At 38.4% G+C, this 72,089-nt stretch overlaps 4 protein-coding genes, 2 long non-coding RNA genes and 1 other non-coding gene across 9 annotated transcripts in view; 3 read left to right on the top strand and 4 right to left on the bottom strand.

The window, feature by feature from the left end:
• LOC112189114 overlaps window positions 1-8,514 on the bottom strand; it is a 9,364-nt gene extending 850 nt beyond the window's left edge. For 2 of the 3 annotated variants that reach the window (XR_005799491.1, XR_002931737.2), the window contains exons 1-6: window positions 7,820-8,514; window positions 2,098-2,204; window positions 1,962-2,004; window positions 446-611; window positions 230-345; window positions 1-53 (exon numbers count right to left, since the gene is read on the bottom strand). The exon at window positions 1-53 is cut by the window's left edge and continues 148 nt beyond it. This is a non-coding gene — a long non-coding RNA (uncharacterized LOC112189114). Of the gene's footprint in view, window positions 54-229; window positions 346-445; window positions 612-1,961; window positions 2,005-2,097; window positions 2,205-2,293; window positions 2,429-7,819 lie in introns of all 3 variants that reach the window. The other variant, XR_005799493.1, reaches the window with a different exon arrangement.
• A 4,279-nt stretch (window positions 8,515-12,793) lies between these two features.
• Window positions 12,794-12,875, top strand: TRNAS-GCU. Its single transcript has one exon. It is a non-coding gene; the product is annotated as a tRNA-Ser (tRNA).
• A 4,383-nt stretch (window positions 12,876-17,258) lies between these two features.
• LOC112180709 lies at window positions 17,259-20,479 on the top strand. The gene is made up of 4 exons (XR_002928435.2): window positions 17,259-17,396; window positions 18,401-18,474; window positions 19,568-19,674; window positions 20,416-20,479. It is a non-coding gene; the product is annotated as an uncharacterized LOC112180709 (long non-coding RNA).
• A 14,700-nt stretch (window positions 20,480-35,179) lies between these two features.
• On the bottom strand, window positions 35,180-37,701 carry LOC112177025 (transcription factor MYB46). Its single transcript, XM_024315196.2, has 2 exons — window positions 37,213-37,701; window positions 35,180-36,194 (listed from the first exon to the last, which is right to left on the bottom strand). Exons 1-2 carry the CDS (start codon window positions 37,518-37,520, stop codon window positions 35,504-35,506), a joined length of 999 nt encoding a protein of 332 aa, XP_024170964.1. The 5' UTR covers window positions 37,521-37,701; the 3' UTR covers window positions 35,180-35,503.
• Window positions 37,702-41,602: 3,901 nt separating this feature from the next.
• On the top strand, window positions 41,603-55,844 carry LOC112198460. Its single transcript, XM_024339590.1, has 2 exons — window positions 41,603-41,863; window positions 55,662-55,844. The coding sequence occupies exons 1-2, from the start codon at window positions 41,603-41,605 to the stop codon at window positions 55,842-55,844; spliced, it is 444 nt and encodes a 147-aa protein (XP_024195358.1).
• A 1,187-nt stretch (window positions 55,845-57,031) lies between these two features.
• LOC112180493 (ATP synthase subunit O, mitochondrial) lies at window positions 57,032-61,011 on the bottom strand. The gene is made up of 6 exons (XM_024319056.2): window positions 60,802-61,011; window positions 60,539-60,589; window positions 59,969-60,212; window positions 58,623-58,735; window positions 57,538-57,624; window positions 57,032-57,448 (listed from the first exon to the last, which is right to left on the bottom strand). The coding sequence occupies exons 1-6, from the start codon at window positions 60,931-60,933 to the stop codon at window positions 57,320-57,322; spliced, it is 756 nt and encodes a 251-aa protein (XP_024174824.1). The 5' UTR covers window positions 60,934-61,011; the 3' UTR covers window positions 57,032-57,319.
• Window positions 61,012-62,419: 1,408 nt separating this feature from the next.
• Window positions 62,420-69,816, bottom strand: LOC112181460 (telomerase reverse transcriptase). The gene is made up of 12 exons (XM_024319800.2): window positions 69,477-69,816; window positions 69,306-69,383; window positions 69,149-69,214; window positions 68,891-69,059; window positions 67,987-68,411; window positions 67,748-67,859; window positions 67,058-67,199; window positions 66,139-66,277; window positions 64,715-65,929; window positions 63,734-64,293; window positions 63,203-63,475; window positions 62,420-63,005 (listed from the first exon to the last, which is right to left on the bottom strand). The coding sequence occupies exons 1-12, from the start codon at window positions 69,780-69,782 to the stop codon at window positions 62,732-62,734; spliced, it is 3,759 nt and encodes a 1,252-aa protein (XP_024175568.1). The 5' UTR covers window positions 69,783-69,816; the 3' UTR covers window positions 62,420-62,731.
• Between the last annotated feature and the right edge of the window lie 2,273 nt (window positions 69,817-72,089).

Here is a 72,089-nt window from a genome sequence, read left to right as displayed (position 1 = left end):
AATGCCTCCTTTATGCCAGCTATTTCCTCAACTGACAAATGCTCGGCTATGACCTGCATATAAGATACTCAAAAAGTTCAAACATCAAGTGACAGAAATTTTGAAGCATATATATAAGAAGAAAGGCCAACTTCCACACAATATACAAGTGACACAACATAAATTCCTTCCATAATTATGGGGGACATCAATTATATTGAAAAGGATAAATTAAAAAAATAATACTTACCCCAATAGCTCTTTTTCTCAGTTTGTTCATTACAGAAAATTGTTTCAGCCTTGCTCTCACAATCTCACCAAGTGGAACATTTGGGGCCACCTTGGTATTTTGTATACAAGGATGATCTGCATAAAAAGAATTGAGTGGAAGTTGTAATGTAAAGTAATAAACCTTTGCAACAATATATCTTTGCCATTATATAACAGATCAGATTACTCTAATTACCAAGTACTTCTTGAGCTGTGAGCCACTTCTTGGGATCAGGATCAAGCATTTTCTTTACCAGGTCCTTTGCATTATCAGAGACTCTAGGCCAAGGGTCCCTCTTGAAATTAATGGTAGAGCAGATAATTGCTTGAGCTACTCCTTGTTCAATTTCTACAGGCTTGTACTATCATAGCAAGCTCTAGTTTTAGACAACAGTTTTCAAGGCTTCAAGAAAGGGAAGATTAGTACACCTCTTGCCTTATTTCATTTAAAACTTTCAGCCCAAACATAGGGCTGCAGAGGATTATGTCCTAATCTACTTCGCATTTCTTCAACCATGTACACCTCTCCGCCTTATAGCAAAAGAAATCATTTTGAACATCAAAAGAGAATACTTTTCCAGACCAAAGGCTCCGGTTACTTTTCCATTTTCTTCTATAACTAATGTGAGATTTCAACTCTTTGAACCCGTCCCAAACAATAAAGTTTTGTCAGCCCAAGCTACACAAAAGTTTAATCTTTACTTTATTTTCTAGACCTCTATGAACTACTTACCAGTACTATACTGCTAAAAAGTTTTAGTACAATTAGGTACGTACCTAGTTATAGGAACTTCATTGAAGCTCCATAGTAGTTCATGCTTTATTATATCTTATTATAGCCATAGTTATATGATCAAACATTCAATCATGAAAAGATATAACAACCTCAGAAATCACTGAAAAGACAATGCAAGTAGCACGTGAAACTTAATCAAGTGAAAAAATTGCAGAGCAACAATATTGACATAGAATTCTGAGAAGTAAAAAAAAAAAAATGAATGAAATTACACTGTATGGAGGATATACAACCAGTAAAACAAAACTATCTCTGATCTATTTGATTGCTCAAGCTACTCATTAGGAGAAACAGAAGCAAAAAGGGTAAGAAAGAACAAATGACCATATCTAACAATTTCTTTTGTGGCAATGCAATCACATAATAACTGATAAATTCATCACTCACTAGAATATGTAATGCGATCTTGTTGGCATGGAAAATAAACTCATAACCTCACCCTCCACTCATATTTATGGAGAGAATTGGTAATTGGCCACTACATTTATAGCAGCTGAGAAAGGAGTGAAAGACTAAAACTCTAAATAAAAGATTCAAACCCAAAGACATTTCTTTTCCATAATATCTGACAGTAAGAATCAAACATTGATACATTTAAGATCCCTAATTCCTGTGACCTAGCTTTTACACACATACAATACAACTTAAGAAGGCAAACTGTTGCACACTTTCATTTCCCACATCAAAAAGAAAAAAAAATAGTAAACAGAACAGGGTTAGAAAACTTGGTAAAAGAAAAATCCCAATAGATATCGCATGAAATAAAAATGTGAAACTGAATGTCTAATATATATATATATATATATATATATATATATATATATATATATATATATATATATATATATATATATATCATGACAGCTTCATCTAAAACTAAAAAAACCCAGAGATGGGTTCTTAATTGTGCATGTACCTCATGATTTGTTGCCCTTCCTTCTCGTTTGAAAAAGCCTCCACTGTAATAATGACAGATACAAGCAATTGAAATAATTCAAAAAACAAGTAAACATTAAAGCAATCAAAATAAGGGGAAAAGTTCCAAGACATACCTAGTCCAACCTACTGCCAAAAAACGCTCCTAATAATGAACGGAAAGTGGGAAAAAGTCTGATGGTTTACTTGAAGCATTAGCCAAACAAACAGATGTGTAAACAATCTACAAAAAGAAACATAAATGTGATAAATCTTCACCAGGAGAAACCTAGAGTTCAACCATAAGATATAAGTCTATAACGGTGATCATACATTTCCTTTCTGTTGTGTAGTCGTGGTGATTAACTTGGTGATTGGAAAATTAATAGTAGATTGAAGAGGGAAAAAAATATATATTCACTCCCAATTTGAGTGTACAACAATAAAGGAGGTATACCAAAAAAAATCCTGAAGCAATGATAGAAAGGAAAACTAGTGTAAGTGAAGATAAAAGAGTACAAGGGTAGGAGGAGGATGAGGTAGTGTACATACCTCCAACAATATGGAGTATTTACTACATCACCAAGAATAAGTAACACCCTCTTTGAGACACCCACAAGCCATGGTGAGGCCCAACCGAGACATGCATCTTGTAGCCCTATGTTCAAGCTACGCTACGGTATCCGGAAGTCGCAAATCCGTCGTCGGGAAGCCACCTTCCCGGCCTTGCCAACATGCCCTCACAAATAGGCTTTCTAGACTATAAATGGTGGTTGCTTGTCCCACATCGAAAACAATGTAAAGGATAAGCATTCCTTCACCTATAAAAGGAATGCCTCCTCCCACTTAAACACAATTCAAGCCCATTACATCTCTTGTAATCTTGTTAGGCCGCAAGGCTCGACACACTAGTATAAGCTTTCAAGTAGACGTAGTCTCCCGCTAAGGCGGGAGGTGAACCACTATATATCGTGTGTCTCCTCTCTCTCTCTCTCTCTCATTCTTTATGCTAACTAGAGATCGCCACGGATCACTAACGTTAACATTGGCGCCGTCTATGGGAAGCCGACACAAAGGCTTCGTCACTTACCATTGAGTTAAGTCATCTTAACCGAGCTCAAAATAATCTCTCTTTTTGAGTTATATAATCGAAATTCTTAGCGGTAACTTGTGCCATCGGGGCCGGTCAATGCCCAACATGGCTGGTCAACGCCCACAGGCTCAGTCAACGCCCATGGACCAGTCAATGCTTGGTCAACGCCAGCTCAAGTAGTCAACGCTACACCAAAAAAAAAAAAAAATTTGCTGCTCACTGCTCTGGACACCCAGAAAACTTCTCTGGGCACCCATGTTCATTCTTCGAATCATGCATCAGCGGTACATTTCCCGCCAGCTACTCCCAGCAGAAGCAACATCCGCTAGCTTCCTACTCTCCAAAAGGAGCTCCGCCAGTCAAGGCTTCACCGCCAGCAAGCTCGACTGCTACCTCCAGTAGGCCATCCTCCGCTGGAAACGGATTGCTAGCCAACCTCCGACGGAAAATCCTCCACCACACTGTACACTGTACACCGCTAACAAGCGGCAAGTATCCGCCACACTTCTTCAGCGGCCAAAGCTCCGCTAGGAAGCAAGCTTCAATCAACAACGCCTCCGCTGAACTCCAAAACTCCGCTCCGCCGAGCTTCTTCCGCTAGGCACCGTCGCTGGTCACCACCGCCAGCAGACCAATGCACTCCGCTAGCAAGCTCCAAACGTGCCAGCAAACCTCGCTGGCCATCCTCCTGCTAGCTCCGCCGCTAGCCATCCATCAGCGGCACTGCAAGCGCCAACCACCGGCGACAAAGGCTCTGCCGGCCAGGAACTCCGCCACCCAAGAGCTCCGCTCCACTGGACAGGGACTCCGTCGGCCAAAAGTTCCGCCATCCAAGTCTCCACCGGACTAGAGACCGCTAGCAGAGTATCGCCAGCAACAGCCGCTCCGCCTGACAACCCGCTAGCCAACTCCGCCGAGCTCCAGGTCTGCCATCTCCGCTGAGCAAGTACCCGCCAACCTCCAGGTACGACTCCGCCACTACCAGGCTGTTGCACCAACGTCAGTGGGTAGCTCCAGCAGCGCTGCCACTAGCGGCAGACGCAATCAACGGACACCCAGTCCAAGAATTGATTTGGACACCCATGACAGCTTCCATCTGCTTCTTCGATCAGCGTCAAGAAGAGCGAAGCTCAGTCATTACCCATGAAGCTTTGATCAAGCATCAACTGAACAACCCATCAATCAACCTCCAGCTAGGTACCACCGCTAACGAAATCTTAACGGAGCATCAAGGTCACCGCTGATGTCCCAGGCTCCGCCGGACAAGTACCGCTGATCCGCTGACCCCACCCAAAGGCTCCGCCCCGCTGACACAACTCCGCCAAGCCTGGTACCTCTTCTAAACAAAGCTCCACCAGGTGTGCCCGCCAATCGACTTCGCCACGAGGCTCGAACTTGACGGGTTCGCCAACTTGTCGGGATTGCCACCGCGAACTGAAACTGACAGGTTCACCACGGTCAACTGAACTCGACTGCGTCTTCACCGTCATCCCCTCATCAATATCTACTCATCATCTCCGCCCACTTAAACTTGTATAACTCGCCTTCTGGAGCTCACTCTGATACCTGAGAAATTGATTTTGCCATCAAGCTATGTTCTCCTTCAATTAGTCAATTAGCGGGCATCTGGGCACCTCCCTTCAATCATGGCTTCACGCTTCGGCGATCTGTGGTGGTCAGAACAGTCAAAAAGCTGAGTCTTCCTTCACTCTATACCTTATCCTATCTTTATTGATATGCACAGCTGCACACCACATGCCTCTGCTCTCTATCATAGGTTGTGAGCACACACACTTGCCGTCTGTCCACACCTACACCTCATGCATATATATGTTTATATTTGGCCGCGTGCGACGTCTCCATCAACTATGGACACATACACCTTTACTGTTGAGCCAATTATCAAATGGGTAAACATATGTCAGACACCCATGAGTTATGTCAGAACTTCTTTGACTTAATCTTGCATGCATATGGCAGAGGTGCATGAGTTATGCACGTATATATATATATAATTATGCTCCACCTTGATTAAACAACGCATGGCCACAAACAAACGGGTCAAAATTTCAAACTACTGTGCATGCAGGGCATACCAATGTTTAATTAAATTATAGACTTTGTCAAATTTTTTCCTAAAGCCCACATATTTGCACTGTGATCAGCTCACCTCAATCTTGCATATATGGCTCTACATCCCGAATGGCACTCTCACATTTCAAAATAGCATGAACTTTGTTGCCAACTACAATTTTGCATATATACACTTTGCTCAAAATCTCATCAAAGTACATATGCAAAGTACTAGTGTTGATTTTACATACTCATGCACTAATCACCTATTTTGTTCGAAGGAAATTCAACTATTTCTATCAAGCATTCGACCGCAACTACGAGTTGACGGGCATTATCAGAGTACTTTATCCGCCACAAGCAATGGACCGTCATGCTCGGCCAACTCCGCTAACCTCCAAATCGGCATAAGATAAGTCACTATATCTTACATTTTACGCTCTTTCAATTTGAGCTACCGCCATGCCAATACCATGCTTTTACTACTTCTAAGCATGCTTATAGAATATCACACTTGATATATCTTTACATGCTTCCATAACTTTTAAGCATGCCAACAACATTTCGTAGATTTGGCAACACTTTCTAGATCTCACGTACTAGATATGCCATGCTTCACATACCGATCTCAATGATCCATTAGCATATCTACAAAAATGCAAAAATGATATTAGCATCCACATTACAAGTACATGCTATACACATATGCCATGCTTCTATTTTAATTGCAAAATTAAATAAACATGGGACACTAGAACAAAATATTATTACTTGCCCTATGTGTTTATCATTTTTCAACCAAACCGCCAAGCGGTAAGGCAACGCCTCATAATGACAATGACCGCTACGCGGCATTGCAGTCAAGTTTCTCTTTCGAGAAAACAGCTAGGGACTAGTTAACACAGCCCACGGCAGCCATTGATCCAGCAGTTAACCCCGACGCTTGGGTATCTAAGATTGGGCTCGCTACCCAACACCCTCTGCTCCGCGCAGCTCCCCTCATCAAACAATTTTCCGACCATCCGGAGGTCTATAGCCAGGAGTGGGGGACTCCTCGCAGGGCCTAGCAGGGGCCCACCCGAAAAGGGCAAAAGCGTTCGCTCCAACAATTCTAGATGGACGACGCACTCGCACTAATTATGCTTGATATACGGCACAAAGCTACGCTTTGGTATCAACCCGCAAGGACACCCTCCTTGATTGGGGACTTCGGGGACTTGTACATACAGCCCAACATAATTAGCAACGGTCACGCTCATGCCTCAGGGCATCACCTTCGAGCTACCCGTTAATGCCTTCCCGGCACCCTGAGCTACCGCTCATGCCTTCCCGGCAGCCCCGAGCTTACCGCTCATGCCTTCCCGGCACCCCCGAGCTTACCGCTCATGCCTTTCCGGCACCCCCGAGCTTACCGCTCATGCCTTTCCGGCACCCCCGAGCTTACAGCTCATGCCTTCCCGGCAACCCCACGCTTCCGCTCATGCCTTCCCGGCACCCCCGAGCTTACCGCTCATGCCTTCTCGGCACCCCCGAGCTTCCGCTCATGCCTTCCCGGCACCCCCGAGCTTTCCGCTCATGCCATCCCGGCACCCCCGAGCTTACCGCTCATGCCTTCCCGGCAATCCTCGAGCTTTACACTCATGTCTACTAGACACACTACACGTTAATGGAACATTGAATTTTTTCTACCATTTGTCGTTTACCGATTGCGACAAATCAAATTCCTTTCGCGTTCCATTAATTCGAGGGACAACCAAACAAACACAACCGTACTCGCGATCATCGTTCATGAGTTACAAATGCATACCTCTGCGGCGCTCATGCAACTTGCATCTCGCAAGCTTAACCCCGTCAAACTCGACCTCGTTCGTCTCCTTGCGCGCGTCACGCATTTATCATATGCAATTCATTTTCTCACACGACCATATGCGCACTATTACGCTCATATATGCCAACGCATATCAATGCAACTCACATTTGTTGCCCAATACAACGAGCATTCTACATATGCCTGTTTTTTGTCTTTGGTGTGCAGGTTTACGAGTCCCTTCTTGCTTACGGAGTTCGGGGACTTGTAGGGGCTCCATACCGCCCGCTTACTTATGCTTGATGACTTCATGATTTGAACTCCCCAACCAAGAAGCTCCTCTTACTTGGGGACTTCAGGGACTTGTACATACCTCCAACAATATGGAGTATTTACTACATCACCAAGCATAAGTAACACCCTCTTTGAGACACCCACAAGCCATGGTGAGGCCCAACCAAGACATGCATCTTGTAGCCCTATGTTCAAGCTACGCTACGGTATCCGGAAGTCGCAAATCCGTCGTCGGGAAGCCACCTTCCCGGCCTTGCCAACATGCCCTCACAAATAGGCTTTCTAGACTATAAATGGTGGTTGCTTGTCCCACATCGAAAACAATGTAAAGGATAAGCATTCCTTCACTTATAAAAGGAATGCCTCCTCCCACTTAAACACAATTCAAGCCCATTACATCTCTTGTAATCTTGTTAGGCCGCAAGGCTCGACACACTAGTATAAGCTTTCAAGTGGACGCAGTCTCCCGCTAAGGCGGGAGGTGAACCACTATATATCGTGTGTCTCCTCTCTCTCTCTCTCTCTCTCATTCTTTATGCTAACTAGAGATCCCACGGATCACTAACGTTAACAGGTAGTGAGTATAACTTACAGTTTCTCCATCTATGACGGTAACAGAACCACTGGCTTGTCTCCCAATGGCCTGTCTCAATCAAAATTTGTAAAGATGCCAAATAAATCAACCATGATTCCATAAATACACAACTCGATACAACTGCACTGGTAAACTTGTATATTAATTCATGAAACAATAGTGCCTATCTACAATTCAAGATACATTTGTGGAAACAAAAAATCTAGAAATGAACAGAAGTAGAATTGGGACAAAAGAACTCACGTGTCTATCACCAACGGGGATTTAGCAGTTAGATTCAGCCAAGTCTAGATGCAACCACAAGGCTTATCAAGAGGTCTTCCAACCACCAATATATAATTCAAACTAGTCTGTATTACAACAATGTCTCTAATATGTACAATTGCAACAAAAGAATGAAAAAAAAAATCAATTACAGAGACATTTGAATTCAAATAGAAAAAATCCAGTCACAAATCCTTCAAGGATACAAGACCCAGTTCACAAACTGTACAAAGATATAACAGAATATTAAACAGAAAGATAAATCCCTAGAAATCCTGTTCTGATCAAGTCTCGATTCAAAAAAATTCCTCAACTTACAACAAAGTGTACCCACACTTATTACTCCTTATTACGATACCAAAACAAAAGAAAAGAGTATCCATATTTCTGTCAAACAGACAAACAAACACATGAATCAAAATAAATAAATAAATAAAGCTTCAGACTCATGTGTTGGTGCATACCTCAACTTCGCATAACAAATGATTTCTCAGCTTCCTCTATATGGTCCTACAACAAAAATCAATGAAGCACCAAAAAAATCTCAAAAAAATCCCAACTCTCATATACAACCACAAAATCAAATCTCCAAGCTTGCTTACCAAAAACAAACATATAATCCAGGATATCGAAACCGAATCGTAATTTGCTCGGCTCGAAGCCCATAAAATAGAGGCTAACTCTAGGATCTCTATCCAGCAAATTGAGGTCGAGTGACACGATCACGGGCTCGTATGGGCTGTCCAAGGTGGTCCGAATTCAGGGCTCGACCTACCATGACTCGCGAACAGAACAGAGGAGTGAGGGAGAAGCCGAGAAGGACGATGAAGACAAGAGGGTCTGAGAAGTGTGAACTAGGGATTTTAATTTTCTTGGGTCTTTACTTAAAAATGGAGCTTAGCATGCCGCGCTTGGAAACACTTTGACTTTTTAATTTTGAAAAGCGTGTTTAAGAACCCGCCTACTTGAGAAAAGATCCCTCCAACTGAAAAGTTTTGGTCACTAAACTCAATAGGAAGTTCAAAAATATCAGTCACCCAACATGAGTGGTCACTAGTATTAAAAATTTTGGTCATTAAAGTTTGAATAATGGGCGGGTAAATGAATTTAGTTGGTCCTAAAAGTGTTAGTGACCAACTGGTAGTATTGGTCATTAATTCAATAGTATTTGTGACTAATATTGAAGTGGTCACTAACATTTGGTCACTAATACCCGATTTTGTTGTAGTGATTCTTGTGCCATGCATGCATCACGTCCTCCTCTTTCCTTAATTGATTAAAGCCATGATCTTGTTGATCTTTTCCTAGCCAAATACAACCACGATGCCATCTTTAATGCAAAGATCTTTCCATATGACCCGTCTTCACAATCAAGTAAACCACTATTAATTATCAAATATCTTGATTATTAATAGCAAACCGATAAGATTACGATTTGCCTTAAGATTACTTGGTCTTCAAGTAGGCTGTATTTAGCCTCTAAACAATGTATTTCGAACTTGTCGAAAATATACAGCTTGGGCCACCGATATTGGCCCGGTTTCTCACGAGTCCCCCTTATCAGGAAAAAATGTTATTTTGGGTTCAAACAGGCTGTAACTTAACTTAAAAGTCAACAAATTTGTATTTCTGATGTCTTTGCACTGTGAAAGCTTTTATGTAGCCACTCATTTGTGTTATTTAGAAACGGATCCAGGCACAAGAACAAGTTCTTAAGGAACTGAAAAAAGGCAGGAACCGAACCATTTAGAGTCAGTTCGGTTTCAAAATGGTTCCAAGAAATTTGTTAACACAACCGAACCGATTGTAAGAGTTATATTTATTTCTTGGTTTCACAACTTTTTCACAGGAACCGACCCGATCCCAAGCCTAGGCTATAGGCTAGGAGAATTTTTTAGAGAAAAAAAAAATTCAAGATCTTATTAAACTTACGAGAATATTACAAATCAGTCAATGAAGCACCAAATCAATATTTGCTAGAGGAAAATGGTATCTGAGTAAGTATTTAGCGTTTTTCGTCAAAAAAGTTTTATCCCAACCAATTGGAAATATTCCACCATTGTAAACTGTGCATATTAATGCAACCCATTTGATTAAATTGAATTGAAAATGATAGTAGTCAAATGGTTAATATTTTATCTAAAAAAAGTTGGTAATTTCAAACTTGGCTAATCGTTTTGAAGGATTCCTATGCGCATATGGAATAGAGAATGAACAGCGATTCTCAAAACTAATATCATGCAAAAATTATTAGGAGGAACTTGCATTTCAACTTTGAAGGAGTCCTCTTTAGAACATAGTTAATTACTTACAATCCTATAAGGGCAATCGATCCTAAGCGAATCTACTCGTTCACCCCCTTTGTGAGTATCGTATTGTTAAATTCAAATTTCATAACCATCCGGTTCATGTGTTAAAACACTAGTTTGGGTGTGCCAAACTCACGGCAAAGCTGCTTTTAAATTAATCACCTCGGGGCCAAACTCGCCCCAAGTTAAAAGACAAAATTCAATTAAATTTTCTACTTGCCCTTTACACTAGGGCTAAGAGGTTTGTAAGATAAGCAAAACAGAGTTCCTGCGCATTAATCACCTTCTTCAACTTTGGTAGGTTCTTATTCTTGGAACCCAACGGTCTTCCTCTCTTCTTTTTTGGGGCAGCTCGTTCAGATGGCAAGTTTTCTTTAGGCACCAAGATCCTGCCAGGCGCTTCTATCATCCCAAGCAACCGAGCAGAAAACTTTGATGTGAACTCTGGCATCTTCAGCTTCTTTGCAGGTGCCACAGCATGCTCAGGTTTTTGGAATGGCTCAAGAAGAAGAATTTTTAGCTTTTTGGGAGAGGAATAAAGGGAAGTAGGTTTGCCTCTCTTGTTATCATCATCCAGATACACAAGTTCAGTGTTAGAGCCGGTGGCCTTATTAACCTGCATTTCTGACCTTGCCTACTCCATGAGGACAATGGCTAGCAAGTCATCTGAGCTGTCATTGCTATCTTTCCGGCATAACACCAATGGTTTGCATCCACTGCCATGTTCCTTGCCAAACAGACTTCTTCCCACCAAAGGCAGAATAGGGGTTTGGAGGCCCTAGAACTTAAAAATTCCATTAACAAACTGGTTCGCAATGAAGCTGATAGATGGACTGGTAATCTCCATTTGCTTCTCCCCTGATTTGTGCATCAGGTTTGGTTCGGTTACACTCCCAAACAGAGCACATCTGCCTTCCTCATGTTAAATCAGTTGGCAAAGGTTTTCCCCACGAGGTTTTCAAAGAAGTAGGAGATTTTTGCTTCCACCCTAGGTGCCAACTTTAGGGTTTTCTGAAGGGAAAAGGGTTTCAATATTTCATGTGAAACCCTTACTCACACCTAGCCTCGATTTGTAAACAGCTTTTCATCATACTCAATATAGTCTCCAGCAACAGAAGCAATATCAGGGAACTTTTTGGGTACATCAAACAGTGGAGGGATGTTGGAGATGTGGACCCAGAAGAAGAGTGCATTCTGGACAAGAGATAGCAATGGAGCCACACCATCATATTCTTAAAGCACAATGGGGGTTTGGTTGAAACGCCAAGGTCCTCCACATAAGACCTTGTTTCAGTCTAGCAACAGATCAAAAGTAAGGATAAAACCATTGTGTTCTCATTCCTGAATCTTAAAGCCACGATCCTAGACCCAACGAAGATCGTTGTTTGGTTTTACTGTTTTACCGTTTTGGTGCGACGACATGGGGTTTTTTATGCCAAATTAACATACAGGTTAACCATCTTAACTCTTGTTAGATTAATATATACAAGTTTGCCCAATTATATTTCTATCCACAAGAATGAATGTAAGGAACCTATTAAAATCGTGTGGCACTTAGACCATGAACCCTAGATATCCAAAGGTGTGTAGCACGAATTATGCTTAGAATGACTCAAAGTTTCGTTTTGATTTTCTTTTTGGACTTATTTTCTTTATTTCATTAAATCTAAATGATCAATTACTTTTCTAGAACTAAAAAAAACTCACCATTTATCTGTTGCCTATTACAATTGAATTTAATTTATAAACCCTTGGGGTTAGCCTGAGTGGTGAGAGAGGTTGGCAATTGGATTAGAATTAAGTTAGATTAGAGCAAATTCACCCATGGGTCATCAGGTCACCTACTATTCACTGCTTTTTATGTGTATTTTCACCCTCTGGATCACGAGCACAGTGTATTTCGTGTCCTAGGTCACACTGTGTCACTTTCTGAGTCATCATGGTGACCTGCACAGCTTATTTCGTGCCTTGAGTCACTGGTACAGTGTATTTCGTGACCCAGAGAGTGGAAATAAACACACAAAAGTAATAAATAGCAAGTGACCCGGTGACCCAACTGGTGAACTTGCTCTTAGGAATTGGAGGATCCAGTGTACCAAAAAGAAAAATTTGTACATAAAAATCAATTAGTCAGTCATAAACTCATAATGTGTATTGGACCACATGTCCACACCATCATAACACCTCATTTATATAATGCAAGGAAAAATAGTTGTTAGGCATCATAGGTCTCGCTTATAGGGCTGTACTCTTCTTTTCAATATGACACTTGGCTCCCGTCTCGATCAACAACAAAACAAAGAACTTGGTAAAAGCTGGCAAGCCAAGAGGTGTGTTATGCTTTAAATCCTAATTGCAAAGCACAATATATGGAATAGTCAGATTATTGCACAATAACGACGCTTTGGCCGAGTGGTTAAGGCGTGTGCCTGCTAAGTACATGGGGTTTCCCCGCGAGAGTTCGAATCTCTCAGGCGTCGTTTCAATTTTTTGTTTATGTAATCTTTGAATATTTAAAGGTCAAATCTGACGGTTTAAATGCTGCAAAAAAAAAAATAAAAAACAATGGTCTATAAATTCATGCATAATTTACCAGCCTCTTAGCGTGTGTCAATTCAACTTTTTTTTTAAACTTTATTTGTGTCTATAATATTTTATTTATAAAAAAAGAGTTTGTTTTAGTAATTTTTCTAAAAAAAAGTTTATTTTTTATGAAATTATGAATAACTTTTTCTTTCTTCAAAAAAAAAAAAAGTTAACTTTTTGTTTAATAAGTAATTTTTTTATTTAAACTGCCAACTCCAAAAAAAAAAAAACTGCTATTGCAGTTAACAAAACAACAAAACGTCGAAGATCTTTTTTTTTTGTAATTTCTTCAATTCAATTTGCTATTATATTTACTATTTTATCCTTCATGTGTTAAATTATAAATTTTTAAACTATTATCAAAGAAGGGTAAATTGTGGGTTTTTGAAAATTTAACCATAAGTCTTATTTGCTTAATTAATACTGATTACAATATTTCATGTTCGAACGCGTAAAACGAGTGTCCGACTAAAAGGAAAACATCTTTTTAATTTTTTGATTAAGGAGAACACTAAAGAGTAGAAACAAACTAAATTATTGATGCATGAATTACTGAAGCATGTTTTCCATAGTTATAATGAAATTGATGCATAATTTTTGTGTTCTTGGTCTGTTTAATACTGAGTTCATTGTTATCATATGAAAATGGTGTATTTAAGATTTTTTTCGTTGCACTTCTTCATGCAAATTGATATTTATATATTTGTTGTTTGCTTTTATTTCGGTATTGTTTGACATAAACCTTGAAATATTTGTGGAAACTAAAAATGCACAGCATTATGCTGATTTCTCTTCCACCATCATTTTTTTAGTTGCACCAGCAATATTAATGGCACAGTTGCTTCAAATTTACTATATACTAATTCTCAGTTAACTGTTCATCGGCTTAGTAACAGTGCCGGCTGGAGCCGAGCCGTTCTATGAAAAGTCTATTTTGCCCCTGCATGCTGTTTCTTACCTCGACACCTGGCGTGCTGCTCGGTGCATGCTGTTTCTTGCTACGACACCTAGGTGATACTCAGTGATGTCGTGTCTATGGTACTTCACTCCGGAGAGGTAGATAGTGAAGGAAGTGGTGCTGGTTGTTAGTATGTACGAGTCTGATTCCATCTTCCCTGTTACGCTGTTTGCTGAGAATTCTGATTTGGAGTCTGATTCCATCTTCCCTGTTACGAGTCTGATTTCATCTTCACTCAACAGAGAGGTAAAGAGAGAGAGAGCAGAGGGAATTGATATCTGTGATGCCCCAGAAATTCGTATTTATTTTCCGAGGATTTTCCGGAATTTAAATTATGGGTATCGGACGGTTTCGTGGCTCGTGGACGGAGCGGAAGTGTTTCGGACGAATTATTTATTCGTAAAGTGTGGAATTAGGGGGGTTTCAAGGTTGACTTTTGATACGTTGAGATTCTCCGAAAACTTCCTTCACGAAAGTTGTAGAGCGCGTCGATACGAGTTTGTGGACATGCGGAACCCGTAAATCGGAGTTCGTATGAGGAAGTTATGGCTATGGAAAGAAGTTTCCATTTTAGTATATATAGGAAAAATCAGAAAAATATTTCATTTTCCACTTTCCTTTTCCGGAAACCACACTCTCTCTCTCTTCTCTCTCGTCCGCGTCTTCAGAGTCGAAGTTTTTCGACTGACCCGACCCGGACCCGGTCGATCCGACCCGACGTTTCCGGCGAGCTCCGGCCATCTCCGGCGACGAAATTTTCCAGACAGGATCGTCTCCGCCGTCTGGTGGTCCCTGTGGTGTTCTCTAGCGCCGATTCTCGGTGGTAGCGGCGGTAGAAGGCGGTGCAGGTTGGTGTTTTCGGACCCGGCCGGAAAACACAACTCCGGCGACTTCATGGCTTCAACGATTCCTTGGTTGAGCTCAGAGCGGCCTCGTTGATCGATCCTTGGTGGTTGTTTGGATCGATTCACGTGAAACTTCGATCAACTCGGATTGGATCACTGTTCACGGCTTGTGAGGTAGTTTTCGATCCCTTAGGCTTGTTTTCTGACTTCGATCCAGTTATGAGAATTCACAAGCATGCTTAGATGAAGCTTTTTGATGTTGGGAGTTTTGTGAAATAATGTGTTTTTGGCCGGCGGCGGTGCGCCACCGCCTGTGGTGGCGTTCCGGCGGTGTTCCGGCCATGTATGGGACTGTTTCTGGTATTATATGTCTTCTACTCGTCGATACGAGCGTTTCGATATATAATATGCAAATTTTGGAGTTCGAATGGATTTGTTATGATTTTTGCCGTTTCATTTCGGTGAATTTATTCGATCCGTGAGGATTCGAGCGTTCGATCGACTTGTGGTTTGGTCACATCGATCGTGGGCGTATTCCAGAGACTTTGGGAGGTCTCGGATGTGGTTTCGCCTCGATTGGCACCACTTTGGAGGATTTTAGTTCAAAACAGGGGTTTCGAACTTAAATCAAATATAAATCGTTACTAAGTTGGAACCGTATGTGATTAGGTACTTGACGAAGTATTTGAACGAGTTGTTGGTGATAGTTTGGTTCGGTTCTGTATTGAAGACGCAGCAGGAGTTCGAGGTGAGTAATCTCACGAAGTTCATATCACGAACGGGTTCACCATACTGTTTTGAAGTTATTTAGTTAACTGCAAACTATAGATGGTATTAGTGACATTTATGAGTAGGTGACTATGTGTGTACATATATATATTATGGGATGTATATATATACATACGTATTCATGTATTAGTTGTGGATTTGTGAAACAATATGCATGAACGATGCTTTTTATTGTTTTGGGTTGTGGCTTTTGGAAAACAATTGGTGGGAAATGGTATTTCAATTGTTTTGAAAAGTGTTTGAGGATTTGAGAGTCACAGGTTGTGATTTCTCCTTTTGAATTGATTTAATGTTTTGATCTGACGACCGGTGGTCTGAGGATTTGAGAGTCACAGGTTGTGATTTCTCCTTTTGGGTTGATTTAACGTTTTGATCTAAGGGTCAGGTTGGCCTAAGGATCCGGGGTTGCAGGTTGCATCCTCATGGCAATATTATATCGTAAGATTGAACCTTGGCCGGGTGACAGGTTACGATATATTCAGTTAGAGCTCTAGTCTGTCTGCCATCGTACTTTAGGGATCTAAGTAGGTTACTTAAGACTCCTGGGTACATGTTTTGTCCAGGTTGGACCGATTTGATGTTTTGTCCAGGTTGGACCGATTTGTTGTTTTGTCCAGGTTGGACCGATTTGTTGTTTTATCCAGGTTGGATCGATTTATCATATTCTACTTGTTAGGTTAACAATGGGTATGATTTATTTGTGTTGATGCTTTGTCCAGGTTGGACCTATTTGCTGTTTTGTCCAGGTTGGACCTAATTGCTGTTTTGTCCAGGTTGGACCCAATTATTGTTTTATCCAGGTTGGATCGATTTATCATATTTGAATTGTTAGGTTAACGATTTATATGATTTTGTCACGGTGTGACTTTCGTTGTTTCTTTTGGGAAAAGAGTATTGTTTTTTTTGAAGCATGGTATGTTTTCCTTATTCGCGAGTTGAAAGGTTTTCCTCGTTTTTGGCGTGAGTTGTGCATGTGTGATTTGAGTTACTCATACGGGCTTGCAAAAGCTTACCGGGTTTGTTGTGTGGCAACCCGGTGCACCATTCCAACGGTGTAGGGGTTAATCCTGCAGGTTAGGATAATCGCGCTGAAGCTGAGGTAGCGCCTTTGCAGCTTTACGGTAGGAAGCCAATTTTGTGACTTTACCGTTATAAGGACTTCCGTTGTATAGTTACTCTGAGTAGCCTTTACGTTTTATTTTGTTGTTGACAATTTAATTCGTAAGCTTGTGTAATATATAACTCTTTGGAGCGAGTGTATATTAACTTTGGGGGTTCAGGGCATCAATATGTGTGTAAGTTAAGGGAAAAAGATTTCAGGTATTTCGTATTGATGACTGGACGTTCACGCATATATAATTATGGGGTTATATATATCGATTTTCATGTGTGTAAAATCAGGGGCGTGACAATATCCGTCTGTAATCGAAGAAAATGGGTGTTGGGGGGTTTGATTTGATAAGCGGCAAAAGGATTCATTTCTGTGGCAAAGGGATTGATTTCCGTCTCAAATCAATATTCCGTCTCTAACCTGCATTTGATCACTTTTATCATCTACTTTATTAATTTGTGGTTTCCCTTTTGAATAGGTCCCAAATTCAGATTCTGTTCATAATCTGAAAAAAAAAAAAAAAAAAAAAAAAAAAAGTCCACGCTAAAAGCAAGTAGAACAGGTTTGATCTCTGAAAAAAAAAAAACTATTGTTCTTATTTCTTTTTAATTCTGTTGCTATTCTTTAATTTTAGTGGAATTTACAGCAGACTGATCATTGGGTGAAGTAGAAGACAAGTGCTTTAGCTTAGAATATCTTTGAGCTTGCTCAGGTATTTAAATTGTGCTTTTGTTTAATTTATGCTTTTCCTTCTAAGTTAAAATGAATTTCTTTTTTGATATTCAGTGATTTTGAAATACATCTTTTTCTTTTGTTTGTTTTCTATTTATAATTTTGTGCAATCTATCTTCAGTTTCTTATTACATTCTTCATGTTTTGTGATTCTAGATTTGTTTGTTAATCACTAATAGACTTTAGAAAAAAATTGAGGGTAATTGATAATACTTCAATCTAATCAGCAAAAACAAAATGCTCAGCTTCTTATACTACTGATAGATTAACATGTCAGTTTGAATATTGTTACAGCTTTTTACACTACTACAGTACTACTGTAGTTTTAATCATCAGTTATCTACAGTAATGTTTCATTATATAATAAACTCATAAACAACTATTGTTTGTTTATAGAAATTATACTCAAATTGGGGGAGAAGCATTGAGAAGTTGAAACTGATGTTTTTATGTCTTATACCAAAGAAGGTGGCACTAAAGATTAGGGATTATAGCGTTTGATGTTTCTCTTAGATAGTTGCAGAAGTGTTGCCTTCATCGTGCATTTTTAATGGCTAGATATATTTCAAAGATTCTTAGAAACGTTTAGTGGTCAATAAGTAGTGGAAGAGGTCAGAGGTGAGTAGGAAAACTATAGAAGGTTCTCATAAACAATAAAGCAAACCAAGACAAAAAGTTCAATTACTTCTTTAACCTATTTCTGGCGTAAATCTATAGTGTGGTTGACATTTCAATTTCAGCTTTGGATTTCTTCAATCAAGTCAATTTGTTATTTGGTACCCTCACAGAGTTAATCACATTATTTGCTAAAACAAACAATAGCAAACAAATTTACTGATGCCCATGCTTTTTCAAGTGCATTTGTAATTTTGCTGATGCCCTTCTCATGCCTTCTATCTCTAATAATCTCTAGCAGAAAGAACACGGCTTTTATGTTCCTTTTCATAAATCTTTGTATTTAAACACAGTATCAACCTTTTGCAGAGACATGAATAAAAATTTTACTTGAAGAGGCACATGACTGGAAGCTTTCCACTCCATGCAAGCCAATACCACAGGTAAAACTCATCTACACAAATCTTATCCTTCTCTATCAACTGTCTAGAGAAATTGCTAAACCTGCATGATAGTTGAATGTCACTATTCATATTAGTAATGTACTGTTATTGACTAGGCACTCCTTTCCTGATTATAACTGTCATCAACACCAAGAAAGGGCTGAGGGTAGAAAATGTTGCAATTGAAACTCTGGAAGTCTTATCTTGCAGACTAAGACACACACATTGCTAAATTGATTAGATCTATTTATATATGCATTACATTTCAATTCTGCAAGCAAATAAGGTTCTAAGTTGTGATGTGATGTCTAAATTTTATAGCTTTGATTTACTCAGTTTTGCATTGTGATTATATATGTGTTCATGTGATAGTTAGGTGTAAAGTCCATGTTCTATTCAATACATTTGAGATAATCTTGCCTGAAAGTGCAGCAATGTAAACCTAAACGACAGTGTTATGCAGATTATGCCATTCAAAGTGCACATATAAAATAGAAGCAATACTGAATTTAACTTATGCAGATATGAAAGCAATAAGTGATGTATTTGAACTTTGAACATCAAAGTTGAAGTTATTTTGACTGAGACAAGAACCTGATCAACACAGTTGACGAAAAAATAAAATAGCAATTAGACAATCTAGAGGTGTAGAAACTTATAATTCCCTCAATGATATAAGGTGAAAATGCAGTTGACACTAATAATTCCCTCAAGTTGTACCTTAGATGGTAAATGGTGGGAAGTTTTCAGACATTTGCCGTCAATAAGAAATTCACCTCCATAAATAGGACCATAAGCATTTTCCTAATGTGGACAGGCATGAAATTATTAATTATTTTTTTGGCATGCACTCTAGAATTGGAGGAAATATTCCATGAAACTCATGAAGGGAAATTAATACTCCCAGCCACTGCATTGTATTGATTCACTTAGAATACAGTTTGCACTAAAATCGTAAGTCCGGAAAATGTACTCCCATAGTCCCATATATAAATGAATCATGATCTAAACTTGGTTATTCCATTTTCCTTATTGTCTACACATCTTTTTCCGGTTGTATTTCTATGTCTTACCATTTCTTTGGTCAATCCAGAGTTCTTTTTGGCCGGCCAACACATAATGGACCTCAGAGACTAAGCCGATCAGAGATGCTCAGTATCCCGAATCTATCAAATCAAAGTTGTTAGCTGCTTCAGCCAGGTACAAACGTTTCTGTCAGGCTCCTCATTGATCTGTTATATAAATTTGCACACATTCATAATCAATATTCAAATTGCATCACTCATGAGCAGTGACTTTCCTCAATGCTCATATATAGTAACTAGCTCCATATGATAAGAAAGATTGGTATATATATGTAGCACTCAACATATCTATCTATTTTGGTGGAGGAAAAAAAAAAGAACACCTAGGAAGTAAAATTGCAAAAAAATGGAGCAAAGAAATAATATTAAGATTAACTATTTCCTATTTCTGATATGAATTTCTGAAGAGTTTGGGTATGGTTGTTAAGTATACGAGTCCAAACTGTAGCTTAAATACAATTGTGCATAGACTTTTTGATCTGGGTTTTGCCCCATTATGAAGCTCACAATGAGTGATGCTTGAGTCACCCTGTATTCTGAGATATTGCCTATTGAAACAAACAAGAGAGTTGGCCAGGGTATTCTATACTATGAGCATTTAGTATTTGTGTTTCAGGAAAAGGCATATATTTAGGTAAATCAAGTATAAGCGTCAGAGGTCATGATTTTGGCATCAAAGGAGGTTTAATGCTATGAGAGGCTTCATTATGAAAATTATCTTAAATGGATGAGAATGATATGAAGTTTGGTTTTGGTGTGATTGTGAAGTATCAGGAATTAAGTACTTCCAATTTTTTTTACGCTTATTCTCATCGTTGAAGCTTTTGGTTTCTGAATGGCAATTACCTAAATTCAGGTGTTGGAAAGAGTTGCCTGCTTTTACGATTCTCTGATGGCTCCTTCACAACCAACTTCATACCACTATTGGGTTTGTATTCTTAGGAACTTTGGACATTTTGTATTCAGAAACTCTTTAGCAAATAAATGTTGATTTATTACATTAAGTCAATTGGATGATGATCTATGCTTATAGAATATAGAAATATGGCATTATAAAGTGAAGTGTGTTTTTTAGTTTTAATGTACTAGAGTCATTACATGAATATATCTTAAAATGCAAGCAGGCTTTTAATATATCTTTAGGCTCATATTAGCTTAATGAAAAGTGTAAGGGCTGCAATGAGCGTATATTATAATGCAAGCAGTCAAAATTCAAGAAGGTAGCTATTTAATAATCCTCTAAAGTTTAGGCGGGCATTTTGATAATTAGATGCAGGTGTCAATTTCTAATTTTGTTTGCTGTTTTGACCCTTTTTGAATCGAACCTCTATGAGAACATCAAATTTGATTGTCACAAAGATTTTGGAGTTCCATTGGTTCTGCAGCACTTGCAAATGGCTCATCTGCAAGGAATTTTGATACCTGTAGTACAAAGAAAGTTAATTTAAGGTATTCAACCTATTCAGTTACTGAATCATTAAGCCACATATAACCACATATATGTTTCCCAAATTCCGGAAAAAGAAACCCATTTGTTTATGTAAGTGACGTATTAATTTCTTACAATTGATGGTGTAGTGAAAGCTTTGAATTTAATCTTCAGGCAGTGGGGTATTGAGGCCAATATGAAGCAATGGAATATAACTGGAGACCCATATAGTGGAGCTGCCAGTGACTCCACTGCATTCGACAATGGCGTTTACAACCCCTTCATCAAATAAGACTGTTGTGTCATTTACTCTCTTACTGTTAATGTTTTTTCTTCAATTCCACTCAGAAGAACCATACTTACCTTCAATATCACACCCATGCAATGATCATGATTTGCATTTGCAGGAAAGTTTATGCCTTGGATGTTGTTGTTGCTACCTATTCAATCTGTGTGCTGATCTAAATTATTGTGCTCCAGTTGGACTCATATTGGTTAGCCAAATTTAGTACCAAATTTGTAATTTTCGACTATTTTGAAATTTGTAAATACACAAGTTTGTTTAGAACACCAGTTTTCGCAATCTGTAAAATAATAACAACTTCAGTTACATTACATATCCAGCATAAAAATAAACTGATTTCCAGCATGAAAATAATCTGATTTCGTGAATTATCTTTGCTACTTTACCACGCATAGAATTTAGGAAGAAAATAAACCTGCAGCAAAGCGCGGGCATCTTTTCTAGTGACCATCTATTCATATAAAAACTCAATGAATTGACTCATTGGTTACCTTTATTGCTTTGGTATCTCATTAGCTGATAATCAATACATATCGGTTGAAAATGTGCAATATTAAAACCAACAGGTTCACAACAATTTTCAAACTAATCATATATGTAGGGCTAACAAATATATATCATACAAACATTTTTAAGAAAAGAAGACTGATAATGTATCCTTTCAGTTAAGCTAGTATATCTTAGGTGACAATGGTGACATGACCATTGATAATGATGAGTGAAACAAAGTTTTAGTGACATGAGGAAACCCGTGTTTTCTCCTACTTCTCGATGATTGCTCTGCTTAGTCTACAATACTAAGTATCAACTCGGTGACTCAAGAGATCACAACACAAGTTCTTACCCATAATTAAGGCAAGAAGTCTTTTTCCGAAAGGCATAGAAAAGAACCTGGTGATGAGGTTGGTGCTCTCCTCGTCCACAACGTTTGAGAAGAAGTCAGGTCAAGGGACTCTCCGACGATTGCACCCCACGGTGTTGGCACGCCGGCGCACTCAAAAGATACTGTTTGCTACTCAGACTGGTTTTGGAGCCAAACACTTTGTTTCAACCCAGCTATATGCAGGGTACGTACTTTTTCAGACCCTTTTCTCTTATCAACTTCCTAACACTTGAAACATCACTCCACCTTCCTGCTGATGCATATACGTTAGAGAGCATCACATAGTTTCCAATATTATTAGGTTCAAGCTCAAATAGATGGGTGGCAACAATTTGAGAAATGTCGAGGTTCTTATGGATAAGGCACACACCAAGTAGTGCTCCCCACACATATACAAAATATTAAGTCTTAGGTCTAGGTTAGAACAATGTGAGTGTTTGAGTTGAAAACTAAAACTATTGAAAGATCAACATCCAACTAATCTTTATGAATCTCTTAAAGGTAAATCATTCATTATATATATCATTGCATCTTTAGTTCTCGATTGTGTGTTGTCAAGAATGATAACCCTGTTTCAAACTCGAATATATCTTAGTGGTGTCAATGCATATTTATTTTCAATTTTCTAAGAAAGATGTCTTCGTAGTCAATATTACCACTCTCTAATTTGTAGGGTTGCATATTAATTAGTTGTTTTAATTGAATGAGTATGTAAGGGTTTGCTCACTTAAGAGACAGATTTTAAGGGACTGTGAGAAACAAGTAAATTTGACTGCTGGAAACAAATGCACAATTTTAAGTTATTATAATTTCAGCTTTTAATATACATGTGGTTGAGATGCATTTATCCCTCACAGCCTCTTAAAATTGTCTATTAAGTATGCATATCTTTTCCATTTGAAAAAATCAGTTTTTCTTCCATGATATCTTTGAAGGATGATACTTTCCGAATAGAATCCCATTAGATTTTATCATCCTAGATTTTCTAAGGCCTGTAGTGTGCATATATATAGAAGGAAAGAAAAGTGTTTATTATTGTGCTTCCATAGAACATTTGAACACATCTTTTGTTTGAGAAAGATTTTTATTGCAAAGAAAACCTAGAGCTTAAATTGAGAATTGTTAATTTACTTGTTCAATGTTGAAGTAAATTAACTAGTCACACATATACTTTCATCTCATTCATGCCATTGTGCATGTCCGAGTATCCCATGAGGTCAGTTAGGTGTTAGTGGTATATGAAGCACACATAATAGACGAGGGAAACAATATTTATTGAAGGAGACGAAGGAGGGCAATTCAAAAGGTGAAGAATAACAAGGTGGTAATTGTGCAACTAGACAAAGAACTCTAGTCAAAAATAGCCGAGATCAGAGCTATTCACGTTGGTTGTAAGTCCATATGTGCTTACTCGTATTCACTTAATGCATTGCTTTGACTTGGCTTTTAGAAGTTGTGACTTGTGGTGCCATCTTGTATCCTGTAGCACACAAGTAACATATATGATTAGTCATATCACAAATGGAGATGAAAAGAAGAATGGGTCCCACCGAGTGTGCCAAAAATTATGTTGAGGAAAAATTGCACACAGTGAGCGAAAATGTCACCCAACATAATTTCACTCGTATTCATTTAGTGAATAGAGTTTTTATTATTTTGGGTTCGACCCATTCAAGACAGAATGTGTCTCTTAATTACAATCTCGTGTTATAGGGAAACACCCTTTTATTCCATTTATAAAGAAACCAATTGTGGATGTGTGTTTATTTGTTTGTTTTTGCGGCTGCACCCGGATATTTGAATGAGTTGCCTACGTACCCTTGGAGAGGGATCAAGCCACTCGTAGTTCAAGAATTCCAATGGGTGTATGACCAATTGGAGGGTATTGCTTTTTGGAATAGGAATAGTGTTTGGACAAATTTGGTGTGAATGAACCAGGGATTCGATTTACTTTGGATTTGTTTGGAAAGGCTATGACGTTTCCTGGTGTTTGGCGAAATTTGACTGATGAGGTCAAGGATTCTAATTGAATGAACCAGGGAGTCAGGAATTTTGTTTGGACTTGCGGTTGCATCTAGTGGGTCGCTAGATTGCCTACATACCCTCGAGGAGGGATCAAACCGTTGTAGTTCTTGAAAATTTGTATTTCTAGTGGTGGGAGAATTTGACTGGAGTCAGTGATTCAATTTAGGACTGGCTGAATTTGACTGGTGGAGTCAGGGATTCTGTTTGAATTTGTGGTGTGAATTTGACTGGTGGAGTCAAGGATTCGATTTGAAATTGTGGTTGCATCTAGTGGGCCACTAGATTGCCTACGTACCCATTGTGGGATCAAACCGACCGTAGTTTATAGAAATTGGTATTTCTGGTTTTGTACCAACTTTTGTGTTCGACGGATGTATATATTTCTTGAATCCATCAAATGTATTTCTTCTGGACAACCAATTTAATAGAGTGTCCGCTGATTTGATTTGGGCACCTATTATGCTGAGCATTGAGGTTGGACTCTGAGACTTGAAGTGGGCCTCATATTGCTTGATTAAGCCTGAGTGTAAAGTTGGTTCGAACAACCATACGAAGAACCGAGCCTTTATGTCGAATGACTACTTTACTTTTGACAAGCCAAACTTTTTATTTTGGGCTCAGCATTTAAAGTAAACCTTAACTGGACTTGCTTCCATGTTTTGTAAGAAGCCTGGTGGGGAATACTCATTTGATTTTCCGCACCAATGCTATGCAGAAATTGAAATGGACTCTTTGGTGCCTTCTCTTGACGACTTAGAGAGATTTGCTTGCTCTCTTTCTTATTTTCTCGGGTTCTAAAGAAGTGGAGAACAAACTCACTCTAGGTCGTGCTTGTGCCTCGCGACTCCTAACCATTTTCAAGCAACAAGACTATTATTGTGAGTAGTCAGTTGTTTGTCTTTTCTTTAGGCCTTGTTTCACCTCTGTTGTATTTCTCTTGCGGCTTTAAGCTAACAACTCGATGTAGTGCAGCCATGCTTCTTGGCTTGTCGCATGCCTTTGTGGTTTTCTCAATATGAGATTCATCAAGTTAAATTAATTAATGAAAAGTTGTTGTCCATTAAATAACCAATTATTTTTGTCATAAGCCTTTGAGACATGCATGATCAATATGACTTCATTATTAAGGGAAGAGATCAATCTTGGACGTCACTACATGAAGCGGTGGATTTTGTCTCCACTTTGCATTTTGTGTGATCTAATAACAAACAAGGACTACCAACCGCAGATTGATTGGAACGGAAAATTCAATACCGTTTGACTTTTCAAGCTAGTGTCACATGCCACAACAAATAGAGAACTTGAATTTTTGTCCTCTGTGGAGGTGTGATTAACCAAGGACCCGTTGCTTTGTTTAACATTTGTTGGAGCAATTTTGCTTTCACAGCAATGTCATTTTGCAGGGAGCGTTTAGCATTAGAATTTGGCTATTCATGAACAACTAATTCTATGCACTGAGTCATGCATGAGCAACACCATTTCAAGGGAGCTTTGAGCATCGAGATGAGGCCGTTTGTGAACAACCGTATTGTTTCGATGCGTTAAGCATTGGAGAGCACCTAGGAGCCGCAAGCAACACCATTTCAAGATAGCTTTAAGCATCGAAACGAGGCCGTTCGTGAACAACAGTATTGTTTCGATGCGTTAAGCATATATTAGAGACCATTAACGTCATTTCGACAGATTTGGGAAGACTCAATAATTGTGGTCGTTCATGAACGGCCTATTAGAGTCTTGGAGGGCCATAGGACATACAACGAGGTAGTCATTGTCTTCCAGATTAATCGAAGGAACTTGTGTCGTGGGGAGGCAGACTTCTTTCTCCTGTCATGAGCATCATCAAGGAAATCTCATATATAAAAATAACCATGGATGCAGCCGTATACCTGCAGCTTTTCTTTTCCTTCTCTGGTAGAACTTTGACCTCTCTTCTCTATCTCTTCTCTCTTGCTTTGCTGCGTCTTTTCTCCTACTCTTTTGCTGTATTTCTTTTCTTTCTGCTCTCCTCTATGTACTTTTCTGCTCTCCCCATTTGTTGTAGAAGACGTGCCTTTTTATAGGCAACAATAGATAAGCTTGATTAAGATAGCTATCAATTCAATTCAAATTGAGGTTATAATCACCTTTGTCAATTTGAATTGAAACGATTATAGCAGTAGCAACTTCTATCTTCCATGCATGTTGAAAGTTTCGGGTGTCTTCTGTTCATTGAAATCTTGGATAAATCTTGACTTGGTCTTGAATAAAGTTTATCCAAGATTTTGAATTTGAAATTTGATGCCTTGAGTACCACTCCACTTGATGTATGCATGATTTGTTATGTTGCTTCCTTTTCTATCTTTTTTATAGAGTTTATGTTATGCACTATTTGAAAGCAACTAGAACTCTATCCTCTTTGGCCACAACCAACCTGTACAATTATCATATTCTGGAGATAATCAAGGTGAAATTTTTTATCTCAACAGAAGTTAAGGTTGATAATAGTTTACCTAGATTCAAGGGTTTCACTGTGTCAACAAACCTCTTATGCTTGTGTTCTTTTTATTTTTGTTGTGCAATCAAATGTATGTTGCTAGCTTCACAATTAATTTTGAAAATACGTACTGGTGAGCAGTGACTATTAGTTATAATTTTAACACTGTAAAGATCATGGATTCTATTTTCACTAACATAGTAATGGTGGGGTGGGCTAAGAGTTTTTTTTTTCTTTTAAATTTTTAAAAATACAAAATTTGGGTCTTAATGATTGATAGGCACCAAAATCACCTGGCTGCAGTTTGGTTTTAATTAATTTTGAATTAAGCATAACTTACATTCAAGCCTATTTTATGGTGTTGGCTATCATTGGTTTCGTTAAGGATATGAGATTGACCCGTATTTTGTTTGTTGGTGGCGTAGGGGTTTTGTTGATTGGCCAAGGGCTTTGATTGGGGGCGGAATATTAGTGGTTGTAGGTTTTGGTTGTTCGTTTATACTTGGTTTGCAAGGGTGGTGTTGATGGTCCTTATAGTGTTGGTGGCATTGGCGGTTGTCCCAGTGGTGATTAATTTGTTGGTCTGTTAGCCCTCGATCTAAGGAATGAAGCTTTTATCTGGGGCTGTGGTGTTTTTGCTCTTCCACCTTCATGGTGGCGCCTGGTGGCTCAAGTCACTATGCCAATAATAGCTTCAGATGACAAATGATATCTGTCGTTTGATATGGAAATTATCTGTAGTGTATCTAGCTACCGTCTCTTATGACATCAAACGACAGATATCATCCGTCATCTGTCCTCATTCAAACAACAGAAGTTTCGTAAGATTATGTAGTCTGAACAACCCAAAATTGAAGGATTTCAAACTTTCTGTGGTTATTAATCACATACTGTGACAGATTAATGTTGTTCAAATGAACTGCAAACTACAATTTTAATAAAACTGTTGTTCTCTGACATTTAATAAGAACACATTTATATGTATTATGAAGTTACCAAAATAAAGGTTTGTTTAACAATATGTTGTCTGAATGCATTTTTAAAGACATATGACTGTTATATAAGCTGAAAACAACGTCACTACGAAATCAAATTCTGTTGTTTGATAATTAAATGAACTTCACTTTTCTGTTGTTTGTTAGAGGTAGTTCTGTTGTTTGATAATGAATTGAAAATCAGTTTTATGTTGTTACAAGTATGTAGGAACGACAGATAGTTCTTCTTTTTTGTTGTTCCTGTATTTGTGGTACAATATATCATAAACCTGTATGTGTTGAATTTGAACCATATCAAACCTCATTCATTCTGAATAATCATCAAAGCCATATTATAGGACCTAAAATCAGCAAATTTCTCATTGCATCTATTAACGCACCAATATACAATCTCATCAGTACCATAATACAAAACTAGCAAGCTAGCTTTTACATTAGCCAATTTCAAGTACTATCATTGTTATTATCAGCATAATATCTTGATCCTAATCTAACTAAGACAAAAGCCTAGAAGGCATCCATAGAGTAGATAGAGCAACTTGGGCAAAGAACTCGTCCATATCAAGTGCAGTTGGAATAGTCATTTGTGTATAATTTCTTACTCTTTGGTTATTTGCAATAGAACTTGACCACCTTGTTGCAGAACCAGGGGTTCTAACAATGTCCAAGTTCCTTATCAAGCTGCATGATGTGCTTTCTCGGGTGCTCCTGAATAATCATGACAAATTTGATAAGGTCTTGCATAAAAACATTCACCAGCATGACAAAGAGGAAAAAGAGTGCATTGAATATAACAAGCTTCAAGTTGGCAGTGTATGTGAAACAATAAAAGCACGAGATATGCAACTCTTTGTCACCTACTGGTAAGTTTCTATAACTTTATTCTGCTTTCATAGTACCCTAGTTGTTGGCATAAAATTAACTAAATATTCTGAGAGTATTTTAACTGTGAGATTTTTGATGAAACTGAAATACTGACTATAGTGTGGATGCCGACTGTGAAAGATTTTGTGACTTATTTAGGTGGTCCACTTGTTTCCAATGTGTGGCCTCTTCTAGGATCAACTTTGAAAACAAGCACAGCAGAATACAATATGATTGGATGGAGCCGGATGTTGGATTGAAGATAATACTTGTCCATGAAGTTTGAGATTGAGGAAGATTAAGTATATTTGTTTCTTTGACACCTAAGGATATGATAGCATACCTTTTGTCACATGGCCCTGACTTATTTAAATGCATAGATTTAAGGTTGATGTTGTAGCTGAGTTTTTATTGAAAAAGAGTCAGGGTTTTATTATTCGGCAATGTTTGTGTAAGAAAAAATTATAGGATGGTCTGGTGGTTTGTGTGCTTATGATTAAAACCACTGTGTATTACAGTATTCCTTTTAATGTTGGCATGGATGCTGATTGTCACTGTACTTTTTATTTGCAGTTTTTGGAGTTCAAATTGGAGGGAGTCGAATGTTGTAATATCACCTATATCATAATCAAATGCATCAATACTAGAGGGTATAAGCTCAATTGATATAGCGGCTCTATTCAAATGTTACCTAGCTACCTTTCCTGAGTCACTAACCACGCTTGAGCTTTATAATGAGATCAAAGGTGCTCGGTCTAGCATAAATTCAATGAAAAACATGGTGAAGAGGCTTCCTACTGTAAACTATACAGCACTGGAATTTATTACTGCAATACTGCTGTGTGTTAGGCCCTGTGAAAATGATACGTGATTGCTAACAGAAATGAAATGCAGGAGCTACTGCTATTAGTGTTGCAATAGATAATACTGTTATTTCCTTTCATCAATACTACTTAACAAACTGACGCGTAAAAACACAGTCAAGCGAAAAATGAATTCCTAACTAGAATACCAACAATAGAATGGAAACAATGTTTCTAGCTATGCAACAGGCTAATGAAATAGGCTTTAGCAAATATATCCTTAGAGATACAATGTGATTAAAACAAGATCAGGCGTGCATATAAGTAAGAGTTCATTAAATGATTTTCATTGCACACCAAAAAAGAAGAGAACTAGAAATTCTCGAGTCCATAAATGATAGTGGAAGGTGAAGAGCTAAAGCAAACTAATTTATTTTGAAAGATTATCTTACCAAGTCAATGCCCTGACTTACGACTTCCTCTTCAGTAATCTCTGCCAATATATTGTGATTCCACATGCAACTTACCAAAACCATCCTGATGATTTAAGAATAAGTTATTATAGACTCAAGATAGTATCCAAAAAGGTAGTAGTTACATAGTTGAGTAGAATCACTCAGCACTTGAGTACATAGTTGTTACAGATAACCAACATATTGCACCTAAGTACTATTAAAGCTGTCCTAAACCAATGAATACCTTACTGCAGTATATTTGTCATCAACTCCTTTGTCATATGACCTTAACTATCTCTACAAATAGGTCAGAATTGTGTGCTTGTAATTAACACACTTGTCATTAGACCTTGTTTTCCATTAAGATGACCTAGCGGTGTTAATCATCAAGGACAACGATCAATTTTGAAAATATATGCCGGCATCAAAATGAAAGGGCATCATAAGAGGCAATCCGATGTTTGTATGATGAAGAGAAATTCTCCTTCATACCATCCCATCATTCAAGATCCGCAACATAAATTACACTAAAAAGAAACTTAGCTGAAGTCAGCCACAACTAAAGCCCATTGGACTTGAAACATGATAAAGCAATTTGTAAAGCTATGCTTACATGGACTCATCATCTGGGTGGGTAACAACCAGCAACGCAGTTCTCTTCTTGGCACTACCACTTGATATCATCAACACATTATACTCAATCAATAGTAAAAAAAAAAAAAAAAACACTCTGTAAAATACAAACGCTCGTGCAGAACACCCACAATTATTAGAATCATCTAAGAAAGCGCCCTTGGAAGGTGAGTATGAACCATGGAGAATTTTGAACAAACAAGCTATCCATATTACAATCACATAACACCCCTCCCCCTCCTTCTCCTTCCTCTCATCCCAGCCCAAATCTGCCAACGAACCCACACTCAACCTCGTTCACGGTCCTCTCCCCCGTGCAACAATCCCGAGGATCCATCAATGGTAGACCCTGACCCTAAGCCTAATTGTTGGCGTCATTTAGCAGTGTCAGCTTCAGAGTTGGAGACAGTACAACGACGACGAATTGGAGTCCAGCTCAAAACGATTTGAAGAACACCCATAAAGTTTAAGCAAATTTTATTCAAAGGTTATAGCTAATAAACACCCAAATCGAATTAAAGAATAAACCAATAAGGTAATCCAAAAACCCAGTACCAGATCCCTAAACCTGAGTAAAACTCAATTCCATTTCAGTCACCTCTAACCTGTAAATCAACAAAATCCCTAATGCCCCAATTTTTTTTTTTTATATATATATTTTTTTTTTTATAAGTTTGGAACCCAGCCGAGTTGGGAGGCTCAGCCCCACGCCCGGTTCCATTTATTATAGATAAATGAGGCAACGGAGAGGGCATAAAACCTGACCTCGTGCCATACAAAGAGAGCAAAGGAATGAGAGGTTCAATGAAGAGCACTCCCAAAACCCAAAACAAAAATAGAAAGACCAGTTTGTACAACTTGGAACTCTCAAAAAGAGCCCAAACAAAAAGATTGATCTAAGAGACTCGATAAGTAGTACGTGAAGTATAATCATGACTATACTGAGTACTGATGAAAGAAGGAAGAGAAGCCCACCAGAAAGCTCCTTCATTTAAAGCGCCATAGTTAGCTAGCGCATCTGCAACACTATTGCCTTCTCTATATATATGGGAAACATGAAAAGTAAGTTGGCTAGCTTGAAGCAAACAATTGTACCATCGAGTTCTAAGTCTCCAAGGGATAAGACTTGGGGCACGGAAATAGTGTAGTACAAGCATTGAGTCTGTTTCCAACCATATGTGAGTCCAACGCCTAACCCCAGCCACCTGAATGGCTTCAATAACAGCAAGCACCTCAGCATCAATAGCACTAGGAACATCAACTCTGGCTGAGAAAGCACCAATAAAATTTCCATCTACATTCCTAAAAATACCTCCATATCCAGCCCTAGTAGTGCCTCTAAAGGACCCATCTGTGTTCACTTTCAGCCAATGATCCGGTGGAGCCAACCATGTCACAGGTTTAAAAGACTGCGCAATGCACCTCAAATGTGATATTTCCAGCAATAGAAAAATTGGAAGAGCATAAGCAAAATTTGTATAAGGCTTAAAAACTAGGTGGGTAGCTTCCTTTAGAATCAAAATGAAACGCTGTGTAAAGCGCCCCAAATTAAAAACACTACCATTATGTCTGATGCTATTACGTTCATTCCAAATAAACCAAAGCAGGCTACAGACAACCAGCCTCTACAACAGCTTCGAAGCAGGAGACAGGCGCTGAAGCAAAGCAGCCGAAAACAAGAAGTCCAGGTCTGGTTCCTGCCAAGGAGGGAGACGAAAAAGAGAGAAAACCCAAGCCCAAATCTAATTTCAAAGAAAATTAGCAAAACCCACCAAATCAATATCCCAACAAAACCCTAAAATCCCAAACAAATTGAAGTCGAGACCCTAAGAGGAAGAACGAGATTACCATGCAATTAACAATACTGAATACTTCGGACTCCAGCTCTTCAAATGGAAGAACTCCAGTTCTGGGAAAACCTAGTTCGAGGAGTGCAAAGGAATCTTCTGTCTTTTCTGATGGAGAAGAATCAAGGGAATCTGGGTTGGGTTGCTGGTAATGGATGGGATGTTGCTGGGTTGTTCCTCTGGGTTACTGCTGGGTCGAGAGAGAGAGCTAGGCGCGAGAAGGTGTTTTTGATTTTTTGACCAAGTGTGGGAAAAACGCAGACATGTTAAGGCAAATTGATGATAAGTTTACATGGTAAAAAATAATAATTTTTGGACACACAAGGTGAAGTAATTTCCCCATTTCATTCAAACAACATAAATCTGTTGTCTTATTTTTTCAACTAAAAGTGAGAATTTCTCAGTTTATTCATATGACATTTATCTGTCGTCTGAATTTTTCAAAGCGAGAAAAACTAAAATAGTATGGATTCTCATGCTATTCAGACAACATAATTAATATATATGTTGTCTAAAGACGTTTAAAAAATTCAGACGACAAAAAAAAGAATTCTATCGTCTGAAGTGTGTCTTCTGAAGGCATTATTGGCATAGTGAGTGCTTGTGACAGTTTTCGATACCAGTGGTCTATAAGATGTTACATATTGATTAGGTTGTTCCAATCGAGTTGGTAGCTTTGATAGTGCTTTTGGTGGCAACGGGTTGTTGGCTGCTAGGGTTTGTTGTTGGTGCAGGTGGAATTCATCTACTTAGCTATTTGGGTCGTGGAGTGTGGTTGTGTTTGGGTTTCAATTTTCAAAAGATTGACCCAACTTATGTGGATCATCTACTAATGTTGGACCTAGAATGGCTCACTGAGGTTTTGGTTAGACCCTTATGGCACGTTTGTTAGGGGGATTGTGTTACCTAGTCTTAATTTCTTTAAGAGTCTTGCACTCCTCAAGCTTGGCTTATGCTATAGAATGTCTTGACCCACATTTGGTGCCAGCAGGATTAATTATAGAACTAAAACCATCAACACCACTAATCTGCAAAACCAACGAAGCTCCAAACGGTGACTTGATCAGAACTCTGCCATCAGGCCACCTCCAGCCGGCGCACTGGTCAGATTCAATCAGTCTTGTAGTAGCCGACTTGCCTCTAGCCTCAATTGGTCCGATTGGTGGGTGTGGAGAGAGAATAGAACGCCGAAGTCTTCGGCAAAACCTCTACAAATTCCCGCGGCTCCGGCAATATATTGAGGTGCATGAGGTATGAAAGTTGATCTACTCTTTGTGTTCTACATGCTAGTTTACATGATTTTCGAATTTGATTATGTTTTGGAAGAATTGGTTTCTGGGTGTTTCAGCCACCGTCGGGTACACCGTCTGTGGTGGTGGTTTCGGGTTTCTTTAGGCTAATTTTGATTCAATTATGAATGTTGGGGCTAGGAATGAGGTCTTTGTGCGTAATTTCAAAATGGGTGAAGATTGTGGAGAAGGCTAGGCTAAAGCAAAGAACGCAGCTTCCACAGTCATGGAAGAATGTGTTGAGTCTAGTTTTGGGATGCCATAGTTTCATTTAATGGAGTCATGGGTGATGCCAAACATGGAATAAGTCTGTTTATATGAGATAAGCCAGTCCAATTCCATATAACAAACGTCCCCTTAGTGATTAGGCATTGTCTTGTCCAAGTTGTTCCAAAAATGGTCTTTATCAGCCTTCTTAGAGCATCTCCAATGCTAGTGTTAAAATGCTTGTGTCAAATTCAAATTTGACAGTTGATGTGTCAAATGTCTTTTTTGACAAATTTTTGCTCCAGCAGATATGTTAAATTTAAATATTATTTTATTATTTATCAAACTATTTAATATAAGAAAAATCAAGAGAGCTTTTTCTCTCTCTCCATCCTCATCCCCAGATCGGCTCCCATTCTGTTTCTACTCTTTTCCTCCATCTTCCTTCCCTTCTCTTTCATCATCACATCATCTTCCTCTTATCTTCTTCTCCTTCTGGTTCTTTTCTTTGTCTCCTCCTTTTTCTACTGTTCTGTCTAAATTTCTATCCTGCCCTTTCTATCTGTACATGCACGAACTTATTGAGAATTTGAGATTGATTGCTTTTTCCCTGCTAGGATGTGAATGATGAATCTGGGTGTTCTACGATAGTTGTTCTAATTGGTGATTATATTGGATCCGATTGTATTTGCTTGGGTTTAAGCAATTGGGTCAAAGAACTGGGTTTGAGCATCTTCAAAGAGAGAGAGACGAGAAAGAAGGGAGAAGGAGAAACAAACATGAAGAGATCTTGTACATATTCCCTTCTTGTTTTAGTATGAACCCTTCTTGTTTCGTCGTTGTACCATCTATCTTCTTTGGTCTGGTTCTGGGTATGAATAAAGAGAGAGAGAGAGACGAGAAAGAAGGGAGAAGGAGAGAGAGAGAATGAATAAAAAAAGAAAAGACAGACGAGTTTGGGTCTGTCAATTTTGACAGTAAGAATTGGAATGTCAAATCCACGTAGGATTTGACATATCTATTGAATTGAATTCATCTTTCATTTGTAACCGTTGAACATTCCATGTGGCAAATGACCACTCCATTGGAGATGGTCTTATAGGGTTACTTTAAAGAAAGTAAAAAAGATAATTGAGTTCATCATAAAATTAAAATGAGAGATAGTATATGTGTTTGGGCTTAGCTCAAGTGGTGAAAAATTACATTGGAAGAAAATCGAACTCCTGATATAACCTAGTCATAACTGAATTTCCAATTACATCTCACCACTTGAGCTAACCGCAAGGACCTAAAATATTAAACTGAGAATAAAATTACGGAAACTACTTGGAGAATATTAAATAATCATAAAAATAAATAAATTAATTAATTAAAAAATAAAAAAATAAGAAAAACATACCAGAGATAGTGCCTCATAAGCTGCTTATTATTTTATTAACATAATGTGTGCTACATCTTTCTCGTCTTCTCTCGCACTAATTGACAACTTAAACTCCTCTGACATTCTTATTGATCTTTTGTACACAAATTATTTGACGAAAATTATTACATCCTCGAATATAGTCTATTAATCTCTACAGCTCTGTATCACTATTATTGATATACCTACACTTGAATCTCTTCAAAGCAACAACGAGATATGATTGCATGCATGCACAAAAACGGCTAGGGTTTTGTTTGGATGGGCAAAGAAATGGGTTTTAGTTGCCAAAATTTTCTTTGCAAATAATGGCAAAGCTAAGAAAGAAAGCAGGATATATCTTGCATGAAACCCTCAAAATCCCATTCTTCTCCAACTCTTGAGCTTCCTCCAGCTTCAGCTTGCTCAAATATGTCCCCGTCATCTACTTTAAAGCTCATATTACTCGCCGTGTTAGTAAAGCAATTATTATTGTTATCATTATGGAAGTGGTTGATATTGTTATTGCTTAGATTGTCAACTACTTGACCATTATTCTTCTCTATTAAACTTCTTCTACTAGTCTCAAGATGAGGAAGACAAAGATCACCTTCTATCCCCATTTTATGACCAGCCTCCAAGTAATTTCCGTAATCCCCATACTGCGCTTCTGGTAGCTGTGTCAAGCCTGTGTGATTCACGTAGTTCAGTAAAGAGGAACTGTCAAGCACAGAGAAGTTAGGAGCGAATGTGCTGTTGTTGATGACTTGCATGGATGCTGAGGATGAGGACGATGATGAGTCCATGTACATCATGCTCATCAACATGTCATGTTCATTGTGCATGGGGATAAATGGCGTTGCTCCCCCAATATTGACATTCGGCTCCGACGAATGATCACTCTCGTTCGGTGAAGATGCCGATGTGGAAATGTTGTTATTTTTCAACCTTTTTTTCAATGCAGAGTTCCAAAAATTCTTGATTTCATTGTCTGTTCGTCCTGGAAGACGTGCAGCAATCTGTGACCACCTGAATTCATTAAAACCCCAACAAAAAAGAAACCGATAACTGATTAATTATACGTATATATACATGAATAATATCAGCTATGTATATCTGTTAGGTACCTATCATGCAGACTTAATGAATGTAATTAATTCGTAATGTGCGTCTTTAAATGGATGCGTAGTTCGTTGAGTTATAGCAAGTACGTACAGGCCGAGCTCAAACAATTAGCAGACGAGCTTCGCGCATGAACAAGTGGTAAGTATAAATCATATACATGTGATAACCATATACATGACGTACACGTTAAAGTTATACCAACTAACTTGTACGCTAGTTGTATTTCTCCTCCCTTTAATGGAAGAGGTCCCAAGTTGGAGTCCTCCCTCTAATAAGCCCAAATTCTTTTTTTTCGTTTTTTGGTGCAAAATTTAAAGTGAGTCTAGTAATTATTTAGTCTTCATTTTTTTTTTTTTTGAAGTTAAAGATGACAGGAAGAATTAAGAGGAAAACTGAGGGAGAAAAGAATGAGAAATGAGTTATATATGATGGAGAATGTATGAAACAAAAAATTTTCAAATAATGAAATGTGAAACAATCTGTAGTTTTGTTTTATATATCAATATTGTAAATGTACTTTTCCTTCCTTTTTTCTTCTTCTCAATTAACTGATGAAATTTTTGAAACCAAAAACAGAAATGTTATTAGACAAGATTTCTATGTATGCGTGTGGGTGTGTTCTAGGGTGGGATCTCCACCGTGCCGACCGGCAACTACTCTGTGGTTTTAACCATTTGAACGATGAGGCAAAAATTTGCAAAATCCACATTGCCGTCATCTGAACCTAGCTCCATATCAAACACAACCCTATTTTAATGCCTATACCATCTGAATCAGAATGTATGTAGAACATATCACGTCTATAATACGTGTGTATACACAGGCATCCTAAATTCATATCCAACATCATCCATTATATATAACAATTAGTGAAGAGAGTAAGAGATCGAAGTGTCTATATAGAGATATAGAGTACACGTACTTGTTGCCAAGAATGGAATGAAAATGGATGATAAGGTGTTCTTCCTGAGGCGAAAATGCACCACGCTTGAGATCAGGTCTCAAGTAGTTAATCCAACGAAGACGACAACTCTTTCCACACCTTTGGAGACCAGAGTTTCTAGCAATGTCACTCCAACACCCTTGTCCATTGCTCAACATGTACCTCATCAACTTCTCGTCTTCCTCCGGCGACCACAATCCCTTCCTGAGCTTATTATTCATCATCTTATTCTTGCTGTTACTGTTCGCTTTTACGTCTTTTCCCACGGACAACTCTGGCTTTCTCATGATTAGAGTTTTTCGCTAGTTTGGTTTCAAATATGGTATATATCGGTCAGATATGGGGTATGGAGGGAAATATCGAGTTTCAGGCTTTGTCTTGTTTAAGTGATGGAGATCTGAAAGAATGAGTATATAAGATGACCGATGAGATCGATGGCTTCATGCGGTGGTAATGGTGATGATGATGTTGATGGTTTGTGGGGTTTGCTTAAAATTATATGCAGAGAGAAAGAGAGATTGTGTTTGTTGGTCGAAATATGGGTGGAGTGGAAAACGGATTGGAGGGGGACCTCCATATGAGATGCCTAGAGAGAGAAAGAGAGAATTGATTATGTGAAGTGGAAGCAAAAAATGTTTGTACACAAAGAGCAGATAGATGGATGAAATAAGATCATTACCTTGTGAGTGAAGAAAAATGCATCGAAAAGGACACGAAAGAGTCAAACACAAGAACACCAACTCCCTCTCTCTCTTTATCAATATACACGTGAATTTGAAGTATAAGCCTAAGGCCCTAATCCCAGAGAGAGAGAGGGAAGGAGGGAGATATAGTACAGAAGTACTCTTGATCTACACTAGGCAAAGTCTTGCAGTTTTGACACTTGTTTGTACTAATAATTAGTTTGGATTGTTTAGTTCGTTGCATGAATGAAACTTATTGAATTACCAAACACGCTTCTCAAGCAAATTTTGTTTCTTTCACTTTCGGATCTAGAGTACCCTATTATTGTTCCACTTTTGGTCAAATAAATGCATTCTCAATCTCAAATTAGAAGTTAAGATTGCGCAGCTAGCAGAATTATACATGTCGACCAAGTACTGGCCGGCATGCAATAGAATAAGTGCTTAACTAGTTGCCAACTCACGATAAATGAAATTGATAGTTTATAACTTGTGGGAGAATTGTTAAATTAAGGCATTTAAAATGTAGGTAACAAAGGGTTAAAATTTTCTATTTATACAAGTTTTTTTTTTTGGAGTATTGAATCCTGCTCCTCCTTCAGAACCGAGGGTAGGTTTCATACTCTCCGGGAAGCTAATTTTATCTAATCCTATTAATTAAAAATAACAAAAGAATAGATTTTGTACCCTCCTATTCCTGGCTCATATGGATACAAAATTATTATAATTATTTAACCCATCAAGAAAGTCAAATATATAAGTTGGACCGAAGTCCATGAGGATAGGAGATTAGTCAATCTGCGTCAGAGATTAGGAATGTCACAATGGCGAGTAGTCATCTTGTCATCGACTCCATGCACTGAATCCAAGCCTCAGCCGAAGCCAACCATTACGCTAAAAGCCTCCTCAAAATCACCAGATAACTACAAGTCGAAGCTAGTTGCTTTGGAGCAATTCCAAGTCTAGACCCGAGCCTATCCGTCATCCCTACTTATACGTACAGTGGTCAAAGTTCGATATCCAAAGAGTCGCCAGTTCCTCATTTTTGAGAAACAAAACTCGATCAACTGCCGCCTAGCAGGTTCAAACTTCAAACACCATCCAGCCCGACCAATATATCGGTAAAAAAGGGTCTAAATTATATGTTGTTATGCAAAATTAAAAATGTCTAACGTGAAGTTCAATATTTACTAAAGAATATGGATAGCAACAGATTACCTACAAAAGCTTGCCTGGCCCGGGGTTAAATGCCTAACACAGGTACAAAACTTAAGAGCCAATCTATATTAACTGAATTATGAGAGTTCTGTTGGCATTACTTACTAGACAAGCTGATCCATATATTCTTATCCAAAAGCCTTGGTATATCTTAACATCTCATCACGTAATTCTGTTAATTGACGTATGTACCAGAATCGGATCTAATTAAGCCAACACAATTTGAATTTTATTCCATAAACTATGCGCCATTTGCACAGCCTTTGGATACAAGCATACAAGTTCCACATTCTTCATAATATATAAACCACAGCCTTGTATTGCCAGTACAGTTAGCTTTTCTAGAGCATTTTCTCTCTTAATTACCAATTCCTGCCGTCCCTGCATGTTAAAATCTAATACTGCCTAGCTAGTCATTTTCCAATCCAAATGGCAAATCAGATTACAAGGCAGTCATATTCAATCCCTCCAGGTAATTATCAGTTACTTGTGTTTGTTTACCAAAAGATGACACTATCACATTTTTTTTTCAGGGAAAAAGTAGCGAGTGGAAAACTCTCAAGCTACTCAAATGTTTGTAAAAGCTCTTTCTGTTTTTCTACAGCTGTCCAAGATAGAATCGAAAAACTTATGCTTTTGAGGCTCTCCCAAGCAACATGCCTACTTGGTTACAAAGACAAGAAAGACCAACTCACCTGAATCCATTCAGTCTTACACCTTGTACTACAACAAACTGAAAATATCGTATCATTGTTGAGGGAATCGAATCTGTCTTTAAATCTGGGTGAGTGCAGTGAATTGCCAAATTCTTTCCTGCAGAGCAACAAATCATGAGCTGAAAAAGCACTAGCTAGTCAGAAAACTTGTGAAAGAAAAGGTGGACAAATTAATCCGCTTTGATCCCCACAACTGGTTTCATCTTTTATTCCTTGTAGCAGCTGATGTATGATGGGATTTCTTCGTCAAACTTTTCAAGGTGGAAAGGAAAAAAGTGAGGAAGGGAATGATCGAGCAACCAATGGGACAAAAAGCGCATCCACTGAGATATCAATAGTAGGGAAGGAAAAGGCTACATAAATTTGAAAATCATTAACCAAACTGACAATTGCATATGCCACAAAAATATTGCAAAGGAATATATATATATATATATATATATATATATATATATATATATATATAGCTTTGGAACGATAATGTTTTGTTCATTTTCAAAATTAAATAAGAGAAACAAAAAACAAGGAAAAATACGCGTAAGAGTCTTTTCTTTTCATTTGAGATTAGCACATTCCGAGGGAATAGATTCATCCTCGTAGCTAGATAACAATTACCAGATCCCCCATCATTACACTTGCCATCAAGCCAAGCACTGCACAAATTGCCATCTTCATCATTAAGGGTCTCAAGAAAAACAATGACAAAGTGATGCCTTTGGACCTGCATGGTCACTGTAGTATCAAGTAGGCGAGCCGCTTATAGAGGACAGTTACTAACAATTTAGCACAAAAGCTCATTGAAATTTTATTTTCTTAATTTCTATTCTTTACCCTTTTTTAATTTAAAAAAATAAAATAAAAAAACGAAAAACTCTTTATCTTCTCTCTTCGAGTTCCGAGGTAACTCAGTACAGGCCAATGAGTCAGGAATCGTTCATATACAGCTTCACGGCCAGAGGCATAATGATCTTGGCCGAGTACACTGAGTTCACCTCTACTAACAACAAGTTAACCACCAGGCCACAATTCCCGACTCCTCTTGACACGGAAAACTCTGGGCCCTGAGTCATGGTTTTTAATTATCGGTTCTAACGTATGTTCGAAATTTAGAAAATTGTTGAAATTACTTAAGTGATGTCTTTTATTGTCTTCCCCAAAAAGGGGTGTATATAGGTCTGCTCACCTAAGTGACAGTTTTGAAGGGACTGTGAGGGACAACTGAATCTGACGGCTGAAAATAAATGCACAGTTTTAAATTGTTATAATTTCTGCTTTTATATTTAATACATATGGTTTAGATGCATTTGTCCCTCACAGTCCTTTAAAACTGTCCCTTAGGTGAGCAAATCTGATCATATATAATCTTCAATCTTAATTGATTACATTTTGCAATTATGTTGGCCATTACCTACCAAAAAATTATGAAAAAAGCAAACGAAAAAGGGAAGTGAAAATGTAAATGAGGAATGATCCGATTAAATATGAGTAATAAATCCCATACGATATATCCTCCTTGAAATTATTAAATTCACTATAAATGTTTGATCAGTTTCAGTTTTCATTTTTCAATAAGAATCTATAGCTATTACCATATAGAAGAATGGATGCGCTATGCTAGGGTTGTACATGGGCTCATTTATATAGATGCATGCATTCTTAACCCATAACATTTACCCTTAACCCTTCTATATTTAATCCCAGAGTTTCGCAGCTCTTACATATATCTTTGTCACTCTTTCTTTTGACAAAGCAATGGCTTATACAAAAAGCCTCGCGATCACCTCCACATTATTATTCATCATGTGGCTGGGGATTTTGGGAACATCACAAGCCACATCCCGCAGATTCAAAGAGAATCCAAATTCTACTCTTTTCCTAGAATTTGAGCGATGGATGGCAGCCTTCGACAAACATTACCCGAACGACGAAGAGAAGGAGAGGCGTTTCGCAATCTTCAAGAACAAGTTGGAGTGGGTCAAGAACTTCAACAAGCAAGGGAATCACTCTTTTACGGTAGGAATCAATCAATTTTCTGATATGACCCCTGATGAATTCCGGCTATGTGCTACTGGCCGCCGCCGCAGCCGCCGCCGCCGCCACCCCAGATTAAGCTCTAGTGTGGTCGACTCCTCCAGGTGGCTGATCTGGGTTCTGCCTTTATTTGGCATTATAGCCGTGTTGATGTGTGGTACGGCTATGGAGCAGGGTTGGTTTGCTTGGAAGTCCGAGACTTGAGTATGGGTTACGTGTAGTTCACTCTTGTTCAATCTAGAAAAATTGTCTTTTAGATATTTGTTTCTGTTTTCTTAGTTCAGATTGATTTAGTTGGGTTCTTAAGGTAACCACCACCCTAACTCCCCTTTTAAGTGGGTGGTTTGTGTTCTGCTTTTCTTGTTTGCTAAGAAAACTCGAGAGTACTCATCTTTTTTCTTTCTTATTTGGTGCACTTGGAAGTCGTATGAAGTTTTTGGCGCCATTGCTGTTCTAACATTCACTACTAGAAAGGGAGGCTATGGCCACTAGTGAAATTGGAGGCTATTGGGTCTATAACCCACCCGCTTGCAGTGGCCATTGTGCTACCCCAAGTTTGTTGATCTGCCGTCCTGGATCGACTTTTTGGAGCTACGAGGATTGGTTTCATGACTATGTAGGGTTTTTTTTTTTTTTTTTTTAGGATGAAAGAAACATCTTATTCCATAAAATACGATTACAAATGGAAACAACCGGTGGTGGACATAAATTCCCCACTCTCCTCCCTAAGAACAACCTCAATTACGGGTCCGTCATCTACGATGACATCCATAAGCCAAACGGGCCCAACCCCTAATCAACCTAATCGCCCCTCAACTCGGGCTACAACATAAGACCACTTCTGAGAGTCACGATTAATCTCTGCAGCCAACATTACAAACAACCACTTCCCCTTCATCAACACTGTGTCCCAAACCAACCAGACCACGTGCAAAAGCAAGTGACAGCCACGTTGACAACAAGATAACATCGAGAGTAAAACATATAGTCCCCGGAAATAACGCCATATCCACGGCACTTCATCCATACTAACCCAGGAGACAAAGCACATCCTCACAGCCAACCTCAAGAAGAAAGGTACTCCCTTCCACACCATGACCCAAAACCGCTAGACCATGTGCAGGAGATTCTCCCCATTACTTTGACTGCAAAAAAGTAAATTGAAATCCTGGGAATAACATGACACACCTACCATACCAAGACTCCAGAATCCTAGCTCGAAAGAGTAGACACTTATTAAACTAAGCCAAAAACCTAAATCAAAACACCTCACCACAAAAACAATGGAAAGAAAACAACGAGAAACTAAATAATTAGACATTAAAGACCACCAGCAAGGCCCCAAAGCAAAAACCCAGCCCAACCACCACTCCCCCCATGGGCCCAGCGCTCTAGCCCACCAAGCTTGCTGCCAGCGTGCTTTGCCTTCACCATGCAGCCGCACCGCATCCAAACCTCGCCGCACTGCCGTTCCGTAACGCAGACCCCCCCCCCCCCCAAGAACCCAGCAGACGTACGAGACCGAAGTCCCAGCCGCTGCCCAGATGCCGCATGACAGGACCCGACCCAGATTTCACCCTGAAATCCGAGGTGGCCCTGCGGGGCCCACCTTAGAAGAAATTCTTCCAAAAATTTGGCAGAACTTCTGATACGCTTAAAACAAGCGCATAATTTAACCCTGAAATGTCATCGTTAGTATAGAATAAGGGGATCGTTCTAACCGGGGATTGAGGGTACACCTGTAATTGCAAAAACAAATTAATAAAAGTAAAAAGTATTATTTACAAAAATAAAACAAAGAAAGAAATATATACAAGTAAACACAATTAGGGGGTTTTAGGATTATTAAATTAAAAACTAAAATAAATAAAATAATGAAAATGTAGAAACATATATACACGGGTGGAATGAGAGAACAAAGATCAAAACCGAAACTATGATCAAATTCGATTAAACCCTAATATTGTTCATCTAAGTCATGAGAAAGGAGTTGATCATGTGAAATATTCGAAAGCAAATAATTTCCCATTTTTCACTTTTCAATGCTAATTAACCTAAGTGAAAGCACAAAGATTAATCCTATCAAACATGTAATCAAGCCCTAGAAAGCTAGTCAATCATGACATGTTTAACGCATGAAACACATGGAAAGGCTATCAACTCAAGTGTACAACTTAGTATGAAAAAGTCCACCTAATTGCAATCCTTTTTAATTAAATTCGGTTTTTGTCCAAAACCTTTACTACTTCGATTCAAGTTACACAAAACAAAAAGTTGATTTCATGTTCTTAAACCTAGCACCATTCATATCAAAACCCTAAGTGTTTCGAACCACATAAGATTAAAATACAAAAGATATCTATAAAGCAAATTTAATTAAACAAACTCACATAAGCAACTCTCGAATTACAATATAAGAGTCGAAATTCTCATTTGATCATAAAAATTCCAGAAATAATAATTTTGTTCAATCATGAATGTCAACTAAAACAAAACCAACGAAATCAAACAAAGGTTACAAAGTAGAGGTCGAATTACACCGTGGATGGAAGATGAGGATGGATGATTTTCGTTGTGATCCTTGAAGCTTGAAAGCAAGTCTTCAATGGTGGATGGTGGAGGAATATGTCACGGCTCCTTCTTCTCCCTTCGGCCTTGCTTGAACTCCGGGCTTGCTTTAGAGGATGGAGAGAAGATGATAGAGGCTCACGGCAACAATATGTATTTTCTGATTTTTTCTAAGGTGTGTGGAACCCTTCTCAACGTCAAAGAGGTGGGTATATATAGGAGCATGGCTAGGGTTCACAAAGCAATCAGAATTTTCCACATAGCTTCAACCAATGATAATTCGCCAAGTAAGCTTGTGATGTGGTCCAACCAATCATAGAATGTCAAGTAAGCCTTGTGATGTGTTCCAACCAATCATAATTCTCTAAAATACCTCCCTAATATTTAATTGCCGAATTTCCTTGAAATTATTCTGATTTTCTTCATGAATTTCGGTCAACATTCCTTTGGGGAATTTAGGGATGAATCTGGACGCCTTTTGAGCTTTTCCTTGGTGCACACATATTTTCCTTCCATAAATATCTCCCTTGAATCTCTCTTTGTGTCATCTCCTTGATTATTTCTGATTTTCACGTTGGCAATCACACCAATTTACTCCTCCAACAATATTTCTTTCCATAAAAATCTCCCAAGAAAATCTCCTTTGATTTATTCCACGTGAAATTCTCAATCAATCACCTTAATTCCCACGTTGTCACCTTGTTTTCCTCTAGGTATTTCACGGCAAATTTAATTCCCAAGGAAAATGTATTTTCCTTTTTTAAAAACTCTTCCTTGAATCTCTCCTTGCCATGTCATCTTCATGAAACTTCTCTTTCCATTTATGAACTCAATTCAGCTTATTTATTCCAAAGACCTGAAAATAGAAGCTTTCTAAAATAAGAAATGGAAACTTTCCTAAACTAAAATGGAAACTTTCTAAAAATGGAAAATAGAAACTATAAAACGGAAACTTTCTACAATTAGGAACTTTCCCAATCAAAGAATGGAAACTTCCCTAAACAGAGTTTTAATAAGGAAATAACGCAAGAAATGTAGGGAAATAACAGTTAAAACGTCGCATTAAAATGCTCCTATCAACTTCCCCTAAAATGGACTACCCAAAACCTGTAGAAAGGAAATTTACACTTCTAAGTCATTCATCCTTATTCTCCTGGAGCCACTCTGCTCCCCAAATCACAACATCGTCCAATTCACATAACACAAAACACAACTTGAATAACATTAATCCCACAGGTAATCAAAGCAATTCTAATAGAAAGGTAAATAAGGAAAACCTAATTCAAAGGCAAACGCGGAAGCCGTGCAGTTGACTATGCCTCAACTCCATGTACGCCCGACCTCATCTAATTTCGCCTGCAAATTGGGCATTTGAAACCGAAGGGCCCAGGGGAAAGTAGACGAAAAACGTTAGCGTGAGTGGACAAAAATAAAAATTTTAAAGGAAAAGAAATTCATACTTTCCCACATTTATTTCATTAAAAACCGATGCATGCAACAATTAGAAAACACAATTAGCTTTAAATCCGAGGATTTCAAACGATAAACCGACTAGCCTCGCTAGTCACAACATTCGAAAAGATATATCGTAAAACTGAAATCTCATTTCTCAAGAAGATAAGACTAGCCCCGTTGGCTATAGTGAAAATCGGACTAGCCCTGCTAGTCAAGCAACGATAAGAAAAGATTGAAACTCCGATACTCAAGAAATAAGACCAGCCCCGCTGGTTAAACGGAAAATCGGACTAGCCCCGCTAGTCAAGAATATAATGAGTAGGGGAAGATGATAGCCATACGAGTGAGCCTCCCAGGCTCGGGTGATAGCCTCCCAGGCTAAAGTACTCCCATTACTCCCGTAATATACCCTTACGCCACTATGTGTAGCGATAGGATACTGGGCTTGAGAATTACTGTCACAGAGACAGTAACCAGCGCCACAAAGGAGGAGGGTTTCGGTGATCCCATCACCTCGCCACAAAGGCGGAAGATCAATGCTAGCAATGATAATAGTCACCCAAAGTATGGCAACAGAAATCCGAAAACCAAGTAAATCCATAAATACATAAGGCTTCCCCATCTCTCGTAAAAGAATTTCCAATGACATGTCCCACACGCCAAGATAATCTCAAATTCAAATAAATAGGAAGAAAATAATAATAAGCATGTTTTCCGTAAACCGAAACAAAACCAATTTCAAAATCATCATCAAGGCATTCCCAATGCCAAAGCCGAAGTCGATAAATAAATAAGGAATATAACTCCATCGAAATCCCATTTCGAAAATCCTTTAAAAGTCTCAAATCGAAATAGATTATAATTAAGGGTATAATTCCGGAAATCACCTCCGAAATAAATAATTCGTCAAATAAGATTATAAATCATAATCAACTTCGGAAACAAATCATTATCGAAAGCACTTATATGAGATAAAGCGAAATCAATCTCTGAGATTAAAATCACACGCTCGAAATGTAAATTGATAAATAAATAGAGCATATTCAAAGATATAAATGCATGCATGATTTACTTAAAAACAAAAGTCCACTCACAGTACTATTCCGACGATCACGTATACGAGTTCCTTCATCGAGCCAGAGCTTTGTACGTCGCCCTGTACACGATTATATTCCGTAAGCAATAACTCGACAATTTAATACGAATCCCATAATCAAACCCTCACCAATCAACTCTCCACTTGTTCTCGGATTCAACCCAAATTTTACCTCTAATACTAATTCATTATCTTAAAGGTTCCAAGTCAGAACCGAGAGATATCCGAGGGTCGGATTCTCGTAATTTGATAATCGAAACCCTAAACTTCAAAATTCATAATTAATTCCAAGTTTCTCCAAAAATTACCAAACTTCACATACAAGCTCTACACAATTTATAGGATTTAATGGGCTAAAAACCGGAATTAAAACACTACCCTACACGCCTCCACGCGCCACCAACAGTGGCAGCGCGTGGGCCCCACGCTCCACCGGCAACCACCTCCGATGGCCACCAAAATTTGGCAGCACCATCTACTCAACAAACCCAACCTCTTTCTCAACTACAACAAGTTCCAATTTTACCTAGAAGAGCTCCAATTTGGCCGTTGAACACAAGCCCAGAAAACCCAAGATCCCTATAATCGGGTTCTCCTTGATTCTCCTTCTACACTGCAAATCGTGGCTCAAGGCTAGGGGCAAAACGATCCTTGGCAAAAACCGCGCCTTCGACAATGGTTTGGTGGCCGGAAATTGCCGGAAAACATCAACTGCTACAGTAAATTTCCAAGCTTCAAATCGTGCTTCTCCGGCCAAATCGTGACAACCCACGACCACCAGCATGTAGAGGAGGAGGAGGTGAGTCGGCAGCCACCAGGGTCTCGCTGATTGATGGCCGGACGACGGGAGAAAGGGAAGAGGGCCGACGCGGGGAGAAAGAGGAAAGAGAGAGAAAATCTCGGGGGGTGGGGGTGGGGTAGGTTTCCAAAAATGGAAACCTGACCACAGTAACTTTCCATATATATAGAAAGTTACCATGAACAGTAACTTAAATCTCTCGCTTATAACTTTCACGTACGAACTCCGATTTTTACGTACCACATATGCACGCGCTCGATTTAACGTCCTCTACAACTTTCATGAAGAAAACTTTCTCAAATTTTGACCCGAACAAAAGGTCAACAATTTAGGGCCACTAAAGCTACCGAAAAAAAAAGTAAAGGTAAAACAAATTGTCGTTTACTGTCCAAATGACTAGTAAACCGGTGAATTTAGATTCGGGATGTTATAATCTCCCCTCCTTATAAAAATTTCATACCGCTGAGGAGTACACACCAACTCGAAGTACACATTATTAACACACCAATCTCACTACAGTGGGGATGGTAAGGCTTTAACAATCCATAGAGTCTCCGACCATCCCAACTACTCCAGCAAGTCACAACAGGTATATAGCTCAGATAGCACAAGATATTGACATCACAAGTCATTCGGTTGGAAAGAGGTATCCATAATCTTTTCATATAACTTGTATGGTGAAGATCCACTCTGTTCACCAATAACGTGGTGATAACCAATAGGTGATCACTGTTAACCACAAGCCCAAGACAAGTAGTTCCTTAGCTACCACAAAAACAACACTTATTTAATATAATTACTGCTTCAACAATAACAATTTCAAAGACCATACTACGCGAACAAATATTGCACCACAATTTCTCAAACGCTGCCTACCTCACAAATTAAATCATAGGAAACTGAGGATTCACACTCCTGCTGTCAATTTAATTTCCAATAAATCGTGGGTATATGCCCAGGTATGGAATTCGAGGAATATTGGGTTGTGTGCAATTCACCCCAAATCTTTCCTTGAAAAACAATTCAAGCTAAACAAGAAATAATGAGATCCGAAATTTCAACCTTGACCACTCCTCCTTTAAATACTCATAACCTGAGATACCAAAGTCTGAAAGGAGTGTAAACTAGAAAATTCATTTCAATGGTTAGCTCAGATAACACATGGTACTGGCGTCACAAACCACCCTATTAAAATTATAGCATTCAAAACTTCCTCATAAAAATCGCTTAGTGAAAAACCAACCCATTCACCATCAATATTGTGATAACCACAAGATGGTCATTGCTAGTCAACAATTCCAAAACAAATGACTTCCTTGCTTGTTTGTGCCTGAATTCCTAATCGAAGGTCGTTCACATAAAGGTCCCCTAGTTGTCAACACACAAAGGTTAACCTCGAACGAACCCACAAGTTCTTAATCAAGTAGGTTATGGGGCCACTACACTTCCGCTGCGCTACTCTGACACCTGACAAAAATCATTGGTCCAGCCATGAGATGACGTTCTGAGTCGACTAGGAAAACTCATTTGATAGCTACCTTGCTAGCCACATTTATAACACCTCACTCGAAAATTTTTATAAATACAATAATGTGAAAAACTTTTCTAAATCAAAGGTGTCTCAAAAGATTTACTGGTTACCAATGTCTCCATTCAAAACTGCTACTATTTCTCACCAGTTAGTACTCACTTAACTACCACGTCATGTACCAAGTCTTCAGAAATCCAGTGCAAGCAAGAATTATAACTACCAACTCTACTCCAGCTTAACGAATTAAATCCGGAAGAAGATGCATCACACTCAAGTTGTTCTTAGCCGAGACTACACTTCTTTAATAGTCATAGATCTGAAGTATAGTTGAGTCCATGTCGTTCTCGTTGATCTCTATTGCCCCCAAATTTTAATCTTAATTCATATACTCAGGTAATTCTAACTACCGAGGGTACCACAATCTGAATTATCAGATACTAGACTCGAATTTGATCAGTCCAACATAAAATAGCTTTCTTAATCAGCTAGGAAGGCACTCTCTTTTATAACTACTCCACCCCGCTCAGGTAGAACGTCTCCAACCAACTATCTGACAAAACCTCATGATAATCTCATTATAGATACGACATTGCGGAATTTTCCAAACCTTGTATGTACCAAATCCTTTAAGGACTACGATGTCTCCAACAACATTAGTAGATGTTCCAAATATGATCCAAGAGTTGACCAACTAGATTAGAAAATCAATACTTGAAATGAACGATTCTCAAACTGAAACCTTGTCGGTCATAATAATTTGATCAATTCCATAGCAACCCCGCCAAACTCAATCATTCCATAAGAACGGTTTACCTCCATTCGTGGCTGAAAAACCTTATGTTTGAAGCAACCTATAAATGATTCGATAAGTAAGCAAAAGTGCATCGTGTTACGTGAGCGTAGAGCACCTCAAATACTGCAGAGAAGAAAATCGACTCGTGAATTAAGAAAAAGAGATATTGAAGCAACGACGTAATCCACAAACAGGAAAGAAATTCTTTCATAGTCCCCAAAAGACTTATCGAGAAATCCGTCATTGAATGCTACAAGAATCCCGAAACTTGTTGACTAGCGTCGCCCCGCAAGGAAAACTACTACCAACCTCCGCATAACTTATAGATTTTAAACTAAGATCATAACCACATCGCATAGTACTTCCACTTGAATTACTATGGACACCCCGTGGGGTCCCTACGACCATTTCTTGATCCCAAGTTCAACAATTTCGCCCAAATGGATATCCAATGACACTTAATAGTACCCTCATGCGCGACAAAACGATCGCAGCCGTCGTAAGACGATCCGAATGTCCTTGATTTCTGAAACCTTTCAAAACCTCAATACTCCCTTTTGTGCTTTTAATCGGTTCCAACTTCCAACTTTCGCTACATAGTTCATCCTCCGCTGACAACAACACTAGATTTTTTAAGATGAAGGACACCCGTCCAACATCTCGTATCACCTCCAGCGATACCAAGATCCGAAAGTGGTCCCACCACCTAACAATCAAAATCCAAGTTCAACCCATAAGGGGTTTAACTCAAAATGTAACTTAGGACTCTGGTCAAATATGACTTGAAAAACTTCCTGAACCAGCTGGGAAAATCCACGTCCTTAGAGTTACCCTACTTACTGCTCTTATAAATTCTCAACCATTCAATCCATCAATTGCTCCATCAAAAACTTACTACATTTCAATTCCAATGACTCCCCGATTCGGAAATCGAATCAAACTCCGTATCACATGTTAATTCCGTTTGGATTTCTAAGAACACCCAACTATGTCACTATCACTATTCCCCAAATTTACGTACAACCGTTTCACTCATAAATGGATAAGCAAAGGCATCCATTTGCATAATACCACGTACGAGGAGTTGATTCCAACTCTCCCAATTATTTACCGACCAAAGTCGTAACTCTACTATAAAACCTTAAGCATTCTTCCGATTTCTCGAACTTCAAGCACATGTCAACTTCAAAAGCCCACTCTTGTTCATCTCCCTACTCGTTAAGACTCAGGAAGACAAAATTATAAGTTGTGGTATCTAAAATCAATTTCTTTTATTCCGAGCAAAACTATGCTCATACACCCTGGTTAGATCAACGACCAAAACCAACAATTTTTTTTTAAAAAAAAAAAATCTCCTTCTACTTACAATTCTCATTTACTGTTATCACTTCCCACTTATCAACATCAGTGACCATAGCCACTTGAAAACGTAGCTTCTAGCCATAACAACCCAGAATATTTCTTCAATTTTCCCTATTGTCTACCGGAGGGTGATGCGTACATGACGCCAACATAAGGTGTCCAGTTATGATACATTTCCATCTGGATTCTCTATAATTGATTTCCAACAATGAGATTCACAAAAAATCTCATTAATATTCCATATGCCGCTTACAGGGCCGATCGTACCAAGTAACACATTCTCCAAAACTAGGTTCAAGGTCAGAACCATCATTATTACGAATTTCAATTCTAACAACAATCCTAATTCTGAAAGAATTATAGTACTCAGTGACAGCCCAAAACAATGGTCGCTTATCTCTAACCATCGGGTACAAAATCAAACTCCGATCTCGCACCATAACCCTTGCCCCAACAAACTTGTTGGCATCGAGGAAGATATACCCACAACATTTCCTCGAATCATATTTCATAGTATAACTCGAATCTGTAGAGTAGCCTTACTCTACCATTACCAGGGGAAGGTGCATGACATGTACTCAATCCGATACGTAGTGAAATCCCGATGAGGTCGGCGTACAGGAGGCATAGATCCTAAAGGAAAACCACTAGACATGTACCGTACACACTTGATGAGTACAACAGCACCGAAGAGCATGTGATGGGGAACCGCTGCAGTCGGGCCATCACTCGGGAGGTACTGAGTAACGTCAAGCATATACGGTAACAAGATATGAACAAGTCTACAGAATCTGACAACCTAATGCTCTGATACCAACTGACAGGACCCGACCCAGATTTCACCCTGAAATCCGAGGTAGCCCTGCGGGGCCCACCTTAGAAGAAATTCGTCCAAAAATTTGGCAGAACTTCCCCTAAAATGGACTACCCAAAACCTGTAGAAACGAAATTTACACTTCTAAGTCATTCATCCTTATTCTCCTGGAGCCACCCTGCTCCCCAAATCACAACATCGTCCAATTCACATAACACAAAACACAACTTGAATAACATTAATCCCACAGGTAATCAGAGCAATTCTAATAGAAAGGTAAATAAGGAAAACCTAATTCAAAGGCAAACGCGGAAGCCGTGCAGTTGACTATGCCTCAACTCCATGTACGCCCGACCTCAACTAATTTTGCCTGCAAACTGGGCCTTTGAAACCGAAGGGCCCAGGGGAAAGTAGACGAAAAACGTTAGCATGAGTGGACAAAAATAAAAATTTTAAAGGAAAAGAAATTCATACTTTCCCACATTTATTTCATTAAAAACCGATGCATGCAACAATTAGAAAACACAATTAGCTTGAAATTCGAGGATTTCAAACGATAAACCGACTAGCCTCGCTAGTCACAACATTCGATAAGATATATCGTAAAACTGAAATCTCATTTCTCAAGAAGATAAGACTAGCCCCGTTGGCTATAGTGAAAATCGGACTAGCCCCGCTAGTCAAGCAACGATAAGAAAAGATTGAAACTCCGATACTCAAGAAATAAGACCAGCCCCGCTGGTTAAACGGAAAATCGGACTAGCCCGGCTAGTTAAGAATATAATGAGTAGGGGAAGATGATAGCCATACGAGTGAGCCTCCCAGGCTCGGGTGATAGCCTCCCAGGCTAAAGTACTCCCATTACTCCCGTAATATACCCTTACGCCACTATGTGTAGCGATAGGATACTAGGCTTGAGAATTACTGTCACAGAGACAGTAACCAGCGCCATAAAGGCGGAGGGCTTCGGTGATCCCATCACCTCGCCACAAAGGCAGAAGATCAATGCTAGCAATGATAATAGTCACCCAAAGTATGGCAACAGAAATCCGAAAACCAAGTAAATCCATAAATACATAAGGCTTCCCCATCTCTCGTAAAAGAATTTCCAATGACGTGTCCCACACGCCAAGATATTCTCAAATTCAAATAAATAGGAAGAAAATAATAATAAGCATGTTTTCCGTAAACCGAAACAAAACCAATTTCAAAATCATCATCAAGGCATTCCCAATGCCAAAACCGAAGTCGATAAATAAATAAGGAATATAACTCCATTGAAATCCCATTTCGAAAATCCTTTAAAAGTCTCAAATCGAAATAGATTATAATTAAGGGTATAATTCCGGAAATCACCTCGGAAATAAATAATTCGTCAAATAAGATTATAAATCATAATCAACTTCGGAAACAAATCATTATCGAAAGCACTTATATGAGATAAAGCGAAATCAATCTCTGAGATTAAAATCACACGCTCGAAATGTAAATTGATAAATAAATAGAGCATATTCAAAGAAATCAATGCATGCATCATTTACTTAAAAACAAAGTCCACTCACAGTACTATTCCGACGATCACGTATACGAGTTCCTTCATCGAGCCAGAGCTCGGTACGTCGCCCTGTACACGATTATATTCCGTAAGCGATAACTCGACAATTTAATACGAATCCCATAATCAAACCCTCACCAATCAACTCTCCACTTGTTCTCGGATTCAACCCAAATTTTACCTCTAATACTAATTCATTATCTTAAAGGTTCCAAGTCAGAACCGAGAGATATCCGAGGGTCGGATTCTCGTAATTAGATAATCGAAACCCTAAACTTCAAAATTCATAATTAATTCCAAGTTTCTCCAAAAATTACCAAACTTCACATACAAGCTCTACACAATTTATAGGATTTAATGGGCTAAAAACCGGAATTAAAACACTGCCCTACACGCCTCCACGCGCCACCAACAGTGGCAGCACGTGGGCCCCACGCGCCACCTGCAACCACCTCTGATGGCCACCAAAATTTGGCAGCACCATCTACTCAACAAACCCAACCTCTTTCTCAACTACAACAAGTTCCAATTTTACCTGGAAGAGCTCCAATTTGGCCGTTGAACACAAGCCCAGAAAACCCGAGAACCCTATAATCGGGTTCTCCTTGATTCTCCTTCTACACTGCAAATCGTGGCTCAAGGCTAGGGGCAAAACGATCCTTGGCAAAAACCGCGCCTTCGACAGTGGTTTGGTGGCCGGAAATGGCCGAAATCGCCAGAAATTGCCGGAAAACGTCAACTGCTACAGTAAATTTCCAAGCTTCAAATCGTGACAACCCACGACCACCAGCATGTAGAGGAGGAGGAGGCGAGTCGGCATCCACCAGGGTCTCGCCGATTAATGGCCGGACGACGGCAAATCGAAGGAGAAAGGGAAGAGGGCCGACGCGGGGAGAAAGAGGATAGAGAGAGAAAATCTCGCGGGGGGGGGGGGGGGGGGGGGGGGTAGGTTTCCGAAAATGGAAACCTACCACAGTAACTTTCCATATATATAGAAAGTTACCATGAACAGTAACTTTAATATTTCGCTTATAACTTTCACGTACGAACTCCGATTTTTACCTACCACATATGCACGCGCTCGGTTTAACGTCCTCTACAACTTTCATGAAGAAAAATTTCTCAAATTTTGACCCGAATAAAAGGTCAACAATTTAGGGCCACTAAAGCTACCGAAAAAAAAAGTAAAGGTAAAACAAATTGTCGTTTACTGTCCAAATGACTAGTAAACCGGTGAATTTAGATTCGGGACGTTATACCGCAATGACGCCATCACCCGTCACCGGCAAGCCCCACCCCAGCGCTGCTCCACTCCTGCCCTCATCCCCAATCCCAGAAGAACAGATCGAGATCGATCAGTCCGCTCCGAGATCCCGCAACCATTCTCCAACCCTGGACCAAACCGCTACCACAAAACAACGCTGCTAGCCCGAATCACCATCCTCTCCCAGGCCAAAACGAAGCGGCAGCAACGCAGGTGACGTTCGGTCGAGAGAGATCGCTTGAAACTCTCTCTGTTCTTTTTTCTCCGCGCGTAGGGTTTTATGTTGAGGTTCACAATTGAGATTTGGAAGTTGGAGAAAAAAACCATGGACTATGTAGGGTTTTGATTTAAGAGATACTTCTCACTAATAATGTGCGTTACTATATAATTTCAAATTATTGCTTAATCATATAGAAAAGTAAATGAAAAAGGCATTTAAATTTTTCAAGATATGCAAAACTGTGGATGGAATTTGCATTTACTATGCATTGGTATTTTCAATTGAGGTTCCAGATGACATCTCTGGGTATTTGCGTTGTGCAGGGATGGAAGTCTGGCGTGGGCTCCGCATATTCGGGCGGCGGCGTGGGTCTGATGGTTTTGAGCGGCGGCAAAGTTCTGTGGAACTATGCGGCGGTGAGATCTGGAGGATCCGGGCATCCAGGCGGCTTGGGATCTGAAGGGGTGCGCGGTGAGGCCAAGCGGTGGGTGGTGTTTGCTGGGTAGGGCCGGAGCTGCGTGGTCGGAGAGGCAAGCTATGGCGGACTGGTGATGGGAGCAGACGGCGTTGCACACGGATGCACGAGGGAGATGAAGTTTTGGGCCTTCTCCAAATCCTGTTTGGGCCTTAGGGTTTGGACTTTCTTCTTTGAGCTACCCAGTGAGCTTTTTATTTAATTGGGCTAGGGGTTTGGGCCTTTAGCTTTTCAATTTTTAGTCTTTTGATTAAAATAATTCCCTAATTTGTTAGGGAGCTATGCTTCTAGGTTTTTTAGTAGCGTCATCGAGTCTCGTTTACTCTGCCTATTTACTATATAGTTGTCAATAGTCTATAGGCTCCCTTTCTGAGCATGGAACCGTCAAATGATTGGACATAATCTATGTATTACTGTGCTACTACCACACACTCTTTATCTACCCCATGTTGGTAGAGAGAGGATATGTAATGGCCCTTTCTGGCTTTCGATGAATGACAGTCGCCCTATTTGGGTTTATTCAAAAAATAATAATAATAAATTAATCAATAGAAATAGTACTTGGATATATACATGCATGGATCAATCTTATTGTACAATACAAGTTAAAAAAAATTATATGACCTCGTGGTTTCTTGTGACGTTACGCACGCAATTGAAAAGGTCCGATTGTTATATTTTTTGTACATAAGTTGCAATCAAAAGAGAAGTATATTTTCCAAACACAGAAAAAAAAAATTAAGATCTACATAAAATGTGAATATAGAAAGCAAACAAGAAAGGGAAGTGACATTCTAAATGGACTGTAATCCGGTTGAGAGAATCTCATGTGATATTTAAATTATTAAATTCACTTCAGTTTATTATTACATGGTTTTTCCACCTTATAGTTGCTAATTTGTTACCAAAAATTTCATTTTAGTGTCAATTATTTTATCTTAAAATTTATTTTAACTAATTTGCTATTTTAAGCTTTTAATATTATTCAATTTACGACCCTAAAGTTTAATATAGCCAATTTGCTACTCTCAAAAACTATTAAATCTCCATGTCTTTTTGAAACAAATGAAATGTTTTTGTAGTTGCACTAATTATTTTTTATATCTTTAAAAGCCTCCATAGTTAAGGAGGCACTTGCATGTATTTGCCGAAAAATTCACTTGGATGCGGCGTTTACACATCGCCGGAATCACCGCCATATGCACCAATAACCACATCACAAGACAATTGTACTTCTCTCATTGAATCTTATTGAGATCAGAACTTGTCATAACTTCAAAGCACCAAAATAGGAAGACAAACAAAAACTGGCAAGTCTCTTAAACTGCCGAGAACAATTTCCTAAAAACGTTCTTTTATTTGCAGATTGATGTCATACCAATCATGTGGCTTTCCATCTTTTTAAACTACTGGATTCAAGCACCAAAATTAAACAATATTTCTTTCCTTCATAGAGCTTTGACAGTTATGTATCAGGAAAAAGGAGCCTTTGTTGGCAAACGCCATTTAGAGGTTGTCCCAGTGAATGGGATCCCGCAAGTACCTCTCAAACTGGCGTGCCCTAGTCTTGATGGACATGTCAAACACCTTCTGCTGAAACTCTACCACAAGCCCACCCATAATACTGGTATCGATCTGTCACGTCAAACAGAGAATCAAATTTCCATCCATTATACAAAACTGGTGCATTTAAGAGCAGATAAAAAGACCACTGAAATGCATACCTTTTGTTCAAGCTTGACTGTCTTCCCTTTTCCAATTAAGTCCTGCAGTGTCTCCTTCAATTCTTTCTCCTCTTCAGCAGGGAGGGGCTAATCAAAAGAGCAACAATTAGACAGCAATTTCATAAATCTACTGAACCAATTCGGATATACATGGTACATGATATAAGGGTCGACATACATTTCTACACAACATAATACACTGTCTGATCTTGGTAAGAATTCTACATATATGACATTCGTACTTCCATATTATTTACATCAATATTTTGTTGACCCAAAGTTTTAACACTTTTTGATGCCAGATTGTCAAGCTTGTTCCTAAACTCCTAATAACCTTTCAAACTTAACATACCGGACTAAGTGAGGAGAAAACATTATTATTGAGAGACACATCTTACTTGTGTATATACACGATACTGATTTTCAAATCAACAGAAAAAAAAAAAAGACAAAACAAGACAAGACAAGAAAAAGGTATACTGTTAGAAGCGAACAGCTTACTGAACTTAAAGGCTAGTATCAAGTGACACTGTCATTTGAACCAAGAATTGATTGTCAAAAACCCGTATGTACGGGAAAATAAGAAAAAAAAAATGGCCACACACACACAAAAATAACACCATCAGCACAAGGCTATAAAATATTTTAAAAAATATTTAAAAAAATAAAAATAAAAAACTGTATAGATAATTTTAGCGCTTGCCTCCTATGCCAAGTCCTACCATTTCAAAGACAAATCCGACCAAAATTGCAAGATAACCATTCTACTTCTCAAAATAAACTTATACTGGGGTACAATTCCCAAAGAAAAAAAGTTGCATCAAATAAAAGAAAAGCCAAATAATACACTCCTTAAATTATCAACGCAAATGCCAACTAGATATTATAAATATTTATCATTTGCATCTAGTGATTGCAGTACTGACGACCACCATTAGAAATATGACAGAACATCAACTGAAGATATCAGAATACTTGCACAAATAAAAACATGTTTTTTCCATCCTCTTTTGGGTTAGGCATGTAGGCAGTATAAGTTATAACCATTAGAAAATGAAGTTTACTTCTAAAGAACTACAACTTACAATGACAGATGTCACAATAACTTTCACTACTCCCTTATGTGCCATGGTCAATTCCACAAATCTCTTCGCTATGGTATCAATGTTCCTTAGCCTTCCATTCTCAGCCAAGACGACTACAAAAAGAAATTTGATATATAAATATAGACTTTTAACTGGAAAATAAATAAATAAAAAATCGTATAGTTAAAGAAACCTTGTGAATTATAGACACCGAGTGCAGAGATAACGTAAAGAAACATAGTTTGAAGAACATAAACTTGAACATGATAAATTTTGTTGGTGAAGTTAGTTATTAAAGCCATAAGAGCATGTCTAACAATGGGATCTCATATCAGACAAGATCCCTAAGTCACTATTCATCCAAATTGAGGGTCTCATAACTCTTTGCATTGTAGAGCCCTTGGATTCCCCATCTCAGTAAACCAGACTCTTGATTCCTGCTACAACTTCTTGTAACAGTAAGGGCAACACTCCACCAGAGAGTTTGTTTTATTGAAATGCCCTAAATCTGCAAACATCAGAGGGCTCCTTTTCCAGGGACAATGCCCCAATATTAGTCTCAGGAATGAATTCGGATCTGCCACCAGACCCCTCTCCGTATCCCTCTCCACTCTCATCAACAGAACACGAGCCTAATAACCCCTCAAGAACATCTAAAACAACACAAACACTCAAACGGATCATGCCAGAGCAGGGCAGAGGAAGATGGTGGAAAGGTCTGGAAGGAGATCTTAGCCAGAGGAAGCACTAGACACCAACGTCTCCCTCGTATGTGGCCTCATCAGCATCTCCTCCCATGGGACTGCTAATTTTAGCTCATGTCAGACCAAGTCTCCCATGTTAGACCTATTTTAGACCAAGTCTCCCAAGTGCCATTTCTCCCTGTTAGTCACTTGATGTTGCACTGGGGTGCCAGAATATGGATTTGACCCGAATCATGTGGGGATTCCAAAAGCACAATCAAGTCTTGCCATATATGGCAGATGATCATATCCACCCAATTCCAACTACATGCAGACATATTCTGTCTAGCTACAGATGATAATAATAACAAAGGATGTCAAAAGTGAAGGCGTTATGCAGGGCATTTAGTCCCCACAAAGGAACCTCGGAGTGAGGCTAAATGAAAGTACATTAATCTATTTGTTCAAGCCTTGAGATATCCCAATTGATGATTACTAATCGTTCTCCCAAATCCTTCAAATAAGGAAAAAAATTTCAAAGAAAATAACAGATAATTTGGGGTAATTACTGAAATAAAAACAAGAAGATGAAAGCACCCCAAAACAAAAGGATTGAAATCACAGAATATATAAATGTCAATGCAAAAAAGGCAGTAATCATACTCAAGAAGTTCTTTGTAATTTCTGAAAATTTAGCTTGAGCAGAAATATCTTCAATTGCCTTCTTTCTAGTATCTGCAGGCACTGACAAATCCTTTGTGAACTGAGAAAACATAGGACTTTTCGTCATTGCCCCAACAAAGTCAAGAATCTCAGACTCAACCTTGTCCAAGGAATTAGTTTTCACTGCTGCAATGTACAAAGCAGAGGCATAGTTCCCAGAGCCCCCAAACAAAGCCAAAGGCACCTAGCAAATCATGGTAGATTTAATCAACATCAATCTCTATCATTGATAACGAAAACAAAAAATCTTTAATGTATAAACTCTGACAAACATTCTTCCTTTTCCTTAGCAAGGATGTACTGAATAAATAACAGGCTTTTTTCTTTTTTTTTTAATAAAGAATGTAGAAACCTAACAATACTTACGATACAAGCGAAACAGTGAATTTCATCAGTGCAGTAAATTACAACAAATATGATTAAACTCCAAGATTACAATATCACGTATCTAGTTTCACTAAAGCTAAACAAAGACCAGATACATCAAGTTCAAAGCAATTCGGTAATTACCTTGACCTTCACATCCTTCTTACCGGGTGCAGTGGAAAAGCTCCTCGAAAACTGCAAACACAACCAGCAATTCATCAATTCAACCATACTTAAACCACTAAAGGACTCCAAAGAAAATAATTCATAAATTCATAATCGAAAATCTTTCTCCTTCAAAACATCCACGGATTCTCTCATAATCAGATAACGAAATGCGAATTAAAGCACAGTAAAGTAAAGCGAAATCGGAGACAGCAAGCGAACTAGATCGGAGCCCCTTGTACCTCGGAATCGGAGAAAGTAGGGCAAAGTAGAGCGCGGGGGGCGGCGGAGGCATTGGCGGCGGAGATTGAATCGGATTTGAGAATCTTGGAGAGGAGAGGGAGGCTCGATCGGATTCGATTAGCAAATGCCATTTTGAGGAGAAACCCTAAAACAGCTACAGAGCTTCGAAATGTGAAGAAGACCCGATAGTACAAAAGGGAGCAGTGAGAAATGAAATAGCCAACATAAACTACCGCAAAGGTGCTGATTCGGTGTGTTACTCAGACGATAGCGGAACACTGGACAACCAATAGAAACCTACCCCTGTGTTACCAAGCAGAATAATGTTACAAACGTGAAGTGAAATTTGGATGATTCGACGTTTTGGTTCACATTTAGAGAATTTTTAGTCATGTTAGTCATTTTTGAGTTAAATTTTAATTAAAATAACTAAAAAGTCATTTTAGCTAGCCACATGCTCTTTATTTTAGTTAGTTTTGAATTTATTTTATTTTTTTAATAAATATTAAATAGTTTAAATGCATTTATAAACTACATAAAATAACTTGAAATGAATGTTTTAAATTATAGAGAGCCTCATCTCGGTCTCTATATTTAGGAGCGAATGTTTTAAATTATAGAGAGCCTCATCTCGTTCTCTATATTTAGGAGCGAGATAGCTAAAAGTTATAATAGAGAGTCAATTAGGAGTCTGGTGCAGCTACTAAAATAGATAAAAAACCAAACATGCTCTCCAAACTAGCTAAAGAGTCATAATAGAGAGTCTGTTAAAAATGCTCTTAATCCCTAAAATTTAATCTCCTGCATATTTTCATAGGGCATCTCTCTCTCTCTCTCTCTCTCTCTAAAACTCATCACAGTCTTGATTGAGATATTCATGAGCTTTCATCTCATTTAAAGGTGAAGCATATTATTCATATCGGACATGAATGTAACATGATGGCTCATAAAATTGTTCATTTTGTTGTTCCTGAATGAGTTTAGTTATTTGGTTGAAAAAGCTAATGAATTGTATAAAAGATGATTTCTCTATGATCTCTGATTCTTACAGTTTTGGCTATGTCGCTCATGATACATGCTTTAGAATAACATAATAACATGGGTGTGAGGTTGAGTTTTCCAATTTAATTGGACTCCAAACCTCATCTAAAAAGATAATAATTAAAAATTTAAAACTTTATGAAACATGACTCCAACGCTTCCGTGCTCGTTAATCCCTTCCGATAGTTTTCTGTACAAAATTAGATGAAGTCTTAACTTTAAATCCTTCCATCTTCATGGTAAAGAAAAGAACAAAAATTTGACTTTTATCTACGGTGTGAAGTTCTCATTTAGATAAGTGGATTCATAAACAAAGAACTCAAAGCCAACAGATTGTGCAGTTGGAAGTTAAACGTAACAAATAGGAAACCGGCAATCAATTTTAGTTTTCACCATAGGCCGTCCGTTTCTGTTGAGGCGCATAATGAAATACATATGTATATCTAGTGAAACTATCTCATATAAAGTCTAGTATATTGCATCATCTGTTGACATAGCTTCCCCATTTATCTATATTTATACCAAGACATCTAGTTGACAGTGATACAATATCCTAATTCAATTCGCAGTAAATTCTCCAGCTCTGTATTCAATCCACAACCAGGCAAGCCAAGGCTAAAAACAATTTACAATGGAGGTATGTGATGTTTCCGTCTACAAGACACACGAACTCTATTACATTGTCACAGAGGTGAATCTGTAGTGATGGATCTCAGACTTTGTCATGAAACATGATCCACAATTTAGTCCGTAAATCTGTGCAAAAACGCAAAATTCTATAGCATTGCAGTATAACATAACATATCTAAGAGTATAAGGATCGTTGATAATGCATAAAAGGGAGATGAGAAGACAGGGATGGCCTATTTCAGCACCTCTCAGAATCTTCTAATACTTGATCTTCCAAATTACAGAAGAATGTGATCTATCAACTGCATAACTTAGCTCAGAAGAAACGCAGCCCGTTATCTTATGATTTAACAACTTGGACTTCAATAAGGAGAGCAACTCCTTATACCGTGATTGTTTTCTCTTCAATACTTGGATATAAGCATATAAACCAAGCCATTCAACTTCTCCCTTTTCCAATTGAAGAATTGGGCTGAAGTTAGAGCCAGTATGCAATGAACACATCCTTTTCTTTATGAGCCTGTGCATGTACCTAAATAAAATACAACAAAAAGAACATAACTCTTCCAACAATGAGAAAGAAAAGTAGACAGCTTTATAAGGAAATTCAAGGGGTCTCTCAATGATTAAAGTTCAACCAATAGCCAAAAAAAGAGACTTAAAAGTTCAAATAACAGACATGCAGAAAGACCGTTTGCAAGAGATAAAAGAACAGGAATTGGAGCATACCTCAAAGATTTTTGGATACTGTAAGCGTAAAATCCAAAGTGAAATTTGCAGATACATGATAAGTCACGAACATAACAATGGAACTTCATTGCACATAGCAAGAATGCTTGGTAGATATTTAATCTCACAACCGATGCTGAATTAATGTGGGAATCAAAGAATAAGGGATGACACTTAGGTCTCATGTAGTCACGCAACTTTCCTTTAAAATGGCGACCAGGTTTGCCTTGGTAGTGGACAGTAACAGTCGAACTTAGATGGTTTTTCAAGTACCTGATAAATGAGATGAAACAAGTTACTTGAAGAAACAAAAGCAATTCAAATCATGAAGGATTAAATATCTTGATAATATGTGTCATAAGTTACTCAAGTATAACAAACATGCAGCAGAATTTTAACACCTCACCAACAGGTATTCAAAACAAACATTTTAGACATGAATGATCTATGCACATAGTTTTCAACATTTTTGGAAGTTATTATTAGGCCCAATAAAATCAAAAATAAAATTCAACATAGATGGAATTTTACTTCGTATAGTCTGCCTGAACTTCAAGTGTGCGAGAATTGATAAGCAAGCCACTCCATCGAATAAATAAAATGCCATCATCACCACTGTAGACCCTGTTTGATGGCAAGTTTCCAATATCAAAATTTACACAGAACTTTTTCTCGTTCATGTAGCAGTTGTAATCCCGAAATCCTCTTTGCAACCTGGAGAAGAAGCTGGCAGCCTGCGCCTTTGAGGTTGAAATGAAAAGAAAATCATCAATAAATCTAAGTAGAGTATATCTAGAAGATGATGATATTTTATCCTCGCTGCTACTCTCTGCAGCAGAAGCAACTTGAAAATCATGTCCTCTTGATAAATCTGGAATAGAAGGTTCCCAAGTTCTGTCAAGAAATGGAAAGATCACATTCTGATCGAGATGTCCATAGTATAATGAGCAAAGCAAAGTTGACAAAACGCTTCCTTGAGGAATACCGATACGTTGCAGATAAAACTTTTTATCCAACTGCAGCACATTGCGCTTCACATGCTCATTTAGATTAAAAAATAGCTCCTTCTTCTTCACAGACCTGCTGCACTCCTAAGCATTAGAAAGCAAAAGTATAAGCTAAAGCTAAGTTTCCCTTGATCAAAACAGAACAAGGGTTGCAAAGCCATTAAATTTCATCCCTTTCCCATGAGATGTATACTAAATTTCAAATATTTCTGTAGCAAATTTGTGTTTCCTGAAACATAATCTTGTGTTTAATATTATTTCAAGTGATATAAAAGTAAAACTGAGCAATTTATTTTGCTTCAAGATAAGCTATACAGATGGTTTGGATTAGTTAATACATCTATACACAAAACGGCACGGTAATTGTACTGTATTCTTTTTTTTTTTTTTTTTTTGGGCAAAGTAATTGTACCATATTCAACAGAAACAAATTAGTGTATAAAATATGCTCAGGCACTTTTCCAAAACAACCAAAAAAAAAAAATGATTAAAGGAGCAAACAAACCTGATTAACAAGGACACTACGTAATTTAGACTTAAATCTTGAGCCAGTATTTTGATCTAGAAATGCACGGTTATCATGAATCCTTAGTGAACCCTTCTTGAAAATGACATGATGAGACTGCTGGAGAAAATATTCATCTGCTCTTATAACATCTTTCAGCACACCAAGCAGCTTATCCTGGTCAACAGTATCAAAGGCTTTTGATACATCAGAGACAATGATAAACACATCAGGTATCATAGTGAATCCACTCTTCATGCCAATTAGAAATGGGCACAACTTTCTGTATACATCATTGTAATCAAACACCGATGATCCTAATTTCCCTGTCTCTTTCAGCTGCATAGCTTTTAGAACAACATGTGTATCACGAAGAACACGATTCACGGACTTGAAATGCTCAAATCTAACCTTTCTCCTATGCAGTTTCTTTCCTCTAAATATTCCACTAGAGTGATCTGCCAAACAGGACTCTTTCCCTGGCAATTTTGATGGTGCTTTTAAATTTGCTAGCAACCTCACTCCATACTCTTTTGGACAAATCCGGAGCTTTGAAAACCCAAATGATCGTTTCCTTATAATTCTTCTAGTTGTCGCATCATCCAAATATTGATAGCTCTGATCCATGCAAGTGACAATGGTCTTATTCTTCACCTTCTCCCAAACTGACTTCCGGTAGTAATATACATCTTGCTTCCCATGCTCACTTTCAGTGACATAGAAATTGGCTTGCAACAATGGCACAACTACAGATGAAAAGAACCAATAAATCCAACTTTCTAAGAGTTTTACTTTAACAATATGTACAGCATCATTCAATGTACTGGATCCCTTTTGAATGTCTACACCTTTTCCATCCGCATGTTTCGGTGCCTCATTATTCATGCAACAGAAATAATGTTTATTTGATAGAAACGGGAACCTAGACGTTTTCAATTTATGCATACATTGTTTTAAGGAAAACCTTTCAAATCTTCTAAGTCGAATGAACTTTGAAATAGTTCTCCTCAAAATTCTCCAGTTAGAAGGAGTTCCTAGCAACTCAGGAGGAACAATACTCCTACAAACAGCCCATATAAATGACTCCACCTGACTGTTCAAGCAGTAAGACTTAATTTCATCAGAGAAAGATTCACTAACTTCTGGAGATTTATTGCAATGGTCCGCAGTACAACACTGAGATTTCTTGAGTACATTGTACTCCCACTTTTCTCCCTGAATGTGAAAGTAAACATGGGGAAGGGGATAAATCAGGAAATATAGAATATCTGGATACTAGAAAAGTTAGCAACATGTATAAGCTAAATTTTAAATACAACACCACATTGCCTGAAAATATAAAGCATGGTCCTGAAGGGACATGCCTTAGTCAATGGCATGCCTCTTAGACCATCATGTCACAGTTTCCCATATATAATACTGACCTCAGAGATGCAACCACCGCTTTTGATTGTATTAGGATTTACAGTTCTAACAACACAATGCTTTTCCAGTAATCTCACATGATGGCCATACTGTGCTCTACGTATAAGAATTTTAAGCAACTTAACAAGCGAGTGATATCTGGAAACCATAAACAAACAACTAAAGTTAGCGAACAGGAAGACACAAACAGACAAGAAATTCTAAAAGAAATAAACATGGCTTAAAACAAAGATTCCAGACCTAAGATGACCATAATGATCTAATAAAAATAACATGGCAAGCACACACACAACAGATTCAAGCATTGTGACAACATATATGAAAAAACAGTTGAAAAGAAGGTTCCAGGCCTATGATGACATTAACCACCAAAATAATTACTACCACGTATATAATTCGGCATGACAGGAAATCATTAAAAGAACCTCAAGCACATGTCATCAGCATCTCTATCCAAACTCAAGTCCCATCCAGTTTACAGAAGCAAAACAAAGGGCATCACAGAAAGATAGCAAATACTCGTTCCTTTGCTCCACTGCTGTCATTTACTTGGGACAAGGCTTTTCAATTAAACAGGAAAAAAAAAAAAAAGAGGACAGTACTTGAGGCATATCTGTTTTTCTTTAACACACACCATGATTATTGCACCCTCTGCTCAAGAGAACTAATAGATGGATAAAAATAAGTCCCAAGACTGATTACTAGCTAGTTACTGAAAGGTACCACGAAAATTTTCAATACTTGAATTTCGTTAAAAGTACAGATTATAATGCGAAGGGTAACAATTCGAATTTGCTAGCTAAAGCACAGAAAGCAGCAACCAAATTACAAAACAAATCACAGTTCACAAATAACACCATAAAATGCAGAAGTATTTTGCAACACCAAAGTGTTATTTAAGTATCACAAGCTGCTTACAGGCATGTAGATCCCATGAGACAAAGACCACTGCCATTGGGACATATCTTTGACAGTGCACTTTCTATGTCATATATGCCAAAAATACTCTGAACAAGAAACTCTGAACCAACAGAATCAGGCTTTACAGAATTCAGCACATCTAAAATCATTAAGGACAATACATTTATTATCATAAAAAAAATAAACAATAAATCAAAAATGAGGAAGCTGCAGTAACTCATAAGTCTATGGAAAGAAACAAAGTAAAAACTATTTTTCTTGGATAAATGTTATCATAGGAAAAAAGGAGTACTCTTTGGTGCATAAATGCATCGATACATTAATGTAGACCAACTCCATGTAATGGTAGACCAACTCCATGTAGTGGTGAACTCATCTACCATTGCATGGAACTAGTCTGGCACCACATGGAGCAGATCTACATTCATGCATGGATGTGTTAATGCACTGTAAACTTTCCTGGAATAGAATAGGACAATGCCATTCAGAATCAGCATGAATCATTACGTTACGATTTATGTCTACTTGTAGAGATAACATTCACAAAGATGGAAAGGCACATATTAAAACATAGACAACAAAATGCAGCTGCCATATAAAAAACTATATATATATATATATATATATATATATATATACACAAACGTGTGTGTAGTTGTGTGTACCAAATCATGGACAAAAGGATACGCTTTTTAGGAAAGACTGATGAAGAAGATTCCAAATTGAAGAACAAGGATTTCCTGTCTATTTGAGCACCATTGGAAACCTTTTGGGGAACTTGGAACCCCAAACAATTGCACTGCCATAAAATAGAACTTGAGAATAAGTACATACATATTACAGAACAGAAACTTGAGTAAAGACCTTCAGCCTACAACACTTTAGACCAAATTTAAATACAAAAATTGAGAAGTTTGTCAAAGCACCTGTTCATAATGTCGACCTAAGCTCGGTTTCAAGGAAGACGAAAGCCTGCCAGGTAACCATTGTTTATCACCGACAGTAGTTCTGAAAAGACCCTTAACACCAGTTTCTTGCAAAGATAACTGTCTGCGTTTCCTGCAGCGCTGCCAACGAAATGGTCTTGAACGCTTTCTTAGAGTTTCCAAACTCTCTGTAAGTTCCTGATTTAAACTCCCTTCATAATCATTGGTAAGCGTGCTGCTTGCTGGTGAAGATGCTTCAGAGAAACTTATATGACTATGCGTAAGCCTGTAATTTTCACTATGGTTACAGCAGCCATTGCAGGTACCAGAACTCGAGCTTTCTCCAATGCTGACTGAACTCATGAACTGCTTTTTCTTTAACATTGGGTGAACATTATCATCTCTTTTCCTCTTTTTCCGCGGTCCTGAGACAAAGTGAATTCAATCATGCACTGGTGCTTTTTTACATCCTTTAATGGGTATGAGCAAGCAAAAATAAACAAAATATCAAAGAGGCTATAAGGAATCAAAGAGATCAAAAGAAAAGAAGTGACTCCTAAAAAACACACTGTTGATGTTTGAGGTAGATATAATAACAAGAAAGATAGCAAGAGAGAGCATTATGAATCAAAACATATAGATTATAAACACACATTGAGTAAGCGCAGATCAAACAAGAATCTGGCATTTTGAATTCCACAAATCATGAAATGATGACTGAGGAATATGATGAAAGATCCTATGATCAATTGGTGAACTCAGACGATTATCTCATTATTAATGTTGTAGCTATAATTCACGTCTCAAAGAAAAGAAAATGTATCCTATTTTCCTTATTTGTGCTACATATTAGAATTAGATGACTACTGAAGATAATTTTTTTACATTAACAATTTAGCATTACCACATGGAGCAAGGGATGACGGTTGCCGTTGTGAATTCGGTGTGCAATAGAACCTCTTACGACATAAGTCACTAATGGGAGGACCTGTCACCTGCTGGTGTTTCTTATCCGGAATTCGCAAAAATACCGACGCATTCTTTAGTAAATAAACCATAATGCCATCGCCAACCTGCCACATAAAAACTTCATCCGGTAATTCAAAATCCATGCTTGTAATTCATGCACATTATGAAACAAATCAATCTATCTTTTACATACCCTTTCTAAGAGAAGACACCAAGCCGAAGAAGTCAGAAGTTCTACAATGGTGCTTGACTTGTCACGCTGTCATATACAACCACCAAATATTATTCACATTGAAATTCCAAGATTCTCAAAAAAAAAAAAAAAAAAAAAAAAAAAAATGGTACTTTACCTTATCATAACCATTGCATATCACATTGGAAGACATAGATTGCTCCAGCATCGTCGTTTCGATGACTGCTCTAACGATCTGAACAAAATTAACATCCAATCTCAACAAAATTAACATCCAATAATTATATACAAGAAAACTCAAGTGAAGCAAGCATGGGTTAGGAGGTACCTCAATTTGGGACCAGTGAGATTCAGGGGAGAAGCGAGTGATGCCGGGCGCGTTTTCGGAGACGACGACGAAGCACTTGTCGAGGAGAGAGCGGTAATCGGAGGGATCGTCGGGTCGGAGGAGAAACGACACGGCGTCGGGGCCGGTGCAGCAGCTGAGGCAACGGCGGCCCTTGCAGAAACGACATTGGGCGTTTGGAGAGGAAGAATGAGGAGGGAGTAAGGAGGTGAGAGTGTGGGCCAGAGTGCGGGCGCGGTGGTGGAAGAGGCGCCAAAGGACCTGCGGAACGCGGCGTTTCTTCATCATTTTCTCGGAGAGCGGCGACGAACTCGGAGGGTCTTTTCCACTCTTTTGGACTGTGGTGGACTTGAGAGAGTGGCTTTTCGAATTTTTAGAGGGAAAAAAGTGCGCTTCTTTTTTGGTGGGTGTCATTGTAATTTTGACCCCACATTTGTTGACCGGAAAATATTTGCATGCAAATCAGTTTGGATTTGCTTGTTCAAACTCTCTCTAATTTGTATGGTTATTTTAATAATTAAATGGTTAAATCAAGGATTTAGGTTGTTGAACGTATGGAAATAAGAGAGAGTTTGACACACAGGTCCAAACCAATTTACATAGCAGTAAGAGGCTCCCACGAATCTAGCTATTTAGGGCCACGAATCTAGCCATTTAGGTAAAATAAGAGAGAGTTTGACACACAGGTCCAAACCAATTTACATAGCAGTAAGAGGCTCCCACGAATCTAGCTATTTAGGGCCACGAATCTAGCCATTTAGGTAAAATAAGAGAGAGTTTGACACACAGGTTCAAGCCCCGACAGCAATGCATAGCTATTCGCCCTAAATGGGGAAATAAAACTCTAGCAAGTAAACATTATTATAGAACTCAGGTAAAAGGCTCCCACGAATTTCAGCTGTATCATCTATATTAGTAATGAACTAATGATCGATCATTCAAGCCTTTTCTCAATCTCAAGTGCAGTGCAAAATTCAGTAATTCACTAACCTAAAAGTTATGAGGAACAGAGGAAGCACGAAAATCATAAAACAATAGCTTGATTGGTTTGTTTGAAGTAGCTTTGTTGATGTGATTTTGTATCTTGAACTAGTGCGTTTTTCTCTTATCTGGATTTATTCCTATCGTTTTGTTCACAATTTAATTTTGTTTCGGTGGGCTTGAATTTGTAGCTCATATTAATTGAAACTCTTTGCATTGTTTCTGTGGGCTTGAATTTATAGCTCATATTAATTGAAATTCTTTGCATTGTTTATGTGGGCTTGAATTTTTAGCTCATATTAATTTGTAGATAATTTTTCTTTTTACATTGCTGTGTAGTTGAAATTCTTTGCTGTTAATAATACCTTATGCCGAAATTCTTTACACTAATTCTATGAATGATGAATCTATGATGGTCTGAAAATACTAGGATGGAACAAATATGTCTGGGGGGTTGAATAGGCTATTCTCACAGAAATCACACTTTCAATTCAAAACGTAACAGACAATACTCAGGATTGAAACACAGGTATGGATCCCAAAACAGCAGCAAGATAACTAGGCAAACCAAGATAATCACAAACACACAAGCAACCAAGAGAGCAGAATTGTTTGCGCAGTAAAAACCTCAAAAATGAGGAAAACAATTGCAGGGCCTTTAAGGTTAAAAACTCTAATGAAAACAAATCACTAAATGAAAGAATACAAGTTCTTTACAAACAACTCAAAGCTCTGACCTCGGCTTACTTACTAGACACACTAATAGATTGTCTGATCATGTTCTTGTAGATCTTCACCACCTTTGAACTGTCTTCACTTGTTGATAGATGCTTACCTCAACCTTCAACCTTGTACGCACATCAACGACTCCAACTGACCTCGAGAGCACTTGATGTGAAGAATGTAATGAATGATGAATGTGTTTGACTCAATGATCTACTTAAACCTTTCATAGACTCGAATTTGAAGCACAGGGTTTCTCACTACGTTAATGGAGAAAACTTTTACTCAATAGATGCACAAAACTTATACGCTCAAAAAGTCCCATGATGAATGGTTATACACGTTGTATATATATATTTTAGACTCCCCCTAAGACCTTGGGCAATAAAGACTTCAAAGCCTAATTGACTCCTAATATGGAAGGAACACATCATAAAAAGATTTTTTAGCCTTAAAAGATATTCAACAAGTAAACATGATTCTATTATTTTTAATGAAGACGATACGACTTAACAGAACAAATTATGTAGTGAAATATCTTTTTAAGACGCAACTAATGAATGTGCACAAAACATGAAAAAGAAGAAACAATATCCCACAACTTGACCTGACGGGGATTGCAGAACAAATTGCAATCCCAATATGCATGTAGGTTGACCTTTATGAAATGCAAATGCATATGCTCTTACCTGGAGTGCTTCAAAGAGTCAGCTAGAGCACTGTATGACCATATATCTCTTCCAATTTACACTTGATAACTCTAGTAGACCTATGATTCTAGCTTTTGTATTAGGAATGCCAACATACATCAAACATATACTAACATGGTCTCAGGGGCGGAGAGCTATAGCTATCTTGAATTCTTGATGATCCCGTTGAAGCCTATTTGGA

The sequence above is a fragment of the Rosa chinensis genome, chromosome 1 (genome assembly GCF_002994745.2).
Source record: "Rosa chinensis cultivar Old Blush chromosome 1, RchiOBHm-V2, whole genome shotgun sequence".
Taxonomy (NCBI): Eukaryota; Viridiplantae; Streptophyta; class Magnoliopsida; order Rosales; family Rosaceae; genus Rosa; species Rosa chinensis.
The sequence above is the reverse complement of the archived record's forward strand: the minus strand, read 5'-3'. Positions and strand labels throughout refer to the sequence as shown.

Bases quoted from the DNA above. Each gene is read 5' to 3' on its own strand.
- LOC112177025 (XM_024315196.2), bottom strand. From the start codon at position 37,520: ATGAGAAAGCCAGAGTTGTCCGTGGGAAAAGACGTAAAAGCGAACAGT. The intron at 36,195-37,212 runs GTACGTGTACTC...TAATGAATTCAG, and splicing joins CATTCCATTCTTGGCAACAA to GTGGTCACAGATTGCTGCAC.
- LOC112198460 (XM_024339590.1), top strand. From the start codon at position 41,603: ATGGCTTATACAAAAAGCCTCGCGATCACCTCCACATTATTATTCATC. The intron at 41,864-55,661 runs GTAGGAATCAAT...TGCGTTGTGCAG, and splicing joins AAGGGAATCACTCTTTTACG to GGATGGAAGTCTGGCGTGGG.
- LOC112180493 (XM_024319056.2), bottom strand. From the start codon at position 60,933: ATGGCATTTGCTAATCGAATCCGATCGAGCCTCCCTCTCCTCTCCAAG. The intron at 60,590-60,801 runs GTACAAGGGGCT...TTGTGTTTGCAG, and splicing joins CTACTTTCTCCGATTCCGAG to TTTTCGAGGAGCTTTTCCAC. The intron at 57,449-57,537 runs GTATGCATTTCA...TTGACGTGACAG, and splicing joins CAGTCAAGCTTGAACAAAAG to ATCGATACCAGTATTATGGG.
- LOC112181460 (XM_024319800.2), bottom strand. From the start codon at position 69,782: ATGATGAAGAAACGCCGCGTTCCGCAGGTCCTTTGGCGCCTCTTCCAC. The intron at 67,860-67,986 runs GTGCTTTGACAA...ATTTTATGGCAG, and splicing joins TAGGTCGACATTATGAACAG to TGCAATTGTTTGGGGTTCCA. The intron at 63,006-63,202 runs GTATGCTCCAAT...TATTTTATTTAG, and splicing joins AGTATCCAAAAATCTTTGAG to GTACATGCACAGGCTCATAA.